This window comes from Neltuma alba, unplaced genomic scaffold, assembly GCF_004799145.2.
Source record: "Neltuma alba isolate B1F8T4 unplaced genomic scaffold, ASM479914v2 tig00012894_pilon, whole genome shotgun sequence".
NCBI classification, from domain to species: Eukaryota; Viridiplantae; Streptophyta; class Magnoliopsida; order Fabales; family Fabaceae; genus Neltuma; species Neltuma alba.
The window spans coordinates 70742-142830 of record NW_021637266.1 but is presented as its reverse complement, the minus strand read 5'-3'; the positions used below and the strand labels follow the sequence as shown (position 1 = coordinate 142830).

Below are 72089 nucleotides of genomic sequence, written 5' to 3'. Positions count from 1 at the left end.
TAGTACTCCATTACCTCCTCACTTGATTTTCTCCCTCCTCCTACTTTTGCTGGCTTTTATCCTTTGCTTCTATCATCTCTGTCATGTTCTTCCATCATCGTCACTGTCGTTGTCGTCGTCGCTGTCATTGTTGCCATTGCCGTTGCCTTATCCTCTTCATTTTTATTTGTGAGTTTTTCACCCTTTCTCCTCCATTCTTTCTATAGGTTTCATAGTTTTTGTGGTTTGACAACCTGAGATTCACGAATTTTATCAGATCTGAGCTTCAATCTGGTGGTAGAAGGCAACGCAAAATGGCACTATTACGACAGAAAAGAATCTACATTTGCTTCATTAGAATGCTTTTAACTAGTCAGAGGTCATTGGTTAATTAATTCTCAAACCCTTTCTTTTAGGGCTTTGTTCTTCCGTTCCATCCTGATCAATATGATGAAAGTAAACTAAAAAAAAAAAAACTTTTCACAACAGTTATTCATATAACCGCCGTTAAAAGTCACATACCACAATGGTTCTTCAACCGTCGTGAAATCCTTTATATTTTACATCAATAGCATAGATGTCGCTCTTAAAACCGCTGTGAAAAACTCATTTAACCGCTGTTCAATATCTTTTTCGTAGTAGTGTAACCATGAGATAATTCTACACATGTCTTCGTCATCCCTCATATGAATTCTGATAAACTAGATTGTACTTTTTATAAATATTTATAAATGATTTCATTTGCCATAATACATAGCTTTGATGAGAAGTTCATCCTTACGGGATTAGAATAAGCCGAGCCTATTTATACAAGTGGGGCTTATCAATTGAATAAGTACTTTGTATAAATCTTAAATTATAATTTTTTTTTTTTGCCATGACTCATGCATTCATCATATTTTTTCATTGATGGTTTGAACTCATGATCTCATGCTTAAAAGTTTTAAGTAAAGCGTTTAGTATCAATCAGGATATAAGAATTTACCAAGTCCTGGATTATAATCTAGGACATCGTGGAAAAGAAGGGATTAATTATTCACACCTTCTTGATTAAGTTATAGCCTCATAGGTGCGTATAGGCAGTGAGTTTTTCAAAAATGTATACTTAATTCTGTCACAAGGGAAAAGAAAATAATATAAATTCAATATTTTTCATAATAATAATAATAATATACTCCTAGCAAAAAACGGTGAAAATATAATATCTTCAAAAACATAATTAAACAAAAAATTGAATTTTTTTATGGGAATAAATAATTATATTACCTTTAATGTTTGGATGTAAACTTTTCAAAGATATATAGATGAATATTATTTGTTGTTGGAAAAAAAAGAATATTATTTGTGGCTTTGAAACTCTGAGTTGAAAGTGACTGTTAAAGACTCCAAACAAGGGACTTGAACATGTTGCCTTGGCTAAAACAAGAATGACAGTGAAAATCTTGTGTCTTTATAGCCAAACCAATAAAAAAGAAGAATTTCAAATAAAGCTCCACCTCTAGCTTTAACTCAATATAATCATCATATAAGTGGTTGATTATTCACATATCCACATTATTTATATGTCCCACACATAATGAAAATTTTTTCAGGACATAAAGACTTTTTTAGTCCCATGGACCATAACATTCTTAGTCTTCATCATCTTCAACAACAACTCAGATCAGCAACTCATGATTGCAACCTTGAAGAGTCCCATAATAATTAATAATCCATATACGTACGCCAAGTTAAACCATTGTATGTCTTAAATGAGTTTCCCCCTAATTATAATATTGAAATGATAATTAACGTGCATTTTAGAAAGTTTAAACATTTTAAGTTTTATGTCATCACTTTATTTTTTTTTCTGAAGAAAAAACTAACATTACATCTAAGTTGAAATTTATAATCATGGCCGACCATATCTAACCCACATCAGGCGTACTGTTCAAAGTGCCAACAATCCTTGTCCGATTATATTTACCTTTACACATTTGATATCAGTACGTGCATTTTTGTTAAGGCAAAATTACAATTTGAGTCATTTTGTTTGTTTCAATTTCTACTTTTTTTAAAAAAAAACTATAGTTTCATTATAATTTAATCATTTTGCTTAACTCTAAGTGTTCTTTTATCTCTTAATCTCATCTCATCTTATCTCTTACAAAATCATTTCAATATTCTCTTTCTTATATGGCATTTAACAAAAAGGTCAAATGATTCACAGTGTTTTAACACTAGTACTAATATTATTGTCCTTTTATATATATATTGTTTTTTTCCCTTTTTTGTATAACAAAAATATCACTTAAACCAGTCCTTAGCGATACTTAGAGATCGTACAAGCAGGTTTTGCTCCTTTTTCGAACAAGGTCGTTTCCATACACGTAATTAGGGATCAAAACTCTAACAACCTGTTTACAAGACCTAATAACAATCTATTAACTATAAATTGGCCCTTTGTTAGTTTCATATATTACTTATGATCACATTATCCTTGCATCCCTTGAACTCTTTAATTCTTTAAGGTTAATAATCACACTATAAATCACCATCGGATTTAATGTCTTTATTATAGTAATTGATTGACTTGATGGTTCTACGTATGGAATGAAATTTAGAATTATAAGAAAAATGTTGTATTCAATCAAAAACCATGTACACATTATTTGAAATTTACAAGACATAGTTTCTGGGTAGTTGCTGTAACGAGCAAGGGTAACGATCATGATATAACAGGTAGATTTCAAGTTGCGAGATAAAAGAGTGAGAGACAGATCTAATATAAATTATAGGGAAAATTTCAAAAAAAAAGTCCTTCGAATATAGAAAATTCTGGATTGGGTCCTGAAATTGTGTAAATGACAAAAAGGGTCAATGACCCAATTTGTCATTTGTAAAATCAAGAAGAATTAACAACTTTGTCCTCATTTGTATTCCTTCACTACAATGATTTAAGGAATCACCATAAGGGTTTAGGCATTACCTAGATTCGTGTAGAAAATAACTACTTACTTTTTTGTAGTCATGTGCCTTGTTATTAACTACAACTAATCATGTAATCACTAGAACAGTATAAGCGTTACTTAGATTCGTGTAGAAAATAACTACTCACTTTTTCATAGTCAGGTACTTTGTTATTAACTATAACTAATCATGTAATCACTAGAACAGTGTAAGCGTTGCCTAGATTTATTTAGAAAATAACTACTCACTTTTGCTTAGTCAGGGCAAAGTTGTCAATTCTTCTTGATTTTACAAATGACAGATTGATTCATTTACACAATTTTAGGACCCAATCTGAAATTTTCTATATTCCAAAGGCTTTTTCTGGGATTTTTCCTAAATTATAGGTATAGCCTTAAAGTTAGCTCTCTCTCTTTCTCTCTCTCTAACCATTCAGATTTCAGTTTCTCTAAATATAAACACTTCAGTGCTACTCAGTAAGGTCGACTTTCTTTGGCTAGATGTATGTAGTTGCTGCATAATTATATTATATGCAAATTAATTAACTTCCACACTACCATTAATTGAACAAATCACTCCCATCCGTTAGTACCCTATAAAAGGGTAATGGCTTCATATGGAAGACTAATAATTCCAAAAGTAAAGGGAAACAGATAGATCGATACGAAATAATAGACTCCACGAGCATACAACAGTGAGCTAAGTTTTAGGTTTTAACCTCCTTATTCCTTGTCCCACTTTCAACTGTATATAGCAATGACATAAAACTATTTTCGGAACTGGTAATCTAAGACACTTCCTAATGGATCAGCAGCCTTTTCTTTGCACTGTGCCTGCTATGCATGTATGGGATCTCTTTCTCATTCTATTGTTTCGTTTCATTATATCAAACATCTTTCAAATGTGTGTGTGTGTCCATGCTAAAAAGCAGACAAGTTATAATTAACGATAATAAAAATGGTAGCGCAGCCATCAATTAATATACCCTAATTGAAAGTACTTTTATTACTTCAAATTGCTTGGACGAAAGCATATGATCGTCAGTTTCCTCCCTGTTCAATGTGTTTTAATTATGAACTCGCACGTTGCTTAACCCTTTTCCATCATCACAGTTGTTCAGCAGAATCATTAATTACTCAGAAGAAACAGTTATTTTTACATAGTGAGCAAAAATTTCCCCAGCTTTCTCGTTTTTCCGCTACATACGGATAAAGCTCACTTTAATTTTAAAAACCAAAGGCTGCTCCTGCTGCTTTAATCAGATCATGTAGCTCTAAATTCAAATCTGCTGAATCTAAAGCCTTAAAGACAAGTCAAGTTGACCCATATCTTCCTGCTCAGCATTACTTTCGGACAAAACATAACCAGAAGACCTGGCGGGGTTGGAACCACCATAGCTAAACTCTCTTCTTTCATACCTAACCCCACCAGCTTGGCCATGGCTTAGCGAGGCCACCCCAGGCGCAAGATGGTTCGAGCCATTATTGAAGCTGCTAGTGCTAGACCTGTGACCAGAGGGCCCAAAATTCTGCATTGAACTGAGCTCTCTGCTCTTCTTAGCCAGTGTCCTCTCCAGCTTGTGGGCATTCTGGTGACCTCCCAGAGCTTGTGAGCTGTAGAACTTTCTCTGGCAATAGTTGCACGAGAAAACCCGAGGCTCCATACTGTAATTAGCTGGAGGAGAAGATGAATTAGAAGAAGATGAAGAAAGCTCAAGGAGAAGATCTAGGTTAAGGTTATCGATTTCATCTGAAGGATGATGATGAAAAGAAGTGTTAGAAGAAGAACGGAAGAAGCTCATGGCTATGTCAATGACAGAGAGAAAAAGAAACAAGACACCGAGCTAGCTGCTTAGTGGATGTGCAAGAGAACGCAGTAGAGAGGAAAAGATATAGGCTGCGAAATGAGGTGAGAGAGAGAGTCTCTCTTTTTTCTCGAAAAAAAGAAAATGTAAATTAGAAAGCTCAGAGAGACGTTCACTGTTTCCTGCAAACACAAACTAGTGTAGTATTATTTAGTGAAAAAGAGGATCGTACAGGAGTGAGAGATAGAGGGACATATATCTGCAAGATCAGTGGGGAATCAAAGAGGTTGTCGCCTTCATTAATGGCAGAGTTAGGATCCTTTGTCGGTCCATGGCAAAAATTTTTTTAAAAAAACAATCATGTTATGGATACTTAGTATACTAAACAGCTAGTAATATCCTAAACCCCACTAAGGCCATTATTAATCAGGTTCACTTATATTCTATCCTTGCATTGTTTTTTCTTCGCCATTAAGTGAATGTTTGAAATTGAAGCATCTAATCAGAAAGTCCTATCCCATTATATATTCCAATCTGTCACACCCTTGATTAGAGATGAGAGTAATTGAAAGCCATATGTGCAACGTCCTATCAGACTTCTAATTTTAGTATTACAGAATGCTCAAGCTAAGTCACCTTGACTAGTCCAAAAGCTGAACTTGATTAGAGACCATTTTTAACTTTTTGTCTTGAGGCTTACCTTTCTGTCAAGATCCCATTGGACAATGATCCCTAAGTTACAAGATCAGTGGCTCAGATTCAATTGATAAAAACTTTTGTGACCGCTACTTCACATAAGCCAATATATATCTGTCTGCCATAGTTTGTGCACATATATAAGTACTATAAAGGTAATCATTTTGGTTTTATTCCATCTTTAACCTGAAGGTTTCATATACATTCATCCCATGCTTACCCAACATGTATAAAGCAATGAATACCTAACAGTCATAGAGCATCTGGTATGCTGATATTTCAAATAATCTTATCAAATGCAATGATATATACTCCCCTGATTCTTAATATAAGACCTATTTAACTAATTTGATTAGATTAAGGAAGTTAGGTAAGTTAGTTAATTATAAAAAATATGACATGTTTTTTCTAAAACACCATAATCATCTTTATTAAATATCCTCCCTCCCTCGCTTACTTGATTATGGTTGATAGAGTATCTATAGGGATAATTTAGGAAAAATTGATAAATATGAGAAATAGGTCTTATATTTAGAACCAAAATTAACTTAACAATTAGGTCTTATATTAAAGACTAAAGGAATATATATATCTAAAAGATGTTGAATTTACGTTTGGTATTAGAAAATTACCTTTTGAGAGGGAAGAGAAATGAAAATTAAAGCACTTTTGTCGCTAATAGTCTAAAATAGGGAGATAATATGAGAAGTCCAACCTAATCAAACATCATGGTGGAATCTAAAGTGGCTCAATCAAAGCCTATGAGCCTACTAAACAGGCAGTGAATTAAGCTTTTTATAAAATAAACAATAATTTAATGGGAAAAAAAATCTGTCAGTAGTATGTTGCTGAAGAACTAGTCCATTACAAAACCAGACAACTATTCGATGAATATGACTAGGTTTTGCACATCAATTTGATAGTGACAGCCTGAAAGCGTTAACGTACGTTGTAACATTTTATTCTGCAAATTTGTTGACTTGACCGAGCGCACATGGGTGATGGAATATTTAAAAAAATGATATAGTGGCGTAGCAGACAAAATTAAAAGGGATCGCTGTTATGCTAATTAAACAAGTTTTGTTATTTATAATCCCACTGTCTCGGATTAGGGTTTAATAAATTAATAGAAAACCATGATTGGAGGATCATAATCTTGGGCTCGGCTATGATTGCGGCCAGCTTTGTCTGCAAATCACAGACACGTAATGAACCAAGAAACTACGTTCTGTTGCCGTATGGTCAGTGAGATTTGAAACCTAAGGAAACATTGATTCTTGTGCTGATTAAACTCTTTAATTAGTTTAACACTGTATCCAATCAGTCAATTGAAATGTTTCCCTTTGTGCCTCTTCAAAAAAAAAAACCCACCAGATTATTTATGACTCATCCTTTGTACTTCAACAAACAGACCCATAATAGATTATTTATGACTCATATGCATATGTATATCCGTTTCTTTTTATAAGAAATAAATGGGAGTATAATTTTGTCCTTTATTATAATTAAGAAACAATTTTTTGCCATAATTCACACGCCATTATACTTTTCGCAAAGGGTTCAACCTCCCAATCTCATGCTTAAAAAAGTCTTACGAAAAGTGTTTGGAGTCGCAAGTTTCCAACTCATATAAGAAACAATTTGCTTTGATGTGAAGTATTTATTATTATTTTGTTTCCTCTTGTATTCTCACTAAGAAGAGGATGGAAACATTCTTTAGAAACATAACCATTCATAAGTGGACTACTTTAATCAATTTTCTTGAGGGTATTATTGGTAAAAAATTCTGTGCACCTACATTTCCAACTAAATTAACCTAATTTTCTTGGTAATGTTATAAGATTCAAATTTTTTCGTCCCTTTTTTTAAGGTTCTGTATTTTAATCAATTTTACTCCAAGTTCATTTTTCTCATACATTATCTTTTATCATTTTATCATTATTACTCTCACTCATTTTATCATTATTTACAAATAAAGACATATTTGAAAAAAAACATATATTTTCTATATATTTATTACTTTTAACTAGTTTTAGTAGTTTTCTTAAATCACACAATTTGGTTATTAAGATCTTATAATAAGAAATGGAGGGAGTATTTTATAGCTGATATACATACACACGCATAAAGAAAGAAAACAAGTTCTAAGAATTTGTCTGGTGAAATTGTTACAGAACTCTATCAAACTTGAAGTCCGGGATCTTTAGAAACCAGAGGCACACATTAATTACGATGATATACATGTATACATACATACATATATATATATATTTATATTTATATGGACATGAAAAGAGTTACTAGATTTGAGAGAGTTTTTGGGCATTTAATTTGTTTGTAGGAATTAAAAAAGTTGAAAAATATATGAATGAAACAAAAATATTTTACTCCAACTTCGGTGGTGCACGCATCCGTACGTCACGAATTGTGATTAACAGTCCATAATCACACATTCATTTCACATAATATATAGAAAATTATATATAATTAAATTGGTCTTCCTTTTCTTTTTTGAATTCTTTGAAAAGATAAATGACGTGGATCCCTCCCATAATCGATATATATATATATATATATATATAAATCATTATATATCTTTATATAACATTTGTATGACCAAAAGCATCATCCCAAGAAGGAAAAGACGAGGTTGATTATGAAGACCGTCAAAGAGAGAGACACTCACATCAAATGGCCAAAATGAGACCGTTCTTCATCAACCGCTAGGAATGGTTGTGGACATGTTTGTGTTTTGTCGGCTCTCCTTTTATAAACAAAGAAATACAAGGACGACACATTGACGTCTTCTTCGCGTGTGTGTATGTATATATACTCTCTAGAAATGGTTAATTAATTAAGAATTATTTGTTATTAAATTAATTTGTATTTAAAACTATCCGCTTAGGAAGAGCACAGGTCATTACAGGTAGTAAAATGATGAGAAAAGCATCATTCTCACAGAAATCTGTGCAAAAAAGGAGTCAAGCACTAGACATTATATATCTTCAATTTAAGTGAGCAACTCAAAAATATGGTTAACTACTAGAAATGCAAGTGAAAGAAAGCATAAAAATCGGATGTTTTAATGGTGGGTTACCAATTAAGAATATAATTTGCCTATAAATTTTTTGCTCCATCGAATCTTCGAATACATGGTTGGTTCAGTAGATTTCTCAGTATTGTAATCAATTAGTTAAACTCTCATTAGCAATTCAAGCCATTTGCTAATCCTATGCTTGGAACGAGAGAATGGGAAGAGAGGGGAGGAGAAGGAAAATTTTAATGAACTCAATTTGAAAAATTGAAGAACTGGAGTTATAAAATTTTGATGAAAAGAAGATATAAGATAAAAGAGTTAAGAAGAAATAATTAAAAACTTTTAACTCTATAGTTTTTTAAATCGAATTCATTAAATTTTTTCCTTCCCTCTGCTCCTATCCATCTTCCTAATAACAAACGGACAAGTTTCAAGTTCTTTGCATAATTGAGCACACACCAATATTCTATGTTTAACCTAACTCTCTATAAAAAAAATATAAAGAAAAAATAGCATTCAATCCATACAAATATTCAAAATAATCTAGGAATCAAAATGTCTAGCCACTCGCCTTCAATCAATAAACCCTCAAGAAAAAATCAGTTACATACACACAATCATTAAACTAGAGCAAGAGGTTGAAGGGGGTTAAGTATATGAAGCAAACCATGATGTTCTAATGTTAATAATCTATGCGCTTTGTTAATTGTGACAGTGACCTCGACTGGATCGTGGCAAAGTTGCTTCTTTCTATCATATCTACACATATATGTATCAGAAAGTATATATAAAAAGCTCAAAGAAAATACGATGAAATAACATAAGAATTTCTAGAGGATATATAACAAAAGTTTGATAAGTATATTTTTTCGGTTTGTTAGCATTATCAAAAGTATGACCGTACGTCAATATTGCCGATGGTATTTGCTGAGCTGTGTCATGTGATATCTTGTTCGCAGGAACGATCATTGATGTGGCAATATTATGTAAATTGCAAAGAATGAAATATTTTTTCTTTCTGTGCATGATACAAATTTTCAAGATCGATTAACTAAGCCATTCGCTGAGGACAAGATCCAACACAGAAAAAGGAAAAGGAATAAAGTGAGAGTGCAAGTAGGTATTCAGATCAAAAGTTGCATATATATATATATATATATATATATATAGTTGGAGGTATGAAATGGAAAAGGGCTTGTCAACTTGAAGTTATCTTTTTGATCACAAAGCTGCAATTGTGTTCATCATTCACTAACGCGGTGAGGTGAATAGTATCAAATTTTTTCTTTTGACTCAGATTAATGTCTCCACTCAGTTAATAAGATATCGCAAAAGTTTTCTTTTAACTGATCGAGTTGACCCATCATCAGAGTGCGGCAAAATATCAACTTGTGCATATTAAAAATTCTCTCTGAAATTCATTTACTTTGGTCCACTTAGTACGTAATTGGAGAGAGCTTGATGTTCACTCCCAAACTTTAAAAAAAAATTGCATATAAAAGACTTCTGTTTTTTGTCCCAACAAACATGTAGTTCATATAGCTTCAGACTTTAGCTGATGACATATGCATGTGTGTTGTGAGATCAAGCTCATCAAAGCACCAAGTTGCAATAATCCTTAATTAGATGTTGGGACTACGTCCGCATAGTTTGCAATAATTTTGTTTTCTTAGGCTCCTTTATCAGTCATACTCCCTACGTTTTAAATTATGAGACATTTTTCAAAGGTTTTCATGCGTGTTTCAAAACATTAACATGTTTTATAGGGAAAAAAAAACCATGAAACATGATTGTTTCTCAAAAATGCCTTTCGTATTTTCACTTTAACAAACAAATAAAGATAGATAAAGATTAGTCATAAATCAAGGGTATTATAATATATTATACTTCTTTTTTTTTGGAGAAAACCAAGATATCAAACTCTATTTTCAGTTATTGATTATTGATAGTTTGAAAATTAGTTAAAAGCATACATCTTGTAATATGAAAGAGTTCTAGGTTAGATAAGGGCAACCCATTGAGAGCCACCCATTGCCTTTTTTTTTTTTTTTTTGAATAATAACTGGATGCTATTACCTTAAAAGCAAAACATTACAAGCAAAGTTACAAAGACTAAACAGAAAGTTCCTTCTGTTGGATAAATAAGAGGAGGATGATCAAGGATACAAAAGATGATGTTGATATTATGGCCTGATTTAGCCAAGTACATTGCTTTTTAATTTAGACTTCCACACTCTCAACATAATCATCAACTCACAAGACTCTTATACTTTGAAGCACATGGAAACATATGTTCCAAGTCAATTAAAAAGTTCTCATCTTAATTATTTGCTTTATATATATCATTATGTTCCAGGTTTTAAAGTGCCACCAAGAATAGTTCAACACAGTTACATTAATGAGTTTCTCGTCCTGTACCTCAATGTCTGAGTTCGATCCCACTCACATTTAAAGGTGGAGCCATGCTCCAACTAGTGTTTTCAGTAATGGCCGGCCATCTCACTCTCTCTCTCACCTCTCAACTATTCAGGGATGCGTTTCACTGTGCAGGATAACAGGAGACACATTGCTTCCAACTTTTATGGTTCTAGATTTTATATAATTTTCATGGATTATTCAATTGTCCAAAATACTACTCTAAGTTATCGGTTTCATGTGCTTCCGGAGAATGAATTCATCACTTGAATAAATTGGCCATTAAAACCCTTTTTATTTATACTTACAGTAGGGCCTGTTTGGCAGAGCGTCTGAAGAGTAAAAAGTCACGATTCAGAGTCCAAACGCACGTTAATGATTCAGCTTCTTGTTCGGACGAGCGACGGTTTTTAAGTCAAATGCGAATCTCAACATGCAAAAGTCACAAGTCATTTTGAATTACTTATGGAGGCAAAGTTACATATTAACTATGGAGAGAGGAGAGAAGGAGACAATGGAAAAAGAAGAGTGAGAAATTTATGAGTCTCACTTAGCTTATTTCAATAAAAAAATTATAAAACCACCCTATCAGATGCACGTTTCTATTTATAAGTCGCATGTACTGCAAACCCAAAAATAAAAAAATGCAATAAATTGATAATTTTTTTTCACATTTGTCCTTATTAAAGAAATGGTATTAAAAATATGTTTTATATTTTATCTCATCTATGTATATTATTTTTCTCTATGCATTTATTAAGTCAACATGGATAAAATTGAAAAAAAGCTTCTTAATTATATCATAAGTAACTTCTAGTACAAGTGACTTATTAATACTACCCATTTTGATAATCTTACAAACTAAGTTTGCTTATTTAATCATAATCCAAATAACTCCTACTTTTACTCAATTTAGTTTTTCTGAAAGTCAATTCAAATATAAGTCACATTACCCAATCAAACTTTTTTAAAAGTCAAATTGAAAATAAACTACTTTTTTTTATCGCTAATTCAAACGGGCGCTATGTCTACATTTATATATATACTTTTCTAGTCTTATTTATAAAGTAAAAAAAAATGTTTCTTTTAGTTCTATTTATAAGTCATTTTATTATATTTTTAATATGAATATATTAGAGATAAAGTTAAAAAGTAGTTAAATTTTAATATAGAGTTAATGGAATTCAATATTTTTCTTGATTTTGATAAAATATATGACTATATGTATCTGTGTTAAGTATCACTATAAGGAGGTAAAGATTTTTTTTCATGGGAAAAAGAGTAATCAAAGCGTCTCATCTCGATCATTCTCCTGAAATAACGCCTGTCAGATAACATTTCGAGGAAAATTTTCTCACAAAAGACAAATTATGAGAGACTATTTCAAAGATAAAGGGGAGAGAAAAGAGATGAGAATTTTATGGTTATTATGGCAGGCGATATTGTCGGTTAGTTCTGACTGTATTGCATTACATGCATATTCATGTAAAACTGGGACTCTGCAAAGAAAACCAATACAATTTTCCAACAATTGCACCCTTTTTGTGAAATTCTCACAAAAGTTTTTGTCAAAATTATTGGTTTATTACGAGAATTTGTCTCACATTTCTCATTGACAATGGATCTGTGAGAAATGCAGTATGCAGATATTTTTTCACAGAAGTTTACGTGAGAAGGTTGCAAATTTTCAGTTTTTTCACAAAATTTTTTATGAGAAAATCATTGTCGCAGGAGAAGTGATGATTGATGACAATGGGTGTAATTATACTGGCTCTAATAAAATGGATCTCATTAAAGAAATAATGATAAAGTATTTTCTCTAAGATTTTTAAGGATTTTCTCACGAATTTTTTCATGACAAAATCGTTGTTTTCTAGTAGTCCATATTAAGGTATTATCTTGATTAATATTCATTTTTGTCACGCAAATATAAAAAATAATTAATGCGTAATGAATTCCTAGCTGAGATTTATTTGAAGCATTCCCCTATTTAAGAAGTACTAATTTATACACATGCCCAATATCCAAATTCAGAAATAAATGAGGATCAAATTGCGTTTACTACATAATATATTGAGTTAATTGTTCGATCTTTGCAATTGAATAGAGACGGCAGGATTGGTGCAATTTGGCTAATTAATTGAAAATATCTGAGCTATGCTTGATGTTTTTAACTTAGAAATTAGAATGCATAGAGGAGGACTATGAGTTATTAAAAAAATGTGATCACTAAAAAAAAAAACCTCAATGACCAGCGAGCATGATTGATCCTGTCGCTATTTCCTATAATAAAATTCATATACTTATTATGAAATTTTTTTGGGTATCACATAATCATTTTTTTAAAATTTTAACTTCTCTGTAGACAAGGCCATAAGTAGTTTTTCGGTCGTGCAAAATCAATCTTTATAATATTGAACACCGATAAGTTTTCATTCCTCTCATTTGATGAGATCATTAGTAAGGGCTTCGGTAGAATATTTGTGCACAGTTAAAATTTCGAGATATATTACATCAACAATCAACAATATATTTAAATTTCTTATCCTCAATAATAAAACAATTAAAATTATATAAAACAATAATATACAAGATATAAATACGTGCAGAATATTCCTTGTCTAAAATAGTATGATATATGAATTACGAAAGTGGTTGTTGCAAGTATATGGATGCATGAACATGTGGAGATATGATTAGAAAGAGAGATGCCAAAACGAAGTATAATACTACTTCCGGTCCTTAATATAAGACCATGTTTGACTTTTATTTTGGTCCTAAATATAAAACCCCAATCCACTTTGTTTCTCATATTTATACATTTTTTTTCCAAAGTAGCCCTTCTAATAATAAGAGTTCTAGTCAATACACTTAATTAGTAAGGATATTTTAGGAAAAACAACACCTATTTAGGATAAATAACTAACTCAACTTACTTCCTTAATTTCCTCACATTAGTTAACTGGTTCTTATAATTAAGACCGGAAGTAGTAATAACCAACAAGGACAAAGAAGCAATGCTAGGTTTGTCATGTCGTGGAGAATTTCAAATAAGGAACAAAAGCGAAAGAAACTAGGGAAAATTGGAAAAGAAAATCCCCCTATAAAAGTTTTATTCGTGAATGGTGAGAACAACTTGATAGAGTTTTAAATGCATAAATCATTGATATTTTACAAAGTTCTTATGCATAAAGTGCCAATATTTTAATTTAGGTTCTTTTTACCAATAAAATTTTGAATGTGAGGCTTTTCTCCAATCCCTCTAAAAATATACTAACATGTTATTTAAGTTTAAAAATATACATTACAAAAGCTTGAAATGCATAATCAATTTAAGAAAGTAGTTTTTTTTTTCAGATGGTAAAATTCTATGCTTTAGATTAATTTTTGAAATAAACATAGACATCAAAAGGGTGTTAGTAGAAATAATTTGATTTGGAGAATAGAAAGAAAGAGGGGAGAGTGGCAGACAGAAGAGTGACACAAGTTGACCAAAAGAAATGAACTGGTGGAAGGCTGTTTTATGCATATATTGGGATGTGAGTTGGGTTACCACTGCACCTTATTACCAAGTCAATGCTTATTGTACGGACCCCTCCTGTTGTCCTTCTAAAAGCATTCTCTCTAGATTCGAATCCTCCAATTCTTTTTCTTCTTCTTGGGTTTTTTTTTTTTTAACTTACAAGAAGTTGAATTTGCATTTGAATTTATTTATTTAAATTTAAACCACTATCTAACGTTTGATAATACATAGTCATATTTAACTAATGTTATATTGGTACATTAATATTGATGGCGAGTGTCAACTTTCTAGCCTCCCTTCAACACCGTGTTTTAGAGAATAACCCAAACATCATAAATATAATAAACGGTCAAGCCAGAAAGATAATGAATAATATGACTCCAGTTTCGTAATATTTTTCCCTTGTTATACATCAAGAAGATGTTTTCTGGTATTAAAAAAACATTTAATAAAGTTTTTTTATTCTTCCAATATTTCTCTACATATTCAATTGGATTTTGTGCAAATTTCAAAAAAAAAATTAAGTTATTAGAATGTATGCACCGAAAAGATATCTTCCAACAGGCAGGCTCTGCAACTTCGCAGCACTTTGCAATCAATTTACTGGCAATAGAAATAAAAATATGTTCAACGCAACGGCCCACAAGACTAAGCCCAGCCCGTATTGGAAAATCGGGCTCACAGCTTTGAACAATAACATTAAAAGGCCCAAAATGATGGCCCAGTAAGAAAGAAATCGATCCAACCGAAAAGAAGTGACATAATGTTTTTGACCAAAAATATTAAATATTATAATTAGGCAAAGAAAGTTTATTGATTAAATGAAGAAAGCACGAGAATAAACTTAATATTTCTTTAATATAAGAACTAGTTGAATATTCAATTTGATTCTAAATATAAAATCTCAATCTGTTTTGTTTCTCATATTTTTGTATTTTGTCTCCAAGTAATCTTCATATTGATTGCAAGAATTGTTTCAATACACATGATTAACAAGGATATTTAGAAAAGACAATACTTATTTATTATAAATAACTAATTTAACTAATTTTTTAGTATTTACAAATTAGTTATTTAATTCTTATGTTAACGATATGAACTTGTATAATGTAAAGTATCTTTTAATACAATTTATTCAAGTGTGCACTTTAATTTGCATTATATGTCCAATTGCATTTATGGCAACAAACTCTCATATACAAAAGCAAATGAAAACATTAAACAATATATAACTGCTAATAATATATTAAAAACTCATACACATGGCTTGATTTTTTTAAATCCTTATTTGATTTGCAGTGGGATTAGGTTAATTAATTAATTGTCCAGATCTGATGGCAGCCTTGCTTTTAAATCCTTCCGCAGAATTTTGCCAGAGGCTGCTTTAGGAATAGTGTCTGTGAAAATAACCTTGTGGATTCTCTTGTAATACACCACCTGCCACAAGACAAAGCATATCCTTCAATCAAAATCAATTATTAGGTGATTTGTCTAATTATGAAACTAAACCATACCGACCTTCTCCGAAATCAGAATTTCTCTGCCTCGTTTTAAATTTAAATATTCAAATTAAAATGTTACATCCCAACTACTAAGTCAAATTTGTTCTATCTAAACTATCTAATAATATCTATCGATAATTAAAATAAAATAAAGCAGGATGAGTTGCCAAGTCATCGTGTGGTTGCTTATCTTAGCACACAAGTTTACAGGCAAGTTGTTACAAATTTAAACATGCACATTGCATAATATAATATTCCTCATGCTTCTTGATTATTATAAGAAACTCCATAATATTTCTATAATATAAATGTGTTCATCTAAAATGTTTATTTTTTCAGCTAATATTTCCTAACATAAAATTTTCTAATTAATTAACGAAGCTTGTCTAATTAATAACTTTTATTGTGGATAATTTTGATTTTTTAAAAGATAACTAATTTTATTAATTTACGCAATATTGTTATTGTGTGTTTATGATAAAACCGGGGAGTAGTGTATAATTAACTTTGTTAATGGCGTAAAATTTTGACTTCAGATGATTAATTCCGACGTTATATACTCTTCTAGATCTGATGACGGTACGTAAGTTTTATTAATACTTCAAAACGGAACAAAATTTTTGTATGGGACAAGTTTATGAATAAAATATAGTTTCTGGATAGGTTGTTTGGACTAACTCTGGTTTTATGATTTAAAAATTTATAATGGATATAATTTATGAAAATCTTTGAAATTCGATGCACTGAAGATTGAGATTTTTTGGCCAACTACTCTTAATTAAAACCCCAAATTGTTTTTCCCACCTGAAAAGTTCCAACTTCAAATCAAATTTCCTAATTTGTCATGCGAAAAAAAAAGGAAATTGTCCCACTGGTAAATTAGAATTAGCATATCCAAATTGAATATCTAATTGTTCACACGAAAAATCTCTAATTTCCTATGTAGTGAAGATTACATTCTCAAATTCCATACTCCCACAAATTTCTCCCAAAATTTCCCCCTAAACAAAGTTCATAAATTTGCCTCTACTGGTTTTTTCCCTATTAATATAAATCAAAGAATCCTAAAAACATCATTTCTCTCCTAATAAGGCTGACCAATCGACCTCTAGACGGAAAAATTAAATCATTAATTACTGGCTTTACGAAGCTCTAACAATTTTATTTGTAATTAATGCTCATACACGATTTATGAAAATCCCACTATTTTTTTTCTGCCAACAAAATCCCTTATATTAAAGTTTTAACTTTTTTAATAATTAATACGTTTCAGACACTTGGAGCCGGCTTTGGTAAGTAATATAACATGTTAATTGGCCTTGGAAAAAAAAAAAAGTATCAGTCTGTTGACCCGTTTACGAAGCCGGCCACACAAAATCAAAATATGATTTATAATTTTATATCACGTCTGGGACGCAAGCATAACGGAGATCTGATTAACGAAAATAATAAAATAAAAGAGATGGAGAGAGGGAGCGAGGGGGAGATTAAGAACCTGTTGAGAAATGAATTGTTTAATGTCATCCTCAGAGATCTCAGAACCGTTTGACCTCACCACAAATGCCACTGGAAGCTCTCCCGCAGCCTCATCTTTCATCCTGATCAATCCAAATTATGTCAAGAATAAATTAATTACCTCATAATATATTATGGTTGTTTGCTTACTCTGAAAATACTTTTTTTAAAAAAATGATTTCATATAAGTTGAGACAAAATTCTCTCATCTATTTAATTCATATGTTATAAAATCACTTTTAAAAACATAATTTGTAAAAAAAAAAAAAGTGTTATATTGAAGGGGAAGCATATTCTTTAAAACTTGTAAATGATTACAAAGAGGTAATGAAATTGAAATTAGAAAGAGGAACTCACGGAACAACGGCAGCATCAGAGATGAGAGGGTGGGAGACGAGGAGAGCCTCCAGCTCAGCAGGAGCCACCTGGAAGCCTTTGTATTTGATGATCTCCTTCAAACGGTCCACAATGAACACTTCCCCATCGTCGTCTACGTATCCTATGTCCCCCGTGTGAAGCCATCCTTCTGGGTCTATCGTCGTTTTCGTCGCCTCCGGGTCGTTTAAGTACCCTTACCAACCCCCCACCACAACATCCAAAGTCAATATCCCACCCACTTTTGCATCTCTGTCTAACTTTATACAAGTCAACAACCTAACGACACGGACACCTCTAATATAAACCAAACCATATATACTTTTAATTTACGACGTGAGCTCTCAGTCATAACGATTAATATACTCCTCCGATCTTTAATATAGGACCTCATTATTGAGTTAATTTTGATTCTAAATATAAGACTCATTTCTCATATTTATCAATTTTCTCTAAATTACCTTTATGGATACTCCCTCAACTATAATCAAGAAGAAGAAAAGGGGTATTAAGAAAGATGATTATAGTATTTTAGGAAAAATATGCCACATTTCTTATAAATAACTAACTTACCTAACTTCTTTAATCTAATCAAATTAGTTAAATGAGTCTTATACTAAGGATAGGAGGAGTATCTAAGTATTTGATGGAGTTAGTTAATTTAAATTAAATTTAAATTCAACCATTATTATTATTACCAGCTTCATTAAGTGTAGTTAGTAGTTGGTGCATGCCTTTTTATGCCTCCAGCGGGTTCCATATGTGGCCTCTCTGGGACTGATTTTCGGGCAATAACCTCACCAACCCCCAACGATAATGCATGTCAATTATCTTACTCCATCACTTTTGAGTCTTGTCTTCTTCTTCACCAATTTTGTTTTTTTATGCCCATAAATAATAACAACGTAGGTTCAAAATATAAACTAAACTTTATTGAACAGTTTTGGTTTTTTTTATAAGATAACATTTATTTTTGCCTAAATATTTAATGATTTTTTTTCCAATTTTATCTCCAAATATTCTTTTTTTCTCTTTGATTGATTTATTGCATTTTTTTACTTATTATCTTTATTAACAAGAACATATTTGGATAACAAGAACACATGCCTTACAAATTTATTATTTTAAACTTATTTTAACTAATTCTTGATAAACGTGAATGAATATAGTTTAACTTATATTTTGAACCGGAAAAAATATATAACTATATATTTAATATATGAGATGGGATTAATCAGTTCAAATTCAAGCTACAGGTACGTGCAGCTATTCCTATTCATAATCTCGGAATCCTGAATATCTAAGCTTGAGGGGGCATTAAGGGATATTTAGAATCAGCAAAAACTACTTCTAAAAGGTGTTTTCATATAAATCAAGATAAAACTCATTTTATATATTTATTTTGTATACCACTCAAATACCCTTTAATGTTAAGAACGAGGGAAAACCAAAAAATTCAACATTTGGTGGTTGGTGAGGATGGAGACTCGATGATGATCATCCCTGGAATTGATGTACGTTTCTCTCTCCCTCCTTCTCTCTCTCTCTCTCTCTCTCTCTATTTGTAGGACGGACATGTATAAAGTTTGCTATTAGATTAAAATTATTCAGAAGTGTTGGTGAGCTTTTTAATAAAATAAATAAACACAACGTCAGTCCATATAAAAGCTTAAGCTAAGATCATAAAAGTGACATACTGTGTAGATCGTTACACACATACATGTCAATAATCAAAATATATAATACCTCCGATTCTTAATATAAAATCCTATTTGAATTTTATTTTGGTCCTGAATATAAGATCCCAATCTACTTTGTCTCTTATGTTTATATTTTTTTTTTCTAAAGTAACCCTTATAATAATGATAATTTTAATCAATACACTTGATTAGTAAGAATATTTTAGGAAAGACAACACCTATTTAGGACAAATAACTAACTCAACTTACTTCCTTAATCTCCTCAAATTAGTCAACTGACTCTTATAATTAGAACATGAGGTAGTGCTATCAAATAGTGGTCTATTTGTGTCTACGTATATCATCTAAAACTCACCAACCCCACTAGGGTGGTGAACGGTGAGCTGTTTTATAGTTTATTTCGTCACTTTTTTAAAAAAATCTTCCTTAGGTGACTCGTTTGTCCCACATAGCAAGAATCTTGTCAAGACTGATGCTAGGTCAGGGATTATGTTTCAGGAAAATCTTTTTTCATCCTATGTAAAACCTATTTAAATTATTTTAAAAAATTTAATAAGTTGATTGTTTATTATTATTGTGTAAAAAATGCAATCATTCTTTCCCTAAAATATTCATCTTTTAACTAGTAAGATCTTAAATGGTGGAGTCAAAGGAATAATAGCATATAATCATACTCCTCTGGTCCTTAATATAGGACTCAATTTTTGAATTGGTTTTGATCCTAAATATGAGACCCATTTATTATATTTATCAATTTTTTCTAAATTACCTCTATGGATACTCCATCAACCATAATCAGTTAGAAGAGATAGGGGTATTAAGAAAGATAATTATGGTGTTTTACGAAAAATGTATTGCTTTTGTTATAATTAACTAACTTATCTAAAATTTTTAATCTAATTAAATTAGTTAAATGAGTTTTATATTAAGAATCGGAGGAGTATAATAGAAATTAGAAAGTAAATTGAACCCTTTTAAACCAAAAACAAAGAAAAAAACAAAAAACACCACCAAGGATGTGAGGTCAGCATGACGGAAAATGTCACCATAAGGACGTCTACTAATTCCTAGCGCGCATTAGTTGTATGACATACTTTTTAAAGGCACTTCCACGTCTAGCCTAAGGAGATGGGTCACCAAGTTTCATGGGCTCATTTCTTCATTCTCCACGTACCCCTACCTGATGCCTACCTGCTCCTATGTTAGTACCAGGCCCCTTCAATTATTTCCTCCCGTCTATTAATATAAAGAAATTTAATTTAATCTAAAATATAAATATCCCAAATTATTTTGTTTTCAATATGATACATTTTAGCCCCAAACAATGGTTTTTTTAATATCAAATGATAGTTCCAATACACATTATTAACAAGTGTGTTTAAAAAATTAATTAATTCCAAGTAATTTTTTTTAATATTCATAAATTAATAATCTAACTCTTATATTAAGTATTAGAAATAGTAATACTAATTATTATTTTCAAATATCACAATAACAAATATTTATTTAACTCGAACAAAAGTGTCTTTAAAATAATAAAAAGGAGTGGTAAAATATTAAAATAATGTGGCAAAATGTCTAAATTCACGAATATCAAGTTATGTCTATAAACTAATTAGATGTTTATAAAATTTATCAACCTGACTTCGTTGTTTCAGGTGATTTTTAATGAGACTGTCCCAATAAAGTTTGATAAATAAAATATATTATTCATAATAAATTCAAAATAATACTATGACTTATTAAGGATTTAATAATTTTTTATTAACATATGTAACAGGACGCCTACCTCATGCATATGGTGTGTGTACATGTTTGGACTTTGGACTTTCCCAATTTTAATGGAAGCGACAATCACAGGCGACATTATGAATCAATTAATTAATAATTTCAACTTAATTAATGATAATAATAATGTGTACCTTTCATAACTTGATTTCCTCTGATGCAGATTTCACCAGCTTTGTTTCTTGGAAGCGAAGCTCCCGTCTCAATGTCCACGATCTTCATCTCTGCGTTCCTTATCAAGCACCCGCACGCACCCGGTTTCATCTCCGCCGGCTCCTTCGCAAACGCCAGGCTTATCGATATAGGGCCACCCTCCGTCATCCCATATCCCTGCTCGTTAATTTCATTTAATCCCTCATTTAACTTTAACTTTAATTCCCTTCTATAATCCATTAAATCAATCGCAATTATATGTGTTTAATGAACATCATTTATTAAATCAACCTGTCCGAGCACGGCGTGTGGAAGCTTAGCCCTCAGAGCTTCTTGTAGCTCCATGCTCACCGGCGCTGCTCCCGTGACGATCATCCTAATGGACGACAGGTCGTACCGATCAACTTCCTCACTCTTCACGATGTTCAATAGGATGGGAGGCACGAACGAGGCCATCGTCACCTTGTAAGTCTCGATCATCCTCAACAGCGTGGTGACGTCGTATTTGCTCACGATCAGAATGGCTGCTCCGGCTCGGATACAACAGAGCAGAATGGAGTTAAGCGCATAGATATGGAACAATGGAAGCACACAGATATGCAAGTCGTCGCTGGTGGTGTACTGATTCGGGTTTTCGCCGTCCACGAGCTGAGCGCCGAAGGTTACCAGATTCTTGTGCGTTAGCATCACACCCTTCGGGACGCCGGAGGTGCCGGAGGAATACGGCAGTGCCACGACGTCGTCAGGGCTGATCTTGACGGCCGGCATATCAGCTTCGTTGGCTTGGGTGAGTTGAGAGAAATGTAAAATACCTTCCTTTTCTGGAAAAGTAGAATCAATGCACATGAGCGAAACGCCATGTGTACCCGCGAAATCCTTGATTTTCTCAACGAAAGCCGCTTGGGTTATGATCAGCTTCGACTTGGACGCCGTGGCTTGTTTTGCCAGCTCGGCCGGAGTGAATAAGGGGTTCGCGGTGGTTACCGCCGCGCCGGCGAAGGAGGCTCCCAGGAAGGCCATAGCGAACTGGGGACAGTTCCGGAGCACCAGCATGATGACATCACCTTGTCGGATGCCGATTTTGCTGAGTCCAGCGGCGACACGGCGGGCGGTGAGCTCAACGTCGGCATAGGTAAAGATCTCGCCGGTGTCGCCGTTGATAAGGCAGGGTCGATCTTTGACCTGAGATATGTTCTCAAAGACGTAGGAGTGGAGAGGAAGATGGGTTGGAATGTAAATGTCGGGGAGCCTCGACCGGAAGATGAATTCCGTCGGAGGAGCTTCCATTAAAAACTGCAGATCAGTTTGCTGAACACACAAAGAGAAAGAAGGGAGAGAGAGAAATGAAGTAGGAGATTAGAACAATACGATGTGAAAATGGAGGTTGGTGGGTATGGGTGTGTGGGGATCCCCCCTTATTACTGGCACCAAATAGCCTAGAATAAATCTTAATGATGTTGGTGGATTGTGACATCACAGATTATTTACAAGGAGAATCACAGATTTCGGTCAGTATGTATAAGGATTAAAAAATTTAATCAATTTATCAATAACATTTAACATTTTTTTTGCCAACCAATAATATTTATAACATTTAAACTTATCATCTATATGTTGCCCAAAAAAGAAAAAAAACCTCATCATCAATACAATATTGGTATATTTTTCTTTTCTTCAAAATTGTTGGAACAACAATTCCTAATCCCTTTCAACTTAACTAATTAGATGTGGAATTTGTAATCGAGTCTCTTAAACATGTTGTTAAGAGGTTAATCCCTAGCAATGCAAAAAAAAAAAAATTGTTCGGAAAAAATAGTGACTCGTGTAATTTCTACACCTTTAAACTAATTAGTCCTTGGCTTTGTCCTACATAATCCACAATATGCCTTATATATTGTGAAAGGTGTATATTTAAATAATTAATGACTTATAAATTAAAAAAGATGGAGCACAGTTTTTTCAAAGGAATAATTAATATACTATATATAGAAAATTAGGGCAAATTTTCCAAAATGTTCCGACAGAATGAAGGGGAGGGATGAATACATTGGCAATTTCATTGAAAATGAAAGAAAGCTCAAACTTGATTTAAAATTTTTGAATTTATTAACCCTATAATCAAAATATCTGTTACATATATAATATCACAGGCGAATCAGTTAATATGAAAAAACTAACATAAAATAAACTCGGACCATGTAATAGTTAAAAGAATGTTTAATTACAATTGCCATTTAATGAATTAATTAATCATGGAAAATAGTTTTTGGGAAAAAATTATAGAAAATATTTACGATTTAAAAGGTTTTTCAGTTTCATTAAAGACAGCATGAAGTCATTATGTCACTCACTGTGCGGTAATCGAAATTCAAAATGCGTTGATGGTAATACGAAGCATGAACACATATAGAAACATCACATTAGTGAAGTATGATAATATATTTATTACAATTTTCAAAATGGAATGATATTTACGATATAATTATTTTAAATTATACTTCTTCGGTCTTTAATGTATGAGCTAATTGAGGAGTTGATATTAGTCCTATATGTAAAACCTACTACTTCCGGTCCTAATTATAAGATCTCGTTTGTAATCTACAAACGAGATCTTATAATTAGAACCGGAGGTAATATTTCACATGTTTATCAATTTTTTTCAAATTAATCCTATTAATATTCATCTAACAATAATTAAAAGAGAGAGGGAGAATTAAAAAAATGCTTAGTGTAGTTTACAAAAATATATATTATATTAACTATTTAACTAACATCCTTGATCTATTTAAATTAGTCAATTAGGTCTATTAGAAAATGGTATTTCTTAGATTAACTAGTTTAATCAAATAAAAATTACACATATAGTTCGTCATTGAAAAATAGGTAGATCAACGGACATAAAAGGGGAGACAATAACATATGAGAATAACCGGACAGAAGCCTTGATAGTTTAACGTGCATTATTATTTTTTTGCAAAAAAAAAAAAAAAACACACACACACACATTATTTTTAGGGAGAATTACGATGAGGTCTCAAAGAAAAAAATAATTACAAAATAAGTTTCAAAAGTTGTCATTTCTTATTCTGAAAATTATCATTACAAGTCGTTTGTTGGGACTTTTTAGTAATTATTTTTTTCTTTAAAATCTCATTGTAATTCTCTTTTATTTTTAATGTTTAACCATTTAAGAATTCATTATCTAATCTGGTCAACCTGTATATGGGAGACTATGAGGTGTGGGAGGAGGGCTGGCTGAACATGGAATCCTTATGAAAATTTATAAAGTCTATACGCTTCAATTATCATCTTAAAAAGAATTAATTAAGAAGATAGAAGAGATCACATACTTCAAATATTAAACAAAAATCGTCAAATGATTATAAAAAAAAATCGTCAAATTATTTAATTATGGTGATGACTAACCACTATGCACCGTTATCATCATTCTCTTTCTATATGTATAAATTCCTGAAAAATTTATTATTGCGATTCATGAATTGTAAATGACGTGATTTATTATATTATATTATATATATATTAACATAAATGATTATATGTGATTTTTAATCGGAGTGAAATTCTAATTTTAAAATTCAAAACCCCAAATGTAGATTCTCTGGTTTTAGAAAATTTTTTACTATTCTACATAAGCCAAGCCATGGCTTAAAAAAATTGCTTTTATATATTAGAAAAAGATGGTGATGATGATACACTGATGATATCGATAAATTAACTTATATTATCAGATAACCTAAAAACGTTTTGGAGTCAGTGTCACGTACCCTTGGAAAGTCTTGATGGCAGATTCCTCACTTTTAAAACTACTACCCAATCCTACTTTCTGTTTTAAATATAAGATCTGACTTACATTGTAAATTGTATTATAAATTAAATCTTATAATTAAAACTGGAGGTAATATTTACGAAATAAAATTGGTGACTTTTCAATTTTTCATCATCAAGTCATAGGTCATTGCCCTTGAATACAACTACTTAAAAAAAACTATTCATATTACGCGAATAAAAAAATTACCATTCTGGTCCTTAATTAATATAAATCATTTGTAGTACATTTTCGTATAAAAAATGTATTAAATTGATTTTTTAAAATTTTACTCTTATTAAAATTGACAACAACAAAAAAAAAGCTTGCCACATAGTTGAGGATGGACCTGGAGACAACTCATTATAAGACAATTTTCTCCTCATAATATTCACCCTTTTAATACTTAAATGATAATAATATTTTGCCGCCCTTTTAATATTTCGGGGTCATCATCAGCGTGCCTAGAAAAAATTCAAGATTAAAATTATGCACCTTGACCTTTAATTTCATCATTCATTTGAGCGAACTTATGTCACTATTTTAGTATAGCTTAAATGTATACTTGTTTTTTTGTGTTTGGAACTATTCTTGGGAGTTCCGCATCACATTTCTTTTTTGGGGGAAAAAAAAGCTTCATGGGCCTACCAAACCGGGCCTCAACATTGGCAGGGAGTTTCATATTGGGCCTAGCAGGCATCACTCGTTGGGGAGCCTTGCTCTTAGGTCTTTGCGCAGAATCTTGCCGGAGGGTGACCTTGGAATAGAGCCCACGAAGAAGACCCTCTTGATTCTCTTGTAATACACCACCTGTCGCACAAAAAACCCAAATTTGTTTCACCCAAAAATGAAACCCAAGCTTAACTCACATATTTAACACAAATTCTAATATTCATTAAATAAATCATATATACTCTTAATATCCTCCCTCCCTTCCTCATTTGATTATGATTGAGGGAGCATCCATAGTGGTAATTTAAAATAAATTAATAAATATGATAAATAAGTCTTATATTTTGGTCCAAAATTAATTCAAGAATTAGGTCATATATTAAGAACCGGAGGAGTATCTTAGAAACTTTATTACAAGTAAGAGGGACATTATTTTGAGGAAAACAAAAAACAAAAAAATCTCTCAAAGAACGATCATTATGGCCTGTTTCTTGAAGCATGCAGAGCAGAAATAAATTCCTTTTTTAACAAAATTATTCTGAGACGCACTTGAGACCATTTTAACAAAGGAATAGAAACATTATAGGGCAAAATTAAGTGATGTGATTACACGTTTAAAAGTATAAGTACCTTCTCAGAGATGTACTCCATGATTTGATCTTCAGAGATGTTGAAACCTTCTGATTTCACAACAAACGCAACAGGAGCCTCTCCTGCAACTTCATCTTTCATCCTGAAACCAACCAACCAGCCAGCCAGCCAGCCAGCCCTAGTTAGTTATAAATTAGTAAATTACAAATATATGATTCTTCAATTTATGATATAAAATGCATGGGATGAGGAAGAAAGAAGCTAAGGAAATATGTAGATACGGGAGAACAGCAGCATCAGAAATGGAAGGATGAGAAAGAAGAAGAGCTTCAAGCTCAGCAGGAGCAACTTGAAAGCCCTTGTATTTGATGACTTCCTTTAAACGATCCACTATGAACAGCTCTTCATCATCGTCCACATATCCAATATCACCTGTGTGCAGCCATCCTCTTTCATCTATTGTTCTCTTTGTTGCTTCTGAATCGTTTACATAACCTGCACACCAAGTGTTTGTTTCTGTCACTCTCCATCATTTCTCATCCCAACTCTCTGCATGTGTGTGTGTGTGTGTAGTTGCCGTTGTTACTGACGCACCTTTCATAATCTGATTGCCTCGAACACAAATCTCGCCCGCTTGATTCCGGGCAAGGGATATGCCAGTCTCAGGATCAACGATCTTCATCTCAGCGTTTCTTACTATGCTCCCGCACGCACCTGATTTCACCTCGCAAGCCTCTTTAGCAAACGCTAGGCTCATGGCCACCGCTGGACCAGCCTCCGTCATCCCATAAGCCTGCACTTTCACATCTCTTACTTCAAATTAAATGTAAATCTATGCAATTACTTACATTGGAAAATGAACAGCTAGCTTGGTCCCGCTTCTGCGAGTCATTAACGTACATTTGCATGCACTGAAAACCAATGAACAAAACTTACCTGTGCAAGACTAGCGTTAGGAAGCTTAGCCTTCACTGCATCTTCAAGCTCTTTCCGCAAGGGGGCTGCCCCGCACATGATCATCCTTATCGACGAGACGTCGTATTGTTGCAGGTTTGGGTAATTAACTATGGCCAGCAGAATGGGCGGCACGAACGGCGCAACCGTTACGTTGTGTTTCTGAACCAACTCTAACATCGTCGCTATTTCAAACTTGGGTATGATCAAAATAGCAGCACCGACTCGAAGCCCACATAGTAGAATGGTAAACAACGAATAACTGTGGAACAGAGGACAAACGCAAGCAATCACATCCTCCTTCTCCAAATACAAATTAGGGTTTTCTCCGTCAACCAGTTGAGCCACATTTGTGACCAGGCCTTTGTGGGTTAGCATCACTCCCTTGGGAAGCCCTGTGGTGCCTGATGAATAAGGCATCGCGACGACGTCTTCCGTAGATATCGTCACCGGAGGGATATTATTCTTCTCGGCCTTCATCAAATCGGAGAACCGTACGAAATTAGACATAATATCCTCCTGCGGCAGGGTTGCCTCGTCATCGTCGATAAGCACCAGTTTGACGTTGTTGTCTCTCGCGAAATCCTTAACCTTCTCGAGCAAGGACTCGTGCGTGATGATCAGCGTGGTGTTTGAAGCGGTGGCTTGCTTTTCGACCTCCGCTACGGTGTAAAATGGGTTGGCCGTCGTGACGATGACTCCGAGGGAGGAAGCTCCGAGGAAGGAGAAGACGAATTCGGGACAGTTCTGAAGGAGAAGCATGATGACGTGGCCTTGTCGGACCCCAAGGTCGTTGAGAGCGGAGGCGACTTTTGCGGCAATAAGCTGGACATCGGCGTAGGTGAATGTCTGGTTGGTTTTGGTGTTGATCAAACAGGGACGGTGTTTGAATTGCAAAAAATTCTGGAAACAATAAGAATGAAGTGGGAGGTGGGTCGGGATGCAAATATCAGGCAGTTTAGAACGGAAAATGAATTCATCATCACATGCAATTCCTGTTTCCGCTTCCGTTTCCATTTGTTGTTTGGTGGCCTTGGATTTGAGAAGCTCCATATATGGGGACCAAGCGAGTGAATTAGAGCCCGTTATGGTTTCAGAAAGGAGCTCGATATTTGATGAAAACGTACGTGGAGAATAAGGAAGAGGTCAAGGTGGACACTTGTCAGCGTATAAATCCCAGTTTCAAATTCTACCAATGTCAACTCTCAACTTATATATCCCAGTTTTCTTCCATCTTCTGCCTAATGCTGAAGGCCTTTTTCTTCCTTTCTGGAAAAAAAAATGGATCGAATTAAAAAGTCAAAAGAAACTTCCACGTGTACTAAAGACACTAAACGGCGCTCACATATGTACAAAATGGGAGTTGGATTCTCTCCACTTTCAAATTCATACAAAATGACCCAATTAATATCTTTTACTCCTCCGGTCCTTATTATAAGACCCAATTTGACTTTTTATTTGGTCCTAATTATAAGACTCAATCCATTTTCTCTTTTATATTTATGCATTTTTTTCCAAGATAATCCTTCTAATAATGATAGTTTTAGCTAATATACTTAATTAGTAAGGATATTTTAGGAATAACAACACTTATTTATTATAAATAACCAACTTAACTTACTTCCTTAATCTCCTCAAATAAGTCAATTGGGTCTTATAATTAGGACCGGAGGAGTACTTTGTATATAAAATATATATATATATATCTCTCTCTCTCTCTCACCTTTTTAAGTCTCTTGCTTTGACTCCAATTTATGATCTCCATAACAGCCTAGCTTTCTCCAGAAAGAGAAGGTTTTTTTTGTGTTATTTATAAATCACTTCATTAAAGTTTTAGTATGAATGTACTATTTTACTATTTATTTATTATAGTGTAAATAGTTATTTTTTTTAAAATGTGTATATATTAAATAAAGATAAAGTTAAAAAGTCATCATATTTTAATGAAGAGTTAACACGGTTTAAGATTTTTCTTAATCTATATAAAATATACTGGAAGTGCTTTATAAATAGAACCAGAGCTCTTAGCCCACAGTTTCAATTCGATCTATATACTACCACCAACCTTCTGTTGGTTACTGTGTCCCCTCTTTTTTTTTTTTTAATTTACTTGATCATTGATGAGCTTAATTAAAAGTATTTCCCCTAAAATCATTTTCCGCGTATACCTTTCTTTTTCTTTTCTTTTTTTTTTTGGTAGAAAAAGGATTGCTCCTTTTTCTTTTACCTTGAAAAGCTGAAACCTTTTTAGTCTAACTAGCATATAATCTAAATAATAGGATTTTGTTGTCATAATTCAAACAAATATTCCTTATAAATGATTTGGATTCACAATCTCACATTTAACAAGATTTGAGAGAAACTTTTAGTGTTATCGGATTGCAAAATCCCAACATTTAAGAAATTAGGATTTCACATAATGTTGTCGAGAATTTTTATAATCCACTCGAGAAATTAACCAAAGTAGTTGGATGGTTACAAATAACAAACTACTTTCTTTTCTATCGTTAAAAATAAATAACTATCTATTTATTTTATACTTCCTGGTTCCTTTTTATAAGAAACCATCAAAATCGCATGGTTCAAAATGCTAATTAAATTTAGGTAAAAAGAATAAATGCTAATATATACATACACGTAGATTCAATTATACCTTATTATATTTATACAAAAAGTACATAGGAGATAATGAGTGAAAATTTATTGCAGAGAAATAACAAGTGAATATATACAATAACAGTAAAAATAAAAATATTAGCTTAAAATTTTAGATAAGAAATAATTAAATGAGATTGTTTCTTATCATAAGTAATGGAGGGAGTATTGTATTTCTAAATCCATTGTTCACTGACCAACCCCTAATTCAAACTACCTGGTTGGATGCAAGAGAGCTTGGTCAAAATATTGCATTTATTTATAGTCACTCCAATTATACAATAATTTATGAGTAAATTAAGTGTGACACCTTGGATGAGTTTTCCTCTCACATTCCACATTTACACGCATCATCATCACCATCATAACAAGTACAACAACAACACTACACCCCGTAACATACCAGGCCGGGTCATTTGGGCCCATATTTGTGTGGGCTGGGATTTGGACCTAACAGGCCTAACTTGGTATGAGTCTTGCTCTTAGGTCTTTGCGCAATATCTTGCCACTGGGGGCCTTTGGAATCGAGTTTACGAAGATGACCCTATTGATTCTCTTGTAAAATACAACCTGCTCAAACAACCACCAAAAAAAAAAAAAGCCGAAGTTCACTAACAATAACGAAAGAGCATTAGAAAATGCTGCTTACTTTTAAGATCATTGAATTTCAAATGTTCAACAATGGTTATTTGAAAAAAATTACAGACGAGTTTAGGTAAGTAAAAAAAAACTAATTAATTGGTTAAATTTAATTTATTATTAATACGTATCTAAAAGGACTTGTACAAAAACATTGGATAAGCTATCATGTTTTAAATTTTACTCGTATATTACACGAGGACTTGTATAAAATTCTTAGCGAAACTCTAGAAGTTTACAAATTATTCTGCATATAGTGTTAAGCAAGTTCTTCAACAAACCTACTAGTAAAAATTCAATTTTTGTTTCTCCGAAAGTGTCAATTCAAATTAATTTTCTTACTCGACATGTATACTCTCTCCGTCCTTTATTACAAGATTATTTTAATTAAATTGCGTGGTTTAAAAAAACAGTTAAAATTAGTTAAAAGTAATTAATATGTAGGAAATGTAATTTTTTTTAAATATACCCCTATATATAAATGGGTAAATGTGAGAGAGTACCAGTGAGATAAATAAAAAAAATTAATTAAATGTATTAAATTAAGAATAAAATAAGTAATAATGCATTAAATATTCAAACAAATTCAAAGAGAATATTATAAAAAAAAATAAACACATTCAAAAAATTAGATCTTATGATGTGGAGTGTATGATTTTGGCCAATCAATTAATATGTAGCTGTGGCTTTTTAGGTGTGTGGGGATAACAACAGGAACACAAAAATCTTTATGGTGACACCCTAATTCAAGTCTTGGCTTATCAAGCTAGTAAAGTTTCACCTAACTCTTGGGAAGTTCTGCCCTCATATATTTAAAGCTGCTGGACAAGATACAGAGGCAAGCAGCGCCCCTCCGTCGTTATGGGAAGAGACGAAAGGGGAAAGGAAAACATCAAGCGGAGGTACGTGTATGTTCATTCTGGTGCGATGGGTTGACTTCTTCTTGTGATTGTAATCAGTCTAGTTTATTAGAAATCTTAAAAATTTAAGAATATATGATCCCAAATTTTCGCCAAAAGAAGAAAACATAATATATATATATATATGCACATATATGAAGCTTTTAGGAGAATTACTGTGAGGTTTCAAGGAATTAATATAACTACCACTAAAAAATCCAAATAATAAGTGAGCATCATGGATTTTGTCGTCATTTTCTTTATGAAAACTTATAATTCACATGTTATGATAATTTTTTTTTAATAATTACATTTCTTTTGAAGACCACAAAACGATTTTCTCCTCTTTTTCCTTTTTTTTTTTATGAAAACAAGTTAATTTATATCTAACAAATGAAAGTGAGAGTGAGAAGTATATAGCATGAAGTATAAGAAAAGTGACATTGCCTGTTTGGAGATGTAATGCTTGATTTCATCTTCGGAGACCCTAGAACCATTTGATGTAACGACAAAAGCAACTGGAACTTCTCCTGCAGCTTCATCTTTCATCCTGCACCATGAAAACCAGTCAACCCCTAACTCATTCTAACCAATTCAATCATAATCTATATATATATATATATGCAACTTTTGATCTTTAATATAAGATATAATTTATAATTTAAATCAGCACCTCTGATTCTTAATATAAAATGCAATTTTTAGTTCAATGTAAACTACACATTAAACCTTGTATCAAAGACCATATATAGTAAAACAGAGTTCCTCACTGTACTCGCCCGATCAAAATATAATGTAGGTGTGTGTGATGTATATAAGAACGAACGAGATGAGAGAAGGAAATAAGTAAGGGTGTGTGCATGTACGGAACAACGGCAGCATCAGAAATGGAAGGATGAGAAATGAGGAGAGCCTCAAGCTCGGCAGGAGCAACTTGGAAGCCTTTGTATTTGATGAGTTCCTTTAAGCGATCCACAATGAACAGCTCTTCATCATCGTCTATGTAACCAATATCACCTGTGTGCAGCCATCCCTTTTCGTCTATTGTTCTCTTCGTTGCCTCTGGATCGTTTATGTAACCTGTCCACGTCATCATCACCCACTTGATCCATTGTTACTGTATACTAACTTCTGATACTAATTATAAAATCTCGTTTATAAACTACAAACAAAATTTTATAATTAAGACCGAATAGTGTGTGTATATATATATATATATAGAGTACTATTCTGATAAGTCATAATCATTCTAGCTCTACTTCACAACATTTATGATCTGCAACATCGTGCATTAATAATGATACATACATGTATCTATCAGTATAATTACTCCGTTCGGTCTATAATATAAGTGGCTTCTAAAAAATGGCTAAATCCGAAATATAAACTACTTAAAGAGTAATTAATATTTATTTGTCAATTTTATCCTTACAACTAATGTTTAAATATAATGTGCCTCCTTTTATTTTTCTCTCTCTTTCACAACCTTTTTTAATATAGGTAAAGTTGGAAAAAACTTTCAATTTGAAATCGATTTAATGAATTAACAACATTTTTATGTTCTAATAATTAGCTAAAGTGACTTACATTGTGAATAGAAAGGAATATGCGTGTGTATGTAATGTGGTCTCCCCGTGAAATTGAGTAAAATTCAGTCCCCTTTGAATGAGTATACACTATACAGTTCTGCAGACGTCTTTGGATGAATATTTAATTAATCATCAATTAATTGGAAATGACTATTTTGTCTTATTAATTTTTATTTAAAGACCTATAACACATGTTGCATTTTCAGAAAAGCATTTTTTTAAATTTAATTTCCTTGTTCATTTCATTCCATTTTCGCACGTTAAAAAAATACTACCTCCGGTCTTTAATATAAGACTCTGTTTGATTTTTATTTTAATCCTAAATATAAGATCTCAATCTATTTTGCCTCTCATATTTATTCAATTTTTTCCAAGATAATCCTTCTAATAATTATAGTTCTAGTTAATACACTTGATTAGTAATGATGTTTTAGGAAAGACAACACCTATTTAGAACAAATAACTAACTCAACTTACTTCTTTCATCTCCTCAAATTAGTTAATTGACTCTTATAATTAGGACAGGAGGTTGTATTTGTATACGTACCTTTCATGATCTGATGTCCTCTGACGCAAATCTCACCGGGTTGGTTGCGGCCAAGGGATGCGCCGGAGTTAAGGTCGACGATCTTCATCTCGGCGTTTCTTACGACGGTCCCACACGCACCTGATTTTACCCCATACGCCTCTTTCGCAAACGCTAAGCTCATTGACAGCACTGGCCCTGCCTCCGTCATTCCATAACCCTGCACTTTCACCATCATTCAGAGTTTCCAAATGTATATATTAAGAATAAACTACCAGCAATCAATTTCCAGGACAAACTTTTAGATCCCCCTGGTACAAAAACAGTTAAAAATGAGAGATGAAAATTAAGATTGTAGTTAAAAAAATTATTAAAAAATATTTATTATAAATAATTACTTATTATATAAGACTAAACAAATCCATAAAAGTAGAATTGGGGAATGCCATCTTTCTCCAATAGTATTTCTCAATTCCATATATATAGGTTTGTCTAATCTCATATAACAAATAATCTCTCATACTAAATATTTTTTTGATACATTTTCTCAATCTCGCTCTTAATCCTTATCTTTTATTTTTAATACTTTTGAATCTTAATTATGTCTTTTAATAATCAGTCATTGTCAGAATTGTATTTCCCACTTAATCTTCTCTCCTTCTCTCATCTTTATCGTCGAATAAAAAATGAACGGCTGATATTCAGTATCTTAGGGACAAAAATTATGGTTATGATGATATTACGTAAAAATAAATAAATAAATAATTTTTGATCCGAACATTTCGTAACTTAAAACTAAATAAAAATTACAAAAATCAGGACTCTATAAAGTATCGAATTTCAACTTTTTTTTTTTTTATAATGATCGCAATAAGATGAGGAGAGGAGAAAAAAAAAACGTATTACCCCTGCTTCTTAATATAAAATTTTGTTTAACTTTTATTTTGATTTTAAATATAAGACCCCAATCCACTTTGTCTGTCATATTTATGTATTTTTTTCTCAAAGTAGTTTTTATAACAATAATAGTTCTAGCCAATATACTTGATTAACAAGGATATTTTAAAAAAGATAATATCTATTTATTACAAATAACTAATTTAATTAATTAGTTTTTTTTAATATATTTAAATTAGTTAACTAGTTGTTATGTTATATAAATATCGGAGTTAGGATAAGGAAAGCATCCAAGTCCATATATGGCTGTCGTGCTTTTGTTTCTTTCGTTACATTTAATGCAAATTTGACTCTACTCTATGCAAACCGAATTTATTGGTGTCTATATTAAATCTCATGCATTTTTATGACTTTTCTTTTGGATTATTGAAAATTTGAAATTATCTTAAATTTTAACGGTATAAGTAAATAAGTAGGCCCCAAAAAAAGAAGAGAGAGAGGATAAGGCAGGGTTTTAATTTTTTAGATATTTAAAAATATGTGAATATTTATGTATTATACCCAATTCTTGAGTTGGTTTTGGTTCTAAATATAAGACCCATTTCTCATATTTATTAATTTTCTCTAAATTACCCCTATAAATACTCCCTCAACCATAATCAAGTAGAAGAGGGAGAGAGGTATTAAGAAAGATGATTATAGTGTTTTAGGAAAAATGTGTCATTTTTCTTATAATTAACTAACTTACCTAACTTCCTTAATCTAATCAAATTAGTTAAATAGGTCTTATATTAAGGATCGGAGGAGTACTTTATTTATATTAGAACCCAACCTTTTTATATAGAATCTTATTTCCCAATGACACGTACTTTAACTATAAACCCAAGTAGAAATAACCATAATTATGCAGATCTCTCATCAATGGAGGAAGAAAGAATATCAATTCTTGGACATATCATCAGAATGAAGGGAGGAAAGAAGAGATCGCATAACATGTTAAAAATACTGATTCAGTAAATTAATTAATCATATTAAGGGGCAAAACAAAAAAAACCATAGTTGTTAGTCCTCAAAAAGATCCCTGCAATTTTTAAATTAATTTGTAGCGTAGAAATTCATCAGTTACCTGTCCGAGTATGGCTTGGGGAAGCTTCTCCCTCACGGCATCTTCGAGCTCTTTTCCCAGGGGAGCCGCACCAGACAAGATCAACCTGACAGACGACAGGTCGTATCGATGCAGGTCGGGGCTCTTAGCCAGAGCCAACACTATGGGTGGCACAAATGGCGCAATGCTCACTCGGTGTTTCTGGATCAGCTCCAGTAACGTCCCCATCTCAAACTTCTGTACGATCAAAATCGCAGCACCGACTCGAAGCCCACACAGCAACACAGAGTTCAACCCGTAAATGTGAAACAGAGGCAAAACGCACACAATCACATCGTCGCTTTTAAAATACAGATTAGGGTTCTCTCCATCAACCTGTTGAGCCACGCTTGTTACTAGATTTCTGTGGGTGAGCATAACCCCTTTAGGAAGCCCTGTGGTGCCTGATGAATAAGGCAGCGCAACGACGTCGTCTGCGGAGATATTCAGTGGCGGGAGCCCCCCTTCGTCGGCGTTCGTTAAATCCGAGAAGCGGAGAAAATCAGTCGTCTCGTCGATACTCATCAATTTGATGCCACTCTTTGTCTCTAAATCCTTAACCTTGTCGACGAAGGATGATTGTGTTATGATGAGCTTGGCTTGGGAAGCTGTGGCTTGCTTGGCGACCTCGGCCGGGGTGTAAAATGGGTTGGCCGTCGTGATGGTGACGCCGCGGTAGGAGGCGCCGAGGAAGGCGAAGACGAATTGGGGACAGTTCTGGAGGAGGAGCATGATGACGTGGCCCTGTTGGATGCCGAGGTTGTTGAGACCGGCGGCGACTTTCCGGGCGGTGAGTTCGACATCTGCGTAGGTGAAGATCTCGCCGGTGTTGCCGTTGATAAGGCAGGGACGGTCTTTGAATAGTGACAAGTTCTGGAAGCAGTAACCGTGCAATGGTAGGTGGGATGGGATGTAAATGTCGGGCAGTTTGGAACGGAAAATGAATTCTTCATCGTCTTGCTGAGTTTCCATCTCTGTTTTTGGTTACTGGGAAAGTGAAGGAAAGTAAGGGGTGGATTTTTCCGGGAAGAGAAAAGGAAGGTGGAGTTCTGATGCTATAAATTGCACGTGCTACTTTCATCCTATTTATAAATTTTTTTTAATAAATTTCATATATATATATATAATTTTAAATTTTATTAATTCTTATTTAAAATTTAATAACTTTTTAATTTTATTCCTATTAAATATATATTATATCTCGTATAAATAAAATTAATATAATAATAAATAAAAAATAAAATGATATATTTATACAAAATATTCTTTTCAGTGTGGGTCAAAGTAGTCTGTCCAATCTATAAAAGGGACCAGAGCAACGGTATCTTGCGTGACTAGACTTTCCAATTGAAGTTTCGCTCAGATCTGGTTGTGTGGTAATATAGAAGTGGGTGGAGCCGTAGAGCCGGTTGGGTGGGCTTATTTGGTATTTTACTAATTTGCAAAGGGTAATCAAGTCTTCTCAATTAGTGCAGATCATAGACCCGCCTGACAACTCTGAGTTCAGTAGTTCACGCAACTGCCATTTTTTTCCCCCCTCTTACTGAGAATTTTCGCACTGCATTAAATGGAGAGATAAAATTTTAAATTTTAATAATTTTTTATTTTTTTAATTTAATATACATTATATTTCAGGTAAATAAATTCAATATAATAATAAATAAAAAGTAAAATTGTATATCTATGTAAAAAAGTTCTCTCAATATCCTATAAATATAACTAAAAAATATCTTATCTCTCTACCTATAAGTAGGACAAGAGGAGTAAGTCACACAAAGAGAGATATATATAAATCAAATATATAAGTGAGATGTATTTTTTGTCCTTAATTTGTGCACAGAAATTATGATAATCCTCTTCGAATCATTTCAGTTTTATCGGATGTCTTGTAAGAAACTATGTGAGGTGTATTATTTTTGTAATACTAAACTACATTTCGAAGCTGTTTATTTGTTCTTGTTCACAGTAAATAATAATATTTAGTTTAATTAGCTTGGTGCATTTCGGTGTTTCTCATCCAAGTTGGTCATAATCTATAAAGAAAAATAAAGAAAAGAGTGAAGTGCTTACCAAAACAAGAAAAGAAAAGAGCTTGGCATGACTAAACTAAAAGGTCGGCACATTAGTTACAAAATCATATATATATATATATATATATATATATATATATCAAATTAACTAAATATAATATATTATATAAAATCTGTTAAAAAAAGCCGTATTTGTTATAACTCACCCCAAACGCTATTTCAAACACAGGACTGGCTATACAATTAGAATAAAATACAATAACCTTCATTTAAATTTTCTAAAATTAAAGTAAAATCTCCTCTATTTTTAAAACATATACTTTAATTTAATTTTTATCATTCTTAATAACATTCGTTAAAAATTTTAAAAGGCTTAATTTTATTAATTAAAATTTTGTTTAAAAAATTAAAGTTATTAATTTTTCCTCTCTCCAATTTAAAGAATTTTAATAATTATGTATGATGATATTTAAATAAATGTATGGTAAAATTAGAATTATATTCACCAAGCTATGGGAATCAAAATTGTCAAACGTATGGACCTTGGGAGCATAAGTAATTGAATGCACTCGGAGTTTCTCATTCAAGTTAGACATCATATAGTCCCAAGAAGGAGAAAGAATACTACAAACATCAAAGTATGATGAGTACTAATAACGTCGGCACTTGAAACAAATTAGTTAAAAAATGAATACATCAATATCCCAATATTATACTATAAATTTTATACAAAAATTACACTATTTATAAAATATTAAATATAATTTATTTTTAGACAGAATAATGTATGGTTTACCTAAAACTTCATGTAAATGGATATTTCACATCTCTCAATTGTGTTTCAATGATAAGTGATTACCTCTCGTTAGTGCCAATCAAACTGGGCCAAAGGAGACCAAATGTATGCATATATCATTATTTATGCATGATGTTGTAAATCATATATGTTGAGAAGCTAGCATGCTTATCATGATTATATTATCACTTATCTTATCAGAGTAGGGCTAAATGTTATTTTTAACTGAAAAATAAATCTAACTTAAATTTGCAAAAATGAGGTAAAATAAAAGCCAATTCTATTACCACTAATTCAATAATACACCCTACCAACAAAAAGATGGTCTACCGGTATGAAGTCCACCTAAATTCTCTTAACTCTCGAGTTTGATTTTATAGGGAGGGAAGTCACAAACTTTAAATCGGATTAACTGGATCATTATGTGTGTGTGTGAGTTCGAACAATACACTCTGAAAAGGTTGGCATGTTAGCTTTTTCCCAGCCCACAGGTCAGCCCCCGGTTAACAAATTAGTACAGCAATATCCACATACCATGTAAAATTTATTTTCAAAAAAAGTATATTATCTAGGATTCAAATTAAGATCTTTTACCAAGGGAGCTCTTTCATATATTCTCTTGCGATAAAAGAAATTATCTAAAATGATTCGTTCATTTATCCTCCATTAAGGTGAGCTCTTTTATTTATAGTGAAACTCCTCGCCTGCATCTCATGATTTGTATATTCACTCTACGGATGAGAATATGATCAAATTGCTTCAGCAGCAGCTAAGCATCCAAGATCATATTAATGGCCTTTTGAGAGATTGTTTATGTAACACCTCATGTTTAAATCAATTAACTTTCATTGCAGAAGCATTTGGAATCACTTTTGAAGGCTACAATTGATGAAAAATCAAGTTTGAAAATTTTCATTTACGGGTTACTATTCATTGTCACCTTAAAATCTGACAAACTTCGAAAGTTCATAACTAATTGTAGAAAAATTAAAATTGAGTGATTCCAAGTTCTACAGAAAGTTCTTTGGATAAAATTTTGAGGAAAAATAGTTTCTGAACTGATTGCCTTGAAATTCGAGCTCAATTTCCTTTGAAAAAGTTACTGTTTATTTGGTTATTTTTCTGATTTTACTGTATTTTTGCCTAACTTTGAAAACGCATAACTTTCTGCTCGGATATCAGAATCGGGCAAACTACCCCTCATTTTAAAGAGAAATATCAGATATCTTTGTTTACCAAATCTTATGACCTAACTCAATCATTTGGTAGGTTAAACTGGAGCTACAAACTCACTGCTCCAGGACTTACGTTTTATCCCTTAACATTTCTTTAATTCTTTTTATTTCTTTGGCATACATAACATGGCCTTATTCTTTCCCGTTCATGCTCATACACTTTCATTCATACCATAAATATTATAATTAAATACATGACATCATTGGCATCCATAACATAGTTCATAAAATAGTAGAATTATACATTTATCAACAGTCTCATCCATTAACAAGCTTACTTCTCCTTGCTTCTCATGTCATTATTGTCCATCATTGATTGACCTAAATAGTTGGTTAGGGAGGGGTGAGATTCGGGGGAATCTCAGTAGCAAACATTACCCATGAGCATGCAAGACATAATGCACATGCATGACATGTTATAACATTAACACATGAATGCCATGGAAAGTAAGCTAAAGGATTTCATGCTTCCATAACATATTGCCAAGGCAAAACATAACATAAACTTGCAAACATAACTTTGCAAACATTTCATCATAGCTTAGTCACATCATGGCAACACAACCACATCATGCAAGCATACATATCAAGCACACAGTATAGGTAAGTTCACTACCTTGTAACATGGCTTTCCCCTTGCTTTTCCTTTGATTCCCTTGTCTTTCCAACCATGTGGACATTCGGTCAACATCACCAAACATCCTCTTGGATGTTCCAAAGGTCCTAAACATAGTCACATTGATCATACAATCCATTAGGACCACTAGATTACATAAAGTTCAAGACTAGCTTTCTTGAACCTCAACCCTTTCTCTTAGTCTTAGGGTTTTCTTTCTAACTTTTCTAACATAAATCATATCATTTCCCATCCTTAATATCCATTTCTTGTTAATGAGGACCACTTTAGATGGCCGTAGATTCAAGAATACCAAATCTGGAAATTTTGCTTCGCGGGTACTGTTCACGCAGAATTTCCAGAATTTTTACTCAACTTTGAAAATTCATAATTAATTCTAGAAAAATCCAAATTGAGTGGTTCCAAGTCTCATTGAAAGCTCCTTAAGTTAAATTTACAATAAAATTAGTTTCATGAACCAATTCTATGCCGAACAGCAGCAAAATTGTACGGAAATCAAAACTCTTCCAAAAGTTCAACACTGTTTCCAGATTTCAAACCCTAACTTTAAAAAAGTCACCATAAATTGTACATATATCCAAATCAAGTGTTCTACCCATGGATTTAAAGTTCACAGAATGTACTTTAAGCATGCAAAATTTCAGAATCAGATACGCACAATAACTAATCCGAAATAGGCATAAAATCAGGTGCTATAACCATCACATACCTTGTTTTAGAGTTTGATCTGGCTTGGAACCACTTGGCTTTTCTTTCTCCCTCTTCTCTCTCTCTCTAGAAACTATTTTGCAAGAGCTTCCCCATGGATTCCTTATGCTTGGACGAAATGGTAGGGAGGGGAGGGGGTATTTATAGAAAAGCAGACTGAATCTGGACCGTTGATCTTAAAAATACGTGGCTCGATCTGGACCGTCCATTTTCTCTTTTGATCTTACAGTGACAAGTGTCCTATGACATCATGCTTACCTCATCATGATGATATCATGCTTACATCATCAAGCCACATGTCTTTAATCCAACCGCACATGTGTTTTGCATCCGACGTACATGTGTCTTCCATCTAGCCGTACACGTAATATTTTCTTTTTCTCGTCTAACCATACACTTGTCACTTTCATGTCCTTTCATCATTTATGGCATTAAAATAGGGAGAAAAATAAATGAAAAATTCGTGCAAAAATATTTTCTTAATTATTTCTCCACCTATCAAGCCAATCTTGCACCATATCAAATACTTTTCGAGTCTTGACTTACCCTGTACCGTTAGGACAACTTCTTCTTAAAATTCTGGCCAATAAAAGGTACATATATGGCGCCATCTTAGAAGAGCATAGATGAAAATAATTAGCTTTGCTGACAGGCTACTTGACCTTATTGAGTCATGCAGTAGAAATTTCACTATAATGGGTAGACAAAAGACTGTCTAAAATATTTCCATACTGCGTTTTGATTTTTATACTGTCCATAAATATCTTCTGGTGACTTAGCATGATGACTCGTAGGTGTTATGATTACGCTTGATGACTCAGCATGATGACTCATCGGTGTCATGATTACGCTTGATGACTCAGCATCGTTATGACGGCTCTTAGATATTTTTTTTGGTTTTGTCTCCTATTTAGGAGACAAAATTATTTAATATTTGACTGGAGCATTTTATTCAATCCAGAGCTCTAAAAATTCATCCAAAAATATTATAAAATTCCTCATATTCTAGAGAAAATCTGTGAATTTTCTCAGGTCATAACTCAACCTGTAGCCCCACTTAAAAATCATTCTTTAAAATGCCCTTTTTCAGCACAACTGGCTTTTAAGTATTCTTAAAGCCATTTTGCTGGTCTTCTGGGGATAAGACTAATTTTATAATTTTCTATAGTCTCTTAGATCATACATCCCCATTTTACCATAATTTTCTGAGGTTTCCTTATGACTCAAACAATTAAATCTACTTCTACATCTCAAATTGATCCATAAACTTATAAATTCCTTTTAAGTTACCTCAGAAGTATTTTCATCATCTCTCTTCACAAAAGAGCCTTAGAATATTATTTTCCATTTTCTGAGATTTTCTTAGAATTTTCTAAGTACTTTCCATTTTTACCCCTGATGGTCGTAACTTTCTGAATTTACGGTTTTACCCCTGCTTAGGCTCAACCTCATAAAACCATCTCTTTGAGGCTTTTAACTTAACTTTTGGTCTGTATCTAGCCTCTTTTCTCTTTCTAGGCCTTTGAGACTTTACTGGAGCTTCTAACTTTGATTATCCTTTAGCCCCTTAAAAACTTTCACTTTGCAGTTTAGTCCCTGAAACTGCTTTAACTTCCTTTCTCATCTTTAGGACCTCTACTAGGGTGTGTTTGAATAAAACCAAACCGTGGTTTGGAAAAGTGATTCTGGAGAATAGATTCTGTGAAGAATAGATTTTGTAAAAAAGTGATTCTGAGAAGTGAGAGTGTTTGGATAGTTGTTATTAGAAGCACTTTTTATATATACAAATTACTAAAAAAAAGACATAAGTTAATATGGTAATTACAGAAAAAATAGATTTTATGATATATTTTAATTTGAAGGAATAAAATTGTTAATAATATTTTTTACCAACATAATTAATAATACATAAGATAAGATAATATAATTAATAAATAATTAATGTGTATATATATTTATAAAATATAAGATTAAATATGTTTATCAAAAAATATGTTTATAAAAAAAATAACAAGATACATATCATATAGGCTCTCACACTCTCCCTTTTTTCTCCAAAAGAAAAAAAATTTTGCTTTTTCCAAAACCATGGTTTGGTTTTTAGAGGGGGGTGTTTGGATGATTGACACCCCAAACCATGGTTTGGGGTGTCACCCAAACACACTCTAAGGCACCGTTTGGATGCACTTGCAAACCATGGTTGGAAGCCCAAACCATGGTTTGCACAAAATGCTATCCAAACACCCCCTCAAAAACCAAAACCATGATTTTGAAAAAAGCAAAAAAATTTTGCTTTTGGAGAAAAAAGGGAGAGTGTGAGAGCCTATAGGATATGTATCTTGTTATTTTTTTTATAAACATATTTAATCTTATATTTTATAAATATATATACATATTAATTATTTATTAATTATATTATCTTATGTATTATTAATTATGTTAATAAAAAATATATTATTAACAATTTTATTCCTCTAAATTAAAATATATCATAAAATCTATTTTTTCTGTAATTATCATATTAACTTATTTCTTTTTTTTAGTAATTTGTATATATAAAAAGTGCTTCTGATAACAACTATCCAAACACTCTCACTTCTCAAAATCACTTTTTCATAAAATCAATTCTTTCCAGAATCTATTTTTCCCAGAATCTATTCTCCAGAATCACTTTTCCAAACCACGGTTTGGTTTCATCCAAACACACCCTAAAAAGGGGTCTGGTAGCCTATCCTATTCAGGCTATTTCTAGTACTTCTAGGCTCAAAAATCGGGATATTACAGTTTATGCCTAATTAGGATGTTTAGGTTCTTCTTTTTTAGTTATTCTTTCTTTTCTGTTGGTATGTAATCACTTCTATAAAATATATATAATTTATTTTTAAACTTAATAATGTATAGTCTATCTAAAATTTTTCAGGTTTTGTAGCTGAAATGACACAAAATACTTTTTTAAAAAATATATGAGTGGGTGAATTATGAAAAAAAAATCTAAAATTCAGTATAAATGAGAAGTGATTACCTCTAGTTACAGTGCTGATCAAATGGGGCCTAGTAATAAATTTTATCAAAAAGAAAAAATTAAGTGAATAATATTCATCCAAAGACATGTGTTGGGCTGAAATAACGTACTACTTCCGATCATTAATATAAGAGCTAGTTGACTAATTTGAGTTGATTAAAAAAACTAGTTAAATTAGTTATTTGTAATAAATATGTATTGTCTTTCCTAAAATATCTTTACTAATAAAGCGTATTCATTAGAACTACTATTATTATAAGGGCTACTTTGAGAAAAAAATAAATAAATATGAGAGACAAAATGGATTGAAGTTTTATATTTATGACCAAAATAAAAATCAAACAAATTCTTATATTAAAAATAAGAGATGATATAATATATTATATGTTATCATCCAAAGGGGACCAAATGTATATTTCAATATTAATGCACGAAGTTAGTAGATCAATTGAGCATGTTGAGAAGCTAGCTTGGCTATCACTTATTTCATAGAGTAGGTCTACATAGTATCCTTAACTCGAAAAAAATGGGCCAGAACACATTAATGCCCCGTTTAGTATAATGGAAGAGTTTTGATGGAAGTAGAAATGGAAGTGAAAATAAAAGTGGAAGTAAGATTAAAAGTGTATTTGGTGTGATCATAGAAGTAGAATTCAATGATTTAAAAACCAGACTGGACCAGACGGTTGGACTGTTGACCAGAGCCATTCCCGAGTCATTTTCTATGGTTCAACCATTTTGTTGGTTGAGTCGTGTTGGGCCGCTTTGAGCCGACTGTTGGATCAAGAACCAGAGTTAAACTGGGACTCGAGCCGGTTTTAAAATAACCAGACGGCTCAAATGTTAGGCCCAGAAACACTTTTAAAAAAAAACAAAAATCGCATATATGTACCAAAAAAAACCCAAATCCATCCCAAAAAACCCTCAATCCCTAATCAATTTCATACTCACGTCGCCTCTCATACTCACGTCGCCTCCCCGCTCTCTATAGTCAGCAAAAACACCTTCCACCTACTGTCAAAGAGACCATCTGAGATTTAACTCTTCAAAGTCGTCCTTTTTCAAGCAAATGCATCGCAGTACTGGTGACTCTCGCAGCTCAAATTTTGAGTGTTGGCCTTCGACGTTCGATGCCCTCCAGTAGTCTACTTTGAAGGTATGAAATAAATGGTTTGATTCTATTGTTTGGCATCTTGTTGACTATAGAATAAATGAATAGCATGCATTTGATGCTTTTTGAAGCTCTTGATAAAACTGGGACCACTACTCTTTATTTATTGGTTTTTTATTTTGTTTCTATGTGATAAAACTATCATAGTTTGGGGTAGGGGACCACCACTGACCTTTAATTCGTCTTTTATGGAGTGGAAAGTTGGAATGAAATTTTCTACATGATAAAGAAACTTGGGTGGCATGAATTAAAAGTTGTATTGAATTGGGTGGGTTTCACAGGACAAAGAAAATTTGACTGTATGCTTATTTAATTCGTTTCTTATAAACTAATTTTTTAAATAAACATATTTAGGAGTCACAAATGCTTTTAGTGAATATTGAAGACTAGTTTATTATTATACTATCAATTAGCATACTACCTAGATTATATTGAACAATTCAAAGTTCCTTTATGTTGCCCCTATATATGGTTATTTACTTCCCTGTACAAGTCAATATCATATCAACTATATTTTTATATTGCAAAAAATGTCATTTGAACAAGTATCAACTGCTGCATCACAATCTATAAGATTAAAGGTAGATCCTGCCTGGGAGCATTGTATTCAAGTACCAAGCAAGACCCCAGGTGGAAAAAAACATTTGAGATGTTTATATTGTGCAAAGGAATTTGCTGGTAGAGGAATTCATAGAATGAAACAACATCTTGCTGGGAAAAAAAGGGATGCAATAAGTTGTAAAAAAGTGTTTGCTGATGTTCGTTACCAATTAGAACAAAATTTAAAGGAGATTGAAAAGAAGAAAAGTAAGAAACAAGATAATTATGAAGAAGACAATCTTTATGGCCCTGATGTCCCATCATTTGAAAGTGATGCTCTAAATATACAAGAAGTTGCTTCTTCCCCAGTCCAAAATCCCAGAGAGAGCCAATCGAATGTTCAAAATCCAAATACTTCTCAATTTGGAAAAAGAAAGGCGATTGGAGAAATAAATAACTATTTTTCTCTAAGAACAATCTCAGGACCACAACCAGGGATACGAAGTGCACTTGTAGGTAAAGAACCTGTTCATATAGCAGACTTAGCTGTTGCTAGATGGTTATATGATTGTTGTATTCCTATGAATGCTATGAATTCAGCTTACTTTCAGCTGTGTTAGATGCAGTTGTAGCAATTGGTCTTGGTTATAAAGGGCCAACTTACCATGCTATTAGAACCAAATTATTGTAAGACGCCAAAAAAGAAGTTCAGTTGTTAGTTGATAGTTTTAGAAAATTTTGAGAAGAGACTGGTTGCACAATAATAGCTTATGGTTGGCAAGATCAAGCTAATAGGCAATTGATTAACTTTCTTGCCTGCTCTCCAAGGGGAATTATATTCATTAAATCTATTGATGCATCAAACATAGTTAAGGATGCTCAAAATCTTTGTAACTTGTTCATTGAAATGGTTGATTTTGTTGGTGCAAGAAATGTTGTTCATTTAGTAACTGATAATGCAGCTAACTATAAAGCTGTTGGAAGGTTACTAATTGATAAATATCCTTCTATTTTTTGGTCTCCTTGTGTTGCACATTGTTTGAATTTGATTTTAGGAGATATTGGGAAAATAGAAATTGTGACTAGCTTAGCATCACGTGCATCTATGATTACAAAATTTGTTTACAATCATGCATATTTTCTGGCTTGGTTAAGGAAAAAGGATGGTTGGACAAAAACTATTCGTCCAAGGCCAACACAATTTGCAACTACTTTTCTTGCATTGAAAAGCATTTCTGAGCATAAACATGATTTGCAATCTTTGGTTACCAGCAAGATGTTTACAGAATCTAGATATTCAAGAGATCAAAAGGCCAAGGATGTGACTATGATTGTGTTGGACAACAAATTTTGGAATGATTGTAAAAAAATTGTTGTACAAATTGTTTCACCACTTATTCGGTTATTGCGGATTGTCGATGTTGATGAGAGACCTTCTCTTGGGTATGTATATGATGGCATGTATAGGGCAAGAAAAACCATAAAGAATATTTTTATGAATAAAAAATCCCTATACAAGCCTTATACAAGAATTATTAGAAGAAGGTGGGATACTCAATTTCGTCAACAACTTCATGCAATGGCTTATTTCCTAAATCTTGTATTCTTCTATAACAAGCAGAATTCCTCTCAAAAACCAGAGGTCATGGCTGGGTTTCTTATGGTTTTGGATAAGGCAATATCATCTAATAAAACCAAGTTTATGGAAGAAAGCCTACGTTATCAAGATCAACTTGATAGTTTTGGTCATCCAATGGCTCTTGCCTATCTAAAAATATTACGACCTAGTAAATTTTTATATTTTTACATTTGACTTTTAATATATCTTTTGATATTCACTTGCTTATATATATTTTTGTATTTGATGTTCAATGTGTCAGATGAATGGTGGAAGATGTTTGGGGATAGTGCACGAAATTTTAAAAATTAACAATGAGACTCTTGAGCTAAACTTTATCCTCATTAAGTTGTGAAAGAAATTGGAGTATATTTGAAAGAATACACTTCAAGAAAAAGAATGGGTTGGAGCATAAAAGATTAAATGACCTTGTGTTTATTCATTATAATTTTCATTTGAAGAATAGGTATTTTACCATAAATTCCTAATTATTCCAAAGCTTTACTTCAATTTATTTTGTTTATAAGTTTATCGTATGAGATCTTCACTTTTATTAATCTTTGACATTGTCATGTGTTTTAGGGTTTTTAACAAGAAAAAATCTTTTGATCCTATTGATTATGAAAGCATTGGTGATATTGAGTATTGGATCATGGAAGATGAGGATGATTCTTCTTGTTTTTGTTATGATGAGATAGAAGAAGATATAATTTATGATGATACAACAATACCAAGAGCTTTTGTCAATCAAGTTGAGGATGTTAAAAAAGAGTTAATGAGATTGAAGCTGAGGTTGGATGCTCTAAAGTTGAAGGGCTTGATTTGGAATCATTTTCTCAAGAACATGTTGATAGTTATAGTGGAGATGAGTTCCAAAAAACTCATGCTTGGCTTAATCAAGATCCACCAATGTTTGATAAGTCATGAACTTGAACTTCTACTTGTTTTTTGTTAGTGAGATTTGTTAACTTCTTGTTGATACTTGCTATTATTGATGATGTGATATTATGTTATTTTTTATGATTTCAATGTCCTGGGACTTGATATTTTGGAAGGATGTTACATAGAGTTTGATTGTATTTAAGTTATGTAAAAATTTCATATCTCTTTCTTTTATTTATAGTATTACATATGTATATAATATTATTTTTATTTAATTATTAAATTACCGGTTCGACTATCTATCCAACCGGTCCGACTGTGCGAACTGTGACCCGTTAGCTTCATTGGTTCAATGTCCAATCCGGTTTTTAAAACATTGGTAGAATTTAAATTTTAATTAAAATATATATATTAATAATATGAAAATACTAAAATCTCCTTGCCCAAAAAAATCACTCTTCCTCCCAGGGAAAAAAAATCCATGTTCGAAAAGGAGCACGCCGACGGAGGAAACTATTCAGGAATTAGAACTGTTGTGATAGGATTCTTTCAATTGCAAATTAAATCTGATCAAACCACTTTCCTATAGCAATTAATCCACTCAAAACACCCATATGTTGAAGAAGTTAGCTTTTCTTCTTCTCATCCTCCACATAGCGGTTCCTACAATCCAGCTACGCTGCTATCAATGGCGGCCATTAACACAGGATTTAAACAAGAAATCTTCCAGAAAATTAGTATAAGAACAAAAAAAAAATTACAAAGAAGATGGTTGCAGCTATCAAAGTCAAGAACCAAAATCATAGGAAAAAATAATAGCAGAAAATCTGACAAGAAAATACTTCCATTGTTGCAGCATCGAAGCAAAGAACCACCTTTGTTAGAAATGAAAATGGGCTGCGAATTGTAACAGAGATTTCAGCTTAAAAAAAAAAAACAAAGCACTATCATCTCTGGAGAAGAAGACTCGCAGATCTAGAGAAATCTCTCCCTCTCGATGGTAGAAACCATACTCTTTGGAGAGACCCGAATGTTGATCTCTCTCCATTGTCGTTGATGGAAGAAATAGATGAAGAGGATGAAAGATCTTGAGCAGCCAAAATGAAAATCGAAGGTTGAAACCGCTGCAATCATACATCATCATCGTCGCAAGGCCAACCTTGCCTCGTCTTCATCGTCCTCGTGAGGTCAGCATTGTCAAAGGTGATGGAGGAAGCGAGAAGGGAGAAGATGAGATCGAAGGGGATGCCGGGGGGGACATCGTCAATGATGGAGATAGACGCCGGAGGAGGATGGCATCAGGTTTGAGGGAGAAGAGATGGGCAAATTGGTCAATTGATAAAACAACTGAGGGTATAATGGTCAGAAAATCTCACTTTCATGGAACCCATCTCGGTTCCCTGGTCTACCTAAGGGGCCGAGTTCCATCAAATTTGATGGAACTAGCTTCCACCAGGAACCCACTTCACGTGTACCAAACGCATAAAATAATGGGTTCTACTTCCTTTCCTCCAATTCCCTGCTACCAAACGGAGCATAATTCTTCAATGTCCAGCAGCCATCTCTCCCGGTAAAATCTGGAGATGACATTTATAGACTTGATTTCTCTTTTCTATCCCTTCCTCTCTTCTACCATTCTTTTTTTTTTTTTTTTTGACCAGAACCATTCTTTTTTCTTCACCATCGTTAGATTAAAAATTGATTTCAACGATCCAAATTTTAAAATTTGACATCAACAATTCATAACTGTAATAAATAAAATGAGAAGAAAATTTACTTTATAATAATAACCTATAGCTATGACTTGCAGAAAATCCAAGTTAATCAATGACACAAGTAGATGGATAAGGACGATTGGCATGTGAAAACAGTACCATCACAATCACAATCGGCTATTCTAGAGCCTTATTAGCCTTTTTTTTAATACTCTTCTGATTCTTAATATAAGACCCACTTTATATTATGATTTGTACTAATATTATATATATGTATATTATTTTCATCAATAAAAAAAAGTGAGCCTGCAAAATTCCCTTTTATTAGTGAAAAGAGTTGATTTACGTGGGCCTATGGGCCGACAGCACCTGATTGGAACCCATGATGGCCAATGCTTAGGAGTGCTGGGTATTTAGGAGTATTTTTTTGACTCAATGTCACCCTGAGAGTTTTCAAATCATAGTAATATCACCCTGGCCATTATTTATGTTAAGTTTGATCGTTAGTTGACCAACTATATTGAGTTGGCAGGTCTATATATTGTTCATGTCATTTATTTTTTTGAGTTAAGGTGTAAATTTGCTTTGGAAGTTTTAACTCAAAGACACTAGGTATCTGGAAGTTTTAAATTGTAGTAATATTGCCTCTGTTGTTACTCATGTTTAGTTTGACCATTAACTAACCAAATATGCGGAGCTGATAGGTTTGAGTGTGATCTACTTCATGTTTTTTCAAGTTATTGACTTCATTCCTGATTCATAACCCATGCAAAAACAACTCTTTTCATCATAGATCTACTATTTCATCATTCGCTCTTAGTTTAGTACTACCTCCGATCCTTGATATAAGATCCTGTTTGACTATTATTTTGGTCTTAAATATAAGATCTTGATCCACTTTGTCTCTCATATTTATCCACTTTTTCCAAGATAGTCCTTCTAATAATGATAGTTCTAGATAATAAACTTGATTAGTAAGGATATTTTAGGAAAAACAATACCTAATCATTACAAATAACTAATTTAACTAAATTCTTTAATCTCTCTAAATTAGTCAATTGGGTCTTATGATTAGGACTGAAGGTAGTAATTTTTATAAAAAGAAGGGTTAAAGTACATCTAATACCCTGAAATATTTTTTCGGGTGCATCCAGCATCTTAAAATATTTTTGTGGTATATCCAGCACTCTGAAATTTTTTTTAGATGCATCGAGCACCATAAAATATTTTTTTATGCATTCAGTATCTCAAAGTATTTTTTTAGGTGCGTCTAGCGCTTAAAAATATTTTTTGCTGCATCCAACACCAAGGCAAAAAAAAATTTCAGAGTGTTGGGCGCCTGTAAAAAATACTTTGGGATGCAAAATGCATTACAAAATACTTTAGGGTACTGGATGCACCCGAAAAAATATTTCGGAATACTAAATGCACCTTAACCTGAAGAAAAATAGAACATAAAAATATAGTAAATGATATATGTAGAAGAGAAGCTTATGAGAAGTTTTGAAAGATGTAAACGATGAAGTGGATTTCAAGAATGGCCACATGCTTGAAAAGCATAAAACCAATAATTTTTCTAGAGTTAGTGGTAAATCCTCACTAGATGTTATATTTAGGGTGTAGGAGGCATTATACCAGCATTCCAGTGGGCAATAGAGAGAATATAGTGTAAAACATCAGGTTTTTAAGTCAATGATTGATCTTTGGTCAAAAAAAGAAGAAGTCAATGATTGATCAAGATATACCGTAAGCTCAATGTTTAAACATGTCCAAATTATTCCAAGTCTGATGTAGTTTCTGGGCTTCTTCTTTTGGAAAATCGCCGTAAGACAGAGCAAACTGAAATAAGCAATTGAAAATTAAACGCTTATATATCTATTCAAAACAAAGAAGCCGAAAGAGAGAATTCCAGGGGAAGTTTCCTTAAACGGAAAAAAGCTGCGTTTCTCCTATAAAATATTCCATTATAGAATCTTAACAACCTACGAAACTAGTGAAGCGAGACGAATGATTCTAAAGGCAGAACAAGTCAACAACCTGTTAATAAATATGCAAATTTTAACATATTAAGCCACACGGACTTAACAACTAATCTCCCATTAAAAAATATTTCAAGCCCAGTAGTCTGTAGCAATTTAAAATCAATAAATTAAACTATAATTTTGTTTGCGGCCGAAAAGAATAATCACAATTGAATTGTTTAATATTTATTAAACTCATTTATATATATTCCATCCATAATTAGTCTAACTCTTAATACCTTTCTAAGTGTAAACAATTTTGCTTATATAAATCATTTAAAATTTTGAAATTATACCAAAAAAATACACTACGACATTAAATAATCAATTATTTTACCCGAGAAATTGTAATTTCAATAGTAAAAAATATCTGCTTTGAAATTAATAAAATATTGAACGTTTTAAAGTGTCATCATGCTCCTGAATGAGTTATCTTCAGGAGAAATATGCTACTCACAGTTGTCAGGTACAAGAATTAAATCAAATCTATGTCTCAAAATTCATTCAATTTTCTTATGAATAACTTATGGATAATTTTTCCTTAACTACGTGGAGAACCAATCAAACTTGACCAAAGTGTTCCAAAGACTAAGTTGTAAAACAGAAGCTCGCCAGCTAGCCGCCATGATAGTAATAATACGCGGTCCTGCATTTCTACACGCATCCTTCTTCTATGTATACTTGCCCTGCAAGTTCCTATCCTTCATGTTTACCAGCCTCATCACTTAGCTTTCTCTATATATACACACCCGAACACCCCACTTTGCTATTAAACTAGCTGTATAACCCAAGCAATCATCAACATTTGAGCATGAACGCGAAGAACCATTCTCTGCTAAGCCGTCTGAGGAGGGTGGTGAACAAGGTCAGATTCCTCCTCAGCTCCGCCGTCCTTAGCCGCACCTGGCAGATCGCCTCCTTCATCCGCCGTGCTTCTTCTCTTCCCCGACGCCACCTCAGCTTCACCGATCGCTCACCATCTGGCCTGATGATCTGTAACTCCGACGAAGTAACAAATACCAGCCCTGAATCTTTGGGTTCCTCGAATAGGTTAATAAGAACGACCAGTTATCCTTCCGATGATGATGATATCGATAAGAGAGCGGAGATCTTTATTAATAACTTCAGGCGTCAGCTTCAATTGGAGAGGCAGATCTCATTGCAGCTGCGATATTGCAGAACAAATAGCTTTGAACTTTCTCCATGATCGGCTCATCATTCTTTCTGCAGGTTTAATTCAAGATTGGTGGAGGATTTGTGTATATTTTGGTCTTCCTTCTGGGTTTTTCAGGGAGGGACCTGATTTCTTGTTGATCCTATCAGCTTGAAGAGATGATTGTTCACTTGTTTTTTCTTCTCTTCTAGCTTTGGATTGATCACAAATTGTAAAATTTCTATCTCCGTCGATCTCTTTTTCTGGAAGAATGATCGGAGAATTTTTTTTGTCTGTATTCATTTGTTTATTATTTTTAATTGTAATTAAGACACTGTTGACTTATTTCCGGCAAATTCGCAAAAGCTTTTATTGTATTCAGATGCACGAGTGCGAGTGTCATTTAATTTGTACAATCATCAGTATGTTTGTGCAATAACACCTCCAATAATTTGGTTTCTAATTTCGCCCTAAATATAAATATAAGGCTCTAATTTATTTTGTCTCTTATATTTATCTATTTTTTAAATTAGTTTTTGTAATATTAATTGTACATGTTAAAGATTTTATCACATAGTAATTTCAATTAATACACATTATTAGTAAAGATATTTTTAAAAAGATAATATATATTTATTATAAATAAATAATTTAATTAATTTTTTAATCTACTTAAATTAGTCAACTAGTTTTTATATTAAAAAGCAGAGATAATAGCTATGAACAATAATACAAACTAGTACTAATTCTATATTGAAGTATTTATTTGAAATAAATATTTTTATAATAAATGTAATTACTATTTACTAAAAGATGATGACCGCTTCAGGAGTTATATAAAAAGGGAAAAATCCAAAAAAAAAACCCTTGGAATATAAAAAATTCTAGATGGGTCTTGGATTTGTGTAAATGACAGAAAGGGTTAATGACCTAATCTGTCATTTGTAAAATCAAGAGGAATTAACAAATTTGCCCTTATTTGTATTCATTCACTATAATGATTTAAGGAATCACTATAAGGATTTAGGTGTTACCTAGATTCGTGTAGAGAATAACTACTCACTTTTTCGTATTCAGGTGTCTTGTTATTAACTATAACTAGTCATGTAATCACTAGAATAGTGTAAGCATTACCTAAATTCGTGCAGAGAATAACGACTCACTTTTTCGTAGTCAGGTACCTTGTTATTAACTACAACTAATCATGTAATCACTAGAATAATGTAAGCATTACTTAGATTTGTTTAAAGAATAACTACTTACTTTTACTTAGTTAGAGTAAAGTTGTCGATTTCTTTTGATTTTACAAATGACAGATTGGGTCATTGACTTTTTCTGTTATTTACACAATTCTAGGACCCAATCTGAAATTTTCTATATTCCAAGAGCTTTTTCTGAGATTTTTCCTATAAAAAAAATATAATTATTATATTTGTATATATTGTAACTCTATAGAAAGAACAGTGGGAAGGGGACTGCATAGATAAAAATAATAAGTTGGATTTCCGTGCCCCCCTCGCACCCAAATTTTTCTTTCAAAAGAATTTTCCCCAACTTTCCTTTTCTTTGTTTCTTTTTTCTAGCCTTTCTCAATGATTTATATGATTCTTTTATTCTTTTAACTAGTATAGTGCATGTGCAATGCATGGGTTTGAATTGGTGGTTTCTTTTATATAAGATAAAAAGTTGAATTACCACAAAATAATTAGTTGAATATTACATTACTATTTCAAGTCATGATTTCAACTTAATTTAAAATAAAATATCATTAAGCTTTTGAAATCTGTAGTATAGGTAGATCATTATCAACATTTTTAGAAATATGCTATATATGTAGGTATATAAATGGATGTTCCTTTAAAAAGATTGAATTAATGGAGACAAAAGGGTTAATGGATTGAAACTCAAATATTTGATTATATTCAATAATTACACAGATAATGTCATGGTCAATAATATTATATTGGACAAATATGATATCTGATTCTGTATTGTAAAAATAGGCTATTTAATACAAAAAAAATTAATGGAGACAAAATGGTTAGTAAGTTAAAATATTTTGAAAACCACACAAAAATATACTCTCATAAGTTGAAAGTAGTTGCTATGGCCAATAACTTCAGGAATTGACAATATAAACATAAAATAATATAAAACTACCAAAACAATATCAAAATATCCATATTCAATGTAAAAATGGAACCTCATGGCCACCACCATAAAGAATAATAAAATAAGACTTCTAATGTAATCTTATGAGAGTGATAGCCCTGTCATCTTAGCTATCCATGTGGGAAAAAAAAAAAGAGATGAGTGTGCATGGCATGGCAACATTCATGGCTATTCAAATAACTGTGATAATTGAGTAACTATCATAACCCCTATAACTCTCCCCTAGCATACACAAACATCGGACGCACACTGGTTGTTTTCTCCTGAAATCCGCATACCCCATGGAGTTAAGATTGAATTAGTATTTGATATAAAACATAAAATGTGTTTATTATCATAATGATAATTAGGAAATTCACTATTTGAGATCATTAATAATAGACAAATGTCAAATAAAATATAAAATAGGTTCACTATTCAATATATTAGGAAATTGAGTAGTTCATATTGTTAAAATCACATACTAGCATTAAAAAAAAATCTCAACTAATATATTTAAGTTTGTATTTCATTTTTTTTATTAAGCTAATCCATAAAAGACATCGATTGTTTTTCTTAAAAATTAATATTTTATTTTATTTGAAAATAAATTTTAATTCTAAATAGCAGAAGTAAAATAATTTTTCACTTGAATTAGATTTCAAAATAATTCATAAATAAAAGATAATAAATATTTCAGGTATAAATAATAGTTTAGATTTAGGGTGTGGATATTATTTTCAATATACTAACAGGCCAACTGAAATTAAATTTCAAGCATAATTAATTTTAAATAATGCCATCAAATTTTAAATTTTGAACATACACCATGCCTCGCATATACGTCATGATTTTCGGGATAAGAGAAGTTATATAATTTTATTTATTTTTCTTAATTTAAAATATTTGCATATAAAGGGTATTTTGGTTTTTACAAAAAATAGAAAAAATAAGGCTCATTATTGGAGATAATTACAATAAATTCTGTAATAAATCGGAATTAATTGAATTAATAAAAAATTAATATTTTATTTTATTTTAAAATAAATTTTAATTCTAAATAGCTGAAGTAAAAAAATTTTTCATTTGAATTAGATTTCAAAATAATTCATAAATAAAAATAATAAATATTTTAGGTATAAATAATAGTTTAGATTTAGGGCGTAGGATATCATTTTCATTATACTAATAGACCAGTTGAAATTAAATTTCAAGCATAATTAATTTTAAATAATACCATCAAATTTCAAATTTTGAACATACATCATGCCTCGCATATATGCCACGATTTTCAGAATAAGAGAAGTTATATAATTTTATTTATATTTCTTAATTTAAAATATTTGCATATAAAGGGTATTTTGGTTTTTACAAAAATAGAAAAAAAAAATAAGGCTCATTATTGGAAATAATTACAATAAATTCTATAATAAATCAGAATTAATTGAATTAATCAAAAAATTATAAAAAAAGTAGATTTATCTAACATTGACAAAAATCATTATTTTTCAAAAATAAATAGAAAGACATGAAACGTGCACTCAAATAAATATGATCAAACTAATTTCCAAGAAAAACGCATAAATAGAGAGATCATTAATAGAAATGTGGCTTTAACAAAAATAAAAAAAAATTTATCTGCAAACAATTCAATTAAAAAATATATAAACAATACATCCCAAGAATTCAACTAAAACCACTTAAATAAAAAAATATTGTATTATGAGAGATAGCTAACTAATTTTACCACAAAAAGAGATAGGTAGTAGGAATAAAGAAGAATATGCATTATGGTGGTGAATAACGCATAAATAGGAAGCTGGATATAAAATTTTGGCTTTAAAAAAAAAAACCCATTTATCTTGTAGTGAAGCTAAGTGACAGTCTGTTAGTAAGTCATACTTTGTACTCTATTTTTATATAGTAATAGATATTTTTAACAAATTTCAGTGATATTTAAATGTCAAAAAAATAGATATTATCTTTTTAAAAAACATGAAACTATTATCTTTCCATGGCTAGTTAGTTACAATGGGGTGGGCCAAATGAGTGAGTTGTGAAAAATATTAAGACACATAACCGCTCTCGCAACTAACAGGAATTAGGTCTAGTGGAAGGGACTAGTCCCTTATAACGTGACAAACCAAGATTCAAATTCTAACAAGAAGAGGTGTCCACATTTAGTGCCAGACAAAGTCTCAAATAAAATTACCTCTAATAGGAGAATATCTATGTTTTTTTTTAAAAAAAAAACCGCTCTGGCAAAAAAAAAAAACAAAATTAAGACACAAAACCAACTGAAGTCCAAAATTGCACGTTCATTGCCGCTTTCCTCCCCTGCAACTATTTTCATGCCATCTCCATGCTTCTCAGCTACGTTTTCTCGCTCCGTCTTCAGAATTTCATTCTCTCCCTATTCTGATCCTTCACTTTCTCTTTATGATTTCTCATCCTCTCCTTCCTCTCCTCTGAAACTTCTATCCCCTGAATCCCTCTTTCTAAGGAGTCGAGAAAATGTCACACGCCGATACCATACCTCTGCACCAATCGTCCCAGTCCGACATTGACGAGATCGAGAACCTCATTCGTGCTAGCGTCCAATCGGGACCCACCACGGTTCTCCCTGCCAGACCTCCCAGTCCTCCTCGAGCTTCAATTCCTGTATCTTCGTCGCCATATATGCCTGCTGGTATTCCACCTCCGCCGAAATCTTCCAATCAGAAGCCACCGGCTCTTCCCGCTCCTCCTCCCCCGATTCCACCTCCGGCCAACAATGGACGTCCTAATATTACGCCCAGTGGATTTGGCTCGCCTCCGGACACGTTGACAGAGCCGGTCTGGGACACCGTGAGAAGGGATCTAACGAGGATTGTTAATAATCTGAAGCAGGTTGTGTTTCCTAACCCCTTCCGCGAGGACCCCGGGATGGCTCTGAGGGATTGGGATCTATGGGGACCCTTCTTCTTTATTGTTTTCTTGGGTCTTGTTCTTTCATGGTCTGCATCTGTCAAGAAGGTATGCATGCAGCTGCAGATAGTCTCTTGGTTATTTTTGGTGGCTAATTTGTTTTTTAAAAGTTCGTTCGCAGAGTTTACGAATTAATTAATCTTGGAAAGTTGAGTATCTTCTTTCGTTTTTCAATTGAGATTGTGAAAATAACATCATCTGCATTCCTGAGCCAACGCTGAGAACTGAGGGCTTCATTTGTCTGTATATATGAAGTGTGAATGTAGGAACTGTTATAATATGTTGCTGCGTTGAAACTTGTTATTTTGCATTCAGACGTTTCATGGTGATTCCCCTTCAAATACGTGGTTTTGAACTTCCGGTCAGACTTCAGTTGATGATTCTGATAAATTTCTGTGGATGATCTTCACTGGTAGATGCTATGTGGACTGGTCTAAAATTGTTCTAATTCTACTCATTTTTTATCAATTTAGAGGTGTTCTGGACTTCTGGTCCTGTGGATGTTACTATTTGAAGACTCTGAACAATGTGTCAGAATGACGTGTTGTAGGAGAAATTTCTGCATGCTTATTGTATATTATAATGAAACCATTTATAGGTGCATTAAAATAACACACCATATGTTCAGGGCCTAGCACCATCAAACTTCCGTGAAAGGATTCTTTCCCGTGCTGGACATGCCCTTCATGTTCATAAAAGCTAAACCCCGAGGTTCCATGTTTAATTAGCCAAAGCATAGGCAAAACATTAGTTTTGAACTCGAAAATTAAAAGAAAGACAAGAAAAAGGATGTTCAATATATATAACAATTGAAGATTTACCAAGCACATGGTATATATATGTTTTAAGATAAATCGTCAATGTAACCTAAAAATATTAGAAGCATTTAACAAACTTTCCTTTACATACAGTGTCATTCACTGAGGTCTCTGTTTAGGCTCTTGAGATTCATCATATGTTTGTGTAGCTGGTGCAAGAGAATGATACTTTGTTTTAGGATACAGATTCTGAACACCCTATTTCGATGCACTCACCAGCTGAATGAGCTTGCAAGCTGTCCCTTTACAAAATAGCCAGGCTAGTTCTGTGAACATCCACTAAGATGGAAAACTCTGTCCATATGATGTGAGCTAGGCTCTTAAGAAGTATTTATAATCTATGCCAAATTGACATTGCTTTTCCACCAGAAAGATAGAGGCTATGATAGAATTTTGAACGCGCTATGAAGCCATAGTTGTGATAATGATAATGATCGCTATATTTGTGGAAAAATTGTAGTAGTTATTAAGCAGCAGCTCTAATATGTGCCAAATTGCTGTTGCACTCCCACAACAGAAGTAGATGTTAAATGGAATTTTAAACCAGCTATGAAGCCGTAATAGTGATGATGATGATTAAAAGTTTTCCACAAGATGTTGGTACAGAGCTTCTATCCATCTGGTTTTAGCGGGATACTTTCAATTCATGGTATGGCATTTGGTTCTTCAAGTGTTAATGTATTGTTATTGTGCGCAAACATGCTCCTGATAGAATAGAGCATATTATTTTTTCACAGTGAAGTAAAAGCTTTACAAGCCTGGTTTCTTTTTTTTTTTTTTTTTTATTTCATTAATTGGATAGAAGCGCAAGATCGGGCATATTGTTTTGTCCAACTTCATAAGTTTTCTATAGTTCCTCGGTTCTGCATATTTACTTCTGGAAGGTATATTTGCATCTTTAGTAAAGATGATCTATAACTTGCTTCAAATGCTTTAAAGAGGTATATTTCACCTCACTTTCTGGGAACTCTGCTTAACTATGTTCAATTTCCTTGTTCATACCCCCCTCCCCCTCGGTTTTTTGGTATCAAGTTGATGTGTTATATTATTACAATGATAGTTTATTTGGCTTGGTTTGAATTCATACTAACTGTTAATTTTGGTTGTTTGCCAGTCTGATGTCTTCGCTGTTGCATTTGCGTTACTTGCTGCTGGCGCTGTAATATTGACATTGAATGTCCTGCTTCTGGTAGTAGTCTCTCTATTATCGTATCAACCTTTTTTCAGTGTTTTCTTCAAGGCAAAATAATTCTATTATCCTTTTTTATACTACCTCCGTCTTTAATATAAGACTCTGTTTGATTTTTATTTTGGTCCTAAATATAAGATTCCAATCCACTTTGTCTCTCATATTTATATTTTTTTTCCCCAAAGTAGCCCTTCTAACAATAATAGTTCTAATCAATACACTTGATTAGCAATGATATTTTTGAAAAGACAACACCTATTTAGGATAAATAACTAACTCAACTTACTTCCTTAATTTCTTCAAATTAGTCAATTGGCTCTTATAATTAGGACCGGAGGTAGTATTAACAAAAGAATATTTTTATTCTTTTTGATTTAATTGGGTATACAAATTTTCTATTCAGGGCCAAAGTTTAAAAAAACAGTATTTTATTTTGACATCATTGTATTTCTCCCTGGGATCATTTTGACGTGCTGTTGTCGAAGGTGTTAAAACGGCGAGCATAACCCTTAAGTGCTTTATTGTCAGAAATTGGGCCTTCACATTGCCCGGCCTGATTGACCCCTTTTAAGATTTCTGAGTTGGGCTGGGCTTTCCAAAAGAAATAATATAAAAACAATTGAAAAATAGATCATGCCGACATTAATAGGTCTTGTTACAAAGACAAAGGTCATATATTCATTCCCCAGAACTGGATCAAAACAAATCAACTAAGAAATATGAACTAAACTAAAATTTCCTAAACCAGAACAAATGATGTTTCATGACTTCATCTTCATTCCCCTATTCCTCTGCCTCCACATGCGATGAGATGGGCCAAAGCCATTTTGATAGCTGTGGCCCTTTCAATACAGCTAGGGTTGTATTCAATCTGAGCCGAACTCATTTGTTCAGGCCCCTCCAATATAAAATACGCAAGGCTAGAATTCTAACCCTGCTTTTGACAGAAGCAAACATTGGTCATCAAACTCAGTTTATTTAAGCTGGCGTGGTCATCATCATCATCATGTGTTTATAAATATATTGATCTGCATTCCAAGGATGATAGTGTTATGGCAGCAAAATAGCTGACGAAGTGTTTGCTCTTTTACTTGAAAATTGCAGGGTGGACAGATAATTTTCTTTCAGAGCCTGAGCCTTCTGGGATACTGCTTGTTCCCTTTGGACGTGGGTGCATTAATTTGCATGTTGAATAGAAGCGTGATGATCAAAATAATTGTCGTATGCGTGGCACTGGGATGGAGCTCCTGGGCTGCATATCCTTTCATGAGTGCTGCCGTCAACCCAAGAAGAAAAGCTCTCGCCCTCTACCCACTCTTCCTTATGTATGTATCTGTTGGTTTTCTCATCATTGCCATTGACTGAATTCATCCCTGCTTCTCCTTACTGCATTCCTTCCCATCTACTTCTCTGCGGAAGCTTTTTGTGTAAAAGCAGCCCCATTTTTTAAATTTTACCCCCCACCCCCTTACTCTTTTGTCCTTTTTGGTTAGCCTTTTTGTCAGCTAAAAATATAGTTGGTGACAGACGGTAATGTAGTTTCCTTCCAAAGTATAGTGGTTTGCCTTTTCTAGCAACGTTACTGTAGTGATCTCTTTTGTACTGTGTTTCCCTTCCGCATTGCCATGTGAATAATGTTCCGGGGTTGATGCCTTTTTTTTTTTTTTTTGGAATTACAATGGCAAGAAAAAGCTTGATAAAAAACATAGCTACTACACAGACTAAGACCTAACAGGAGAAAGGTCCGTCCTTAGAAAAGTTGCACAGTCCAACGGTGGAGTCGCCATGATCTGCAAGGTCATCCATAGGGTGAGCTGTCTTTGCTAAGTGGTCAGCACATCTGATCTTGTTTTATCGAGTCTCTTCTCCTGGTGCATGATAGAGCACTAGGGTTGATGCCTTAATGGCTTTTGTAAGTCAATATTTCTTATGACTTTTGGGCTACAGAAAGCTAGTTGAGTGAATTTTTTCAACCTTCATAGGCTGCTGAGAAGGGTAATTTAAAATAAGACTTCCTTTTACTTTTCCCATTATCTCCTCTCACAATGAACATTAATATTTTGTTACTTGCCGTAAATTATCCTAAAATAATTTTGATTTCAGAAAGCGACGAAGGTTGGGCATGGGCTTTTATTAGTGTGTTCACAATAAAAATCCTGAGGAAGATGACCATAATGCATTGAGGTAATGAATGCAAAACAACAACAACAACATCATTTTAACTATTATTCTACAAAAATGTATTTATTAATTAAAAAATTACAGGCGCAAAACTTGAAAAATTAAAGATGGTTTGAATCTAATTTACACATATAAATCTGACTTTAAAATATATATATATATATTAATTATTTAACTTGAAGGCGAGGGGAAAAAGTTTGTCTTTTAAGGGAAACAAATGATTGAGTCGGTGAGCGAGTCGATTTGCACCAATGTTGCGTTTTATTTCTAGCGTATATATATCACCTTCCAATAATTAAAAAAAAAACAACTATAATTGGTTTCAGTAAAAGTCGAAAGGCCCATATTTTAATCGTTTGCTGAACTTAATTTAAAATCATGTAGCTAACCCTATAATCGCATTATCACTTACGTTTTTCTTTAATACGAAGAAGACATGAGAAACCTGAAAACAGAAGTTAGCTAGTGATGGCAACATGCACATCATATATGAGTCACAATACACGAACTCCACACTCAGAGGTAATTAATTGAGTTGGGACATTATCATTAATCCATCATATTTATCCTCTAAGCTTGCTTGGCCTTTTTAAGTATTATGATCATTAGTTCATTACACACTGATCAATGGCGCATAATTAACTCCTTCATTTCTTTTTAAAAAACAAGTGAAATCTTCACGTAGCAAGCCTTCAGGAGATCTGTGTTTAAACCCTAAGGCTAACTTATACATTGCTCCCTCAACCTCTTTTTATAAACAATCTTGGATTTCATTACATAAATCAAAAAATTAGTTAAAGATAATAAATAGATAAAAATTAGGAGTTCTTTCTCCAAAATACTCTTATTTATAGAAGGAGAGTATAAGAAAGAGAATAAAAATTTATTATAATAAAAAGAATTATGAAAGAGAGAGAATGTGTGATGGAAAAGATATAATAAATATATTAAGTATTAAAATAAAAATTAATAGGGGTAAAATAGGAAATTTGCTACAATAATTTAAGACAAATTGTAAATATTGCTTATATTTAGAGACAAGAAGGGAATGACAGTTGTTATTTATAAAAAGAGACAGAGAGAGTACTATTTAGTGTCATTTTATAGGGATTGTTTGTAATACTTCTCCGATCCTTAATATAAGACTTATTTAACTAATTTGATTAGATTAAGAAAGTTAGGGGTAAGTTAGTTAATTATAAGAAATGTGATACGTTTTTCCTAAAACATTATAATCATCTTTCTTAATACCCCTACTCCCTCTTCTACTTAATTATGATTGAAGGAGTATCTATAGGAGTAATTTAAAGAAAATTAATAAATATGAGAAATGATTTTTATATTTAGGACCAAAACCAACTCAACAATTAGGTCTTATATTAAGAACCGAACGAGTAACTTGTAAGCATTCTTCTGATCCTATTTATAGTGCAGAGAGAAAAAAATTGATCCTATTTATGAGACAAGTAGAGAAAATTTTATATGAATGTACAACTTTAAGCTTCATCTATTATTGTGTTAATTTTGTTCTCATAAAGTATATTGTATATTAAATAAGAATAAGATTAGAAAATTATTAAATTTTAAATGAGAGTTAATAAAGTTTAATATTTTTATTGGTATATATAAAATATATTGAGAGTGATTTACAAATAAAATGAAAAAATTTATCAACAATTTTTTGATCATGATTTATAAAAGGGAAAATTTCACTGTAGGACCGCAGAAGACAATTAATATCAAAGAGCTCCCAAAACTTTCTGAAATCTCACTGCAGGACCAAGGGACCAATCTGATATTAATTTTTAGAGTGAGATTACAATAATACCCCTCCCTTTTATTTTATTAAAAAATAAATATTTACCGGAGTTACTGTTCCGGCCACCGGCGCTCAGGTGGCCGCCGTCGGGGTCCGGTCACCGGTGGCCGGAACAGTAACTCCGGCGGGACCTCCGGTGGCCGGAGTTTTTTTGTTTAAAAGAAAGTGGCCAAGGGAGGGTTTGAACCCAGGACCCCTTGGCACACCAAAAGACTTGTAACCACCAAGCCAAGCAACCCATTCAATCATAAAATGCAAATAAAACTACATATAACAAAATAAACGCAACAGTCCAAATGTAAGTGAACAAGTGAAATTAGACGATTTACAAGTGAAATTCAGAAATTTGCAACAAAAATTAGGCAATTTACAAATAACATAATAGAAGTTATAACTCAAAATGCAAGTATTTAAGTGCAAATGAGCAAGTAAAATTTGAAGATTTACAATAAAAGTTTATGAATTTACAACCCAAATTCGGTAAACACAAGAGAATTCACAACCCAAAATGTAAGTGTTTGAGTGTAAGTGAACAAGTGAAATTAGACGATTTACAAGTGGAATTCAGCAATTTACAACAAAAATTAGGCAATTTACAAATAATATAATGGAACTCACAATCTCAAATACAAGTGTTTAAGTGTAAATGAGCAAATAAAATTTGAAGATTTACAACAAAAGTTTATAGATTTGCAAGTGAAATTCGACAATTTCACTTGCTCATTTGCACTTAAACACTTGCATTTGGGTTATGACTTCTATTATGTTATTTGTAAATTGCCTAATTTTTGTTGTAAATTCTGAATTCCACTTGTAAATCGTCTAATTTCACTTGTTCACTTACACTCAAACACTTACATTTTGGGTTGTGAATTCTCTTGTATTTACCAAATTTGGGTTGTAAATCCATAAAATTTTATTGTAAATCTTCAAATTTCACTTGCTCATTTACACTTAAACACTTGCATTTGGAGTTATGACTTCTATTATGTTATTTGTAAATTGTCTAATTTTGTTGTAAATTGCTGAATTACACTTGTAAATCGTCTAATTTCACTTGTTCACTTACACTCAAACACTTACATTTTGGGTTGTGAATTCTCTTGTGTTTGTCAAATTTGGGTTGTAAATCCATAAAATTTATTGTAAATCTTCAAATTTCACTTGCTCATTTGCACTTAAACACTTGCATTTGGGGTTATGACTTCTATTATGTTATTTGTAAATTGCTGAATTACACTTGTAAATCGTCTAATTTCACTTGTTCACTTACATTCAAACACTTATATTTTGGGTTGTAAATTCTCTTGTGTTTGCCAAATTTGGGTTGTAAATCCATAAACTTTTATTGTAAATCTTCAAATTTTATTTGCTCATTTGCACTTAAATACTTGCATTTTGGGTTATGACTTCTATTATGTTATTTGTAAATTGCCTAATTTTTGTTGCAAATTTCTGAATTCCACTTGTAAATCGTCTAATTTCACTTGTTCACTTACATTTGGACTGTTGCGTTTATTTTGTTATATGTAGTTTTATTTGCATTTTATGATTGAATGGGTTGCTTGGCTTGGTGGTTACAAGTCTTTTGGTGTGCCAAGGGGTCCTGGGTTCAAACCCTCCCTTGGCCACTTTCTTTTAAACAAAAAAAAACTCCGGCCACCGGAGGTCCCGCCGGAGTTACTGTTCCGGCCACCGGTGACCGGACCCCGACGGCGGCCACCTGAGCGCCGGTGGCCGGAACAGTAACTCCGGTAAATATTTATTTTTTAATAAAATAAAAGAGAGGGGTATTATTGTAATCTCACTCTAAAAATTAATATCAGATTGGTCCCTTGGTCCTGCAGTGAGGTTTCAGAAAGTTTTGGAGGTTCTTTGAGATTATTTACCTTTTACGGTCCTACAGTGAAATTCTCCCCTTATAAAATGCATAGAAAGTACGTAAAAAGAATTATATCTCATGATTGTGAATCCAAACAATCCCACAGCCCGTTTAGTTTTCATTGTTAATTAACAACACCAATTAGGTCCGGGGAGTAAATATCTGGCACTTTAAAACAAAATTGTTTTCTTACGGATGGTACCTGGGTGTAATTGTGCCAAAAAAGAATCTAGTGGGAATGATTTGAAAGTGCAAGCAGTGAGAAATGAAGACATGGAGTGAGAAGGAAAGAGATGAAAGGAGTGATTTTACGTAGGCATGAACAAAATGTACGGACAAGAACAGAGCAGAGAGAGAGAGAGAGGAAGAGAGGACTGTGTCTGGGTCACTGCCCTGACCTGTTCCGTTCTGAGGTTTCTGAAGCAATCTTTTGGGGTTAGCGTGATGCCATCACTCTCTTATTCGTTTTTTGGTTTTATTTCGGATTTTGGATTTCGGATTTGGTCCCTTCACGTCACCTCTCCCTCTCTCTTCTTCTCCCTTATTAATTACATCCCGCGCATTCATACGACCCATCAATGCAACCCTCCACACCCTACCCTACCCTCGCCTATAACCCATTTGATTCTCTGCCTGCTTCCACTCGGATGGTTCTTTGCAGCGCCGCCGCCGATGGTCGACGTCCCTTTATGCCGGCGGTGATGATTTGTGCTCCGGGTTATTCTTCCGTCGTGTTTTTGTCTTCTGCTTCCTATCATTCGTATTTCGTATTGTGATATCTTCTTTTTCTGCAGCTTTGTGTTCTGCCTGCGCTGCTGCTTAATTTGTCTTTTCCGTTGTCTCGTGTTACCTGCTGGATATTGAGGTCGGGTCGGGTTATACTTTGTTCTCATTTTACGGGATGATGAGACGGTAACCGAAGTTTAAAATACTATGCGCTGGCAGGAGGGAAAAAAGGTCCTTAGATATTTTGAAAATATCTACTAAGAGAGTGTCTGCTAGAAAATAAATCATAATTTTAAAAGTATCATAATTTTAACAAAAAGTGTTTTTTAGAATTATTTTTACTTATTACCGAACACCTCTCTAAAAAGTATTTTTTATGATATGTGAAGCAAATATATTTTGAAATTTTATTTCATAATATTTTTGCTTTTAACGGATATCTGTCATTAAATTTAATAATTAAAGACACCGGTTAAACTGTATAATTTGATAATCAATTTTATTAGCAAAGTAAACTTTCAAAATATATAAAAGTTAAAAAAAAAAAACTTTCAAGATATTCAACGACTTTATTAAAAAAAAAAAAGAAAGTTTACAATGGATGCCAAACCGACCACGAATTTTGCTTAAAATACAGTAGTGGTTTTATCCATTAATTTAACACTTGGAACTATAAAATTAAATAAAATTACTATCAAGCTCATTGGGCCACATGTCACTTTGAATGTGGGGTTTTTATTCATAAATTTTGAATCACTGATTCTCTCTGCTTTTTTTTTTTTTTGAAGATCTCTTTTTATAAGGACATTGAATATGAGAGAAAAATAGTAAGAAAACTGTAATGTTTATGTAATTGATATAAACAATAGAAAATAAAGTTTAAAAAAATTTAAAAAAAAAGGAGAATTAGAGAGAAGGACCAGCTTAAAATCATATTTATTAAAAATGATAATAAAAATTATAACTATCAGGAAGGACCAAATATTAAAATATTAATTTAAAAGTATTAAATTGCCCATAGCTAAATATCCTAACTTTCCTCTTGTCTTCAATTTAAAGCGAAAGGCAAAACTACCCATTATCCTATAGTAGTATCACTTTCTTTTTTTGGTGAAAAGTATCATTTGTTTTTTTATCTGAACTTTGCATAAAATTATGATATATGACCTGATTTTTTTTAATTTTATTAACATTACATCATTTTTAAAAAAAGATTTATATGAATTTCTTGTAAAATTTTAAAAAAATTATTCAAATTTTCTTTTAGTGTTTTAAAAATCACGTAATCTTTTTACTTTCTAGACGCATATAACATTTTTTAACATATATAATAAATAATAAAATAAGTCTAAATTTATATAAAATTATATAAATTTTAATTTCAATTAAAGTCTATGGTGATTTTAAAAATAAAATTTTAATTATTTTATAAGGAAAATAAAAATTTAATTTCTAGATGACTGAACTTTGTGCATTTTCTTCAATTAATTTTTACGCAAATAAATAAAAATTTAATTTCTACATGACTGAACTTAGTGTATTTTCTTCAATTAATTTTTACGCAAGTTTCAAGCTTTGAAAAAAATCAGGCTTGGTTTATTAAAATGTATTAATTTGTGTTAGTTTTTAAAAAGCAGGCTTGATTTATTAAAATGCACTGTAAAAGGGTTGGACAGGGATAATATCATATTTTTAAATAAAAGAATTATAATTTTTATAATTTCTTTTTAGTGTACATCACTCACTCTTGTTACTTCTTTCAAATTCTCCCAAAAAAAAGCAAAAAAAGAAAGATTGAGGTTCTTCGCCCAAATCCGAAGAGGGGCAGATATTATGAAGTAATTAAGGCGCCCCACCTTTGAGCAATTAACGCTGTGACACGTGTCCTATGACTGCGTTCCGTAGTGGCGTAATCATCCCTCCCGCCCCCCAAATCTGGGTTAGTATCCCACACCAGCTAGGCTGCCCTTTCCTCCCCCCTACCTAGCCCCTTCCTAATTCTACGCACAGATCCCCCTATTTATCTCCCCTCTTAAATATTAATCATAATTACCCTGGCCTCCAAAATATATTTATTTTTTTTGTTGTGTTAATTTTTTTAGAAAGTAAATAAGAATAAAGTTAAAACTTGATGAATTTTCTGGTAAAAAAAAAAACTCGATGAATTTTAAAGCAATGCTATCAGAATTTTAAGTTTTTCTGATTTATCTGAAATATTGAATGTAAGTTATAAATACCACTTACCTGACCCAATTTTGACTCTCCATTTATTTGTTGGTTGCCGTGTGGAGTAATTGTGGGTTGACTGCGACTAATAAATGTCTTAATTATGTGTGAATCAATTTTCGAAACACCAACTGGCTTTAATTATGTTCAACGACATATGTGCATCAATTAATATAATTTTTCTTTTAAATGAGAGGGTCAAATAAAGTCAAACCACATAATCATCACACTGTTAGGCAGCCAGCGGTCAATCAATATATTATACGTGTGGGTGTGAGCCTTGGATGAGTTGGATCTAACAACGGACTGATATTTAGATTTTTATTTGGGAAAACCATATTTAAACTACTTATATTTTTTTCCTCAATTTTTAATTTAATATTTATGTGTTTTTAATTAAATAATTAATATTATTTTTGAGTAATATTAATGCTTGTAACTTTGTTCTATTGGTATTTATATAGTCTTCATGTAAAGGTTAACAATGTTAATAGAACAAAATTAAAAATTAAATTAAGAAAAAAAACAAATTTTTTGCCAACAACAAAAGAATGCTGATTTTAATAACTGTAAATATGATAAATATGGGCATGGGCAATTGCCCAAGTCAATTTGGTTTTTTCTTTGTCTTGTTTTGTTCATTCAGTTTCCCAGTTTTTTCAAAAAGCTCTTTCAGTTTTTTATGTTGAATTCGCTAAGAGTCTCGGTTAAAACCAACCCAAAAATTACTCCACTTATTCTAAATCTAAATATAAAATTTATTTTGTAGTGCTAAAATACTATAAAATGTGCCTTATATTTAGGATTGGAGAATTATCATATTAAATACATTTATTCACAAAAGATTAATTTTTTGTTCCTAGGGTTTTGATTGAGTTAAAATTCAATATTTAAACGCTAAGTTGATGCAGCCCAGTCTATGAATCTTGAGTCACTACAATTGAATCCCTAGGATTTTAATATTTTTTGGCGAATAGAATTTTAATCATTAAAAAATAAAATTGTATATTCCCTTTTTTATCAAAATATATTTCATTAATTTTTTAAAGACTAATATTTGAAGTGATTAAAACTAAGACCAAATTACACTTAGTCAAAGTCACGGACTAAGTTTAAATGAGCCAAGACTACAGAAGTTGAATTACATCGACTTAAAGTTTATAAACTAAATTATAACTGACTCAAAAATATGGGAACTAAAATATTAATTTTCTCAGTATTTTAATATTCTGATTTTCAAGTGAGAAGAACTAAATATTTAAAAGATTAATACAATATTTGGTTCTTATAGTTCTTATCTTCATTTCCGTCCCTCAAGTTTTTTTGACCCAAAACTTTTGACCCCTAAATTTTAATAAAAACTTGAATTATTTTGTTTTTTTAAGAATCAAAACTTATTATTCCTCCGGTCTTTAATATAAGACCCATTTAACTAATTTGATTAGATCAAGGAAGTTAGGTAAGTTAGTTAATTATAAGAAAAGTGAAATATTTTTCCTAAAACACCACAATCATTTTTCTTAATACCCACTCTCCCTCTTCTATTTGATTATGGTTGAGAAGTATTCATAGGGGTAATTTAGAGAAAATTGATAAATATGATAAATGAGTCTTATATTTAGAATCAAAACCAACTCAAGAATTGGATCCTATATTAAGGATCGGAGGAGTATTTGAAATTATAAGAATCAACACTGACATGAAAACGGTAATAAGAATCAAACACTCCCACTGGTCCCTATTATATGGCAATTTTTAATTGTTAGCGTATCACATATTAAGGAATCAGTTTTTTTTACCAGTACTAAGAAATCACAGTTAAAGCATTAAATCCGTCATAAATTAAAATTGTTTTTCATGTTTACCCTAACTTAAATAATGTAAATAGACAAACACAGTTCGATGAGTTTTTTAACACTAAACCTTAATTATTAATAAGAGTAAAATTAGAGAGTAACAATTAATGAATCGATTAGTCTGGGGCCGCTGTCACGACTGAAAGATGCCCATTGCCCTGAGATACTGGATGGAGAAATCAAAAAAAAAAAATGAATCGATTGATAACTTATATTTATGATCAAAAATTCTTTCTAGGTGATGCTTGTCATGAGAGTAAGGGAGAGTTTTTTTTTTCCCCCAAAGTAGCGTAAATTCGTCTTAACCTATATTTGAATAACTTATTTATTACTAATGAATTCAAATAAGGCTTGAATAGGAGTGATAATCAATGATTAAAATCACATCGGCCTTTGCATACGTATCATATCAGATTTCATAAATCTCATGAAATCACGAGTTACATTGTATCAGATTCATTACATAACTTTGCATATTTAACTTTTTCTTCTTTAATAGAGAATTAAAAATTACTTTTCAACTATTATATTGTTAAAAATGTAAATTAAATTTAAAAATAAAATTAGACATAACTCAATATCTAGACTATTCACATATATGATACATCTGTTATGTGATAAATATCTAGCCGAAATGGTCCTTGTCCTAGATATGTATCCTTAGCCGAAATAAATGAACAAGGACCATTGAAATAAATGCCAGAAACGGCACATTACTTTAAATGAACTGAATCTGATCCCATAAAGTCTATACTAATTTTCCTAATCACCGTCTCTCTTGTGGCGACCCAAGGAGCCGAAATGATAAGGGCCTATGTATTAGTTAGGTTGCGTCGCAGTTTAATGTTTTAAAAAATAAATAATAAAAACACCTGCAACTGCAAAACTCACATGCATCCATGACATATCTCTATCAGC

At 32.4% G+C, this 72089-nt stretch overlaps 6 protein-coding genes and 1 long non-coding RNA gene across 8 annotated transcripts; 3 read left to right on the top strand and 4 right to left on the bottom strand.

Moving 5' to 3' along the window:
* Nucleotides 1-4222: 4222 nt before the first annotated feature.
* Nucleotides 4223-4729, bottom strand: LOC114732239 (zinc finger protein 4-like). Its single transcript, XM_028919535.1, has one exon. The coding sequence runs from the start codon at nt 4727-4729 to the stop codon at nt 4223-4225; it is 507 nt and encodes a 168-aa protein (XP_028775368.1).
* Nucleotides 4730-15490: 10761 nt separating this feature from the next.
* On the top strand, nt 15491-37902 carry LOC114732234 (uncharacterized). Its single transcript, XR_003738970.1, has 3 exons — nt 15491-15567; nt 34417-34420; nt 37887-37902. It is a non-coding gene; the product is annotated as an uncharacterized LOC114732234 (long non-coding RNA).
* LOC114732230 (4-coumarate--CoA ligase) lies at nt 15514-22723 on the bottom strand. Its single transcript, XM_028919524.1, has 5 exons — nt 21728-22723; nt 21418-21613; nt 17778-17991; nt 17401-17503; nt 15514-15840 (listed from the first exon to the last, which is right to left on the bottom strand). The coding sequence occupies exons 1-5, from the start codon at nt 22721-22723 to the stop codon at nt 15721-15723; spliced, it is 1629 nt and encodes a 542-aa protein (XP_028775357.1). The 3' UTR covers nt 15514-15720.
* Nucleotides 25962-28496, bottom strand: LOC114732232 (4-coumarate--CoA ligase 1-like). The gene is made up of 5 exons (XM_028919528.1): nt 27462-28496; nt 27120-27318; nt 26807-27020; nt 26565-26667; nt 25962-26072 (listed from the first exon to the last, which is right to left on the bottom strand). The coding sequence occupies exons 1-5, from the start codon at nt 28494-28496 to the stop codon at nt 25962-25964; spliced, it is 1662 nt and encodes a 553-aa protein (XP_028775361.1).
* LOC114732231 (4-coumarate--CoA ligase) lies at nt 30372-57262 on the bottom strand. 2 transcript variants are annotated; one of them, XM_028919526.1, is made up of 8 exons: nt 57253-57262; nt 52300-52305; nt 49044-49050; nt 35811-36800; nt 33809-34007; nt 32539-32752; nt 32120-32222; nt 30372-30704 (listed from the first exon to the last, which is right to left on the bottom strand). In XM_028919526.1, the coding sequence occupies exons 4-8, from the start codon at nt 36798-36800 to the stop codon at nt 30594-30596; spliced, it is 1617 nt and encodes a 538-aa protein (XP_028775359.1). In that variant the 5' UTR covers nt 49044-49050; nt 52300-52305; nt 57253-57262; the 3' UTR covers nt 30372-30593. The 2 variants fall into 2 exon arrangements, with proteins under 2 accessions (XP_028775359.1, XP_028775358.1); XM_028919525.1 differs by lacking the exons at nt 49044-49050; nt 52300-52305; nt 57253-57262 and having other exon boundaries at nt 35811-36859.
* LOC114732233 (uncharacterized) lies at nt 52793-53766 on the top strand. The gene has a single exon (XM_028919529.1). It carries the CDS (start codon nt 53015-53017, stop codon nt 53408-53410), a length of 396 nt encoding a protein of 131 aa, XP_028775362.1. The 5' UTR covers nt 52793-53014; the 3' UTR covers nt 53411-53766.
* Nucleotides 57263-58015: 753 nt separating the features above from the next.
* LOC114732250 (protein YIPF6 homolog) lies at nt 58016-62215 on the top strand. Its single transcript, XM_028919548.1, has 3 exons — nt 58016-58522; nt 60407-60481; nt 61586-62215. The coding sequence occupies exons 1-3, from the start codon at nt 58022-58024 to the stop codon at nt 61844-61846; spliced, it is 837 nt and encodes a 278-aa protein (XP_028775381.1). The 5' UTR covers nt 58016-58021; the 3' UTR covers nt 61847-62215.
* The last annotated feature ends 9874 nt before the right edge of the window (nt 62216-72089 follow it).

What these genes read in the sequence shown, in the direction of transcription:
- LOC114732250 (XM_028919548.1), top strand. Translation starts at nt 58,022, where the DNA reads ATGTCACACGCCGATACCATACCTCTGCACCAATCGTCCCAGTCCGAC. An exon ending in GGTCTGCATCTGTCAAGAAG is followed by an intron (nt 58,523 to 60,406) that starts GTATGCATGCAG and finishes GTTGTTTGCCAG; the next exon opens with TCTGATGTCTTCGCTGTTGC. An exon ending in CATTGAATGTCCTGCTTCTG is followed by an intron (nt 60,482 to 61,585) that starts GTAGTAGTCTCT and finishes TGAAAATTGCAG; the next exon opens with GGTGGACAGATAATTTTCTT.
- LOC114732239 (XM_028919535.1), bottom strand. Translation starts at nt 4,729, where the DNA reads ATGAGCTTCTTCCGTTCTTCTTCTAACACTTCTTTTCATCATCATCCT.
- LOC114732233 (XM_028919529.1), top strand. Translation starts at nt 53,015, where the DNA reads ATGAACGCGAAGAACCATTCTCTGCTAAGCCGTCTGAGGAGGGTGGTG.
- LOC114732230 (XM_028919524.1), bottom strand. Translation starts at nt 22,723, where the DNA reads ATGGAAGCTCCTCCGACGGAATTCATCTTCCGGTCGAGGCTCCCCGAC. An exon ending in AGGAAATCAAGTTATGAAAG is followed by an intron (nt 17,992 to 21,417) that starts GTACACATTATT and finishes GGGGTTGGTAAG; the next exon opens with GGTACTTAAACGACCCGGAG. An exon ending in AACAATTCATTTCTCAACAG is followed by an intron (nt 15,841 to 17,400) that starts GTTCTTAATCTC and finishes GTCTTGTGGCAG; the next exon opens with GTGGTGTATTACAAGAGAAT.
- LOC114732231 (XM_028919526.1), bottom strand. Translation starts at nt 36,800, where the DNA reads ATGGAAACTCAGCAAGACGATGAAGAATTCATTTTCCGTTCCAAACTG. An exon ending in CCCAAGCCATACTCGGACAG is followed by an intron (nt 34,008 to 35,810) that starts GTAACTGATGAA and finishes GTGAAAGTGCAG; the next exon opens with GGTTATGGAATGACGGAGGC. An exon ending in AGCATTACATCTCCAAACAG is followed by an intron (nt 30,705 to 32,119) that starts GCAATGTCACTT and finishes TTGTTTGAGCAG; the next exon opens with GTTGTATTTTACAAGAGAAT.
- LOC114732232 (XM_028919528.1), bottom strand. Translation starts at nt 28,496, where the DNA reads ATGGAAACGGAAGCGGAAACAGGAATTGCATGTGATGATGAATTCATT. An exon ending in CTAACGCTAGTCTTGCACAG is followed by an intron (nt 27,319 to 27,461) that starts GTAAGTTTTGTT and finishes GTGAAAGTGCAG; the next exon opens with GCTTATGGGATGACGGAGGC. An exon ending in TGGAGTACATCTCTGAGAAG is followed by an intron (nt 26,073 to 26,564) that starts GTACTTATACTT and finishes TTTGTGCGACAG; the next exon opens with GTGGTGTATTACAAGAGAAT.